The 67,393-nt window shown below is 46.6% G+C and overlaps 7 protein-coding genes across 16 annotated transcripts in view; 4 read left to right on the top strand and 3 right to left on the bottom strand.

The window, feature by feature from the left end:
* YPEL4 (yippee like 4) overlaps window positions 1–168 on the bottom strand; it is a 6,098-nt gene extending 5,930 nt beyond the window's left edge. For both annotated transcript variants that reach the window (XM_064576402.1, XM_045892593.3), the window contains exon 1: window positions 1–168. This exon is cut by the window's left edge and continues 33 nt beyond it. The gene's annotated coding sequence lies outside the window, so the exon portion shown is untranslated.
* Window positions 169–4,655: 4,487 nt separating this feature from the next.
* Window positions 4,656–7,681, top strand: CLP1 (cleavage factor polyribonucleotide kinase subunit 1). 5 transcript variants are annotated; one of them, XM_045893622.3, is made up of 3 exons: window positions 4,656–4,779; window positions 5,543–6,170; window positions 6,565–7,681. In XM_045893622.3, exons 2-3 carry the CDS (start codon window positions 5,565–5,567, stop codon window positions 7,234–7,236), a joined length of 1,278 nt encoding a protein of 425 aa, XP_045749578.1. In that variant the 5' UTR covers window positions 4,656–4,779; window positions 5,543–5,564; the 3' UTR covers window positions 7,237–7,681. The 5 variants fall into 5 exon arrangements, with proteins under 5 accessions (XP_045749578.1, XP_054367875.1, XP_045749577.1 ...); XM_054511900.2 differs by having other exon boundaries at window positions 4,680–4,934; XM_045893621.3 differs by having other exon boundaries at window positions 4,680–4,985.
* Window positions 7,682–11,910: 4,229 nt separating this feature from the next.
* ZDHHC5 (zinc finger DHHC-type palmitoyltransferase 5) lies at window positions 11,911–37,409 on the top strand. 3 transcript variants are annotated; one of them, XM_045893618.3, is made up of 12 exons: window positions 11,911–12,224; window positions 15,541–16,735; window positions 25,925–26,046; window positions 30,281–30,438; window positions 31,996–32,168; window positions 32,315–32,417; window positions 33,271–33,362; window positions 33,791–33,923; window positions 34,503–34,626; window positions 35,055–35,167; window positions 35,622–36,490; window positions 36,909–37,409. In XM_045893618.3, the coding sequence occupies exons 2-12, from the start codon at window positions 16,632–16,634 to the stop codon at window positions 37,072–37,074; spliced, it is 2,157 nt and encodes a 718-aa protein (XP_045749574.1). In that variant the 5' UTR covers window positions 11,911–12,224; window positions 15,541–16,631; the 3' UTR covers window positions 37,075–37,409. The 3 variants fall into 3 exon arrangements, with proteins under 3 accessions (XP_045749574.1, XP_064432468.1, XP_045749575.1); XM_064576398.1 differs by lacking the exon at window positions 15,541–16,735 and having other exon boundaries at window positions 11,954–12,224; XM_045893619.3 differs by lacking the exons at window positions 11,911–12,224; window positions 15,541–16,735 and adding an exon at window positions 25,773–25,837.
* Window positions 37,410–38,855: 1,446 nt separating this feature from the next.
* MED19 (mediator complex subunit 19) lies at window positions 38,856–46,817 on the bottom strand. The gene is made up of 5 exons (XM_045893620.3): window positions 46,514–46,817; window positions 40,771–41,027; window positions 40,509–40,605; window positions 40,113–40,207; window positions 38,856–39,906 (listed from the first exon to the last, which is right to left on the bottom strand). The coding sequence occupies exons 1-5, from the start codon at window positions 46,779–46,781 to the stop codon at window positions 39,838–39,840; spliced, it is 786 nt and encodes a 261-aa protein (XP_045749576.2). The 5' UTR covers window positions 46,782–46,817; the 3' UTR covers window positions 38,856–39,837.
* Window positions 46,818–47,072: 255 nt separating this feature from the next.
* On the top strand, window positions 47,073–56,528 carry TMX2 (thioredoxin related transmembrane protein 2). 3 transcript variants are annotated; one of them, XM_045893612.3, is made up of 8 exons: window positions 47,078–47,354; window positions 53,554–53,614; window positions 53,859–53,972; window positions 54,242–54,318; window positions 54,556–54,662; window positions 54,849–54,914; window positions 55,007–55,136; window positions 55,679–56,528. In XM_045893612.3, exons 1-8 carry the CDS (start codon window positions 47,166–47,168, stop codon window positions 55,823–55,825), a joined length of 891 nt encoding a protein of 296 aa, XP_045749568.1. In that variant the 5' UTR covers window positions 47,078–47,165; the 3' UTR covers window positions 55,826–56,528. The 3 variants fall into 3 exon arrangements, with proteins under 3 accessions (XP_045749570.1, XP_045749568.1, XP_045749569.1); XM_045893614.3 differs by lacking the exon at window positions 55,679–56,528 and having other exon boundaries at window positions 47,073–47,354; window positions 54,849–54,903; window positions 55,007–55,131; XM_045893613.3 differs by lacking the exon at window positions 47,078–47,354 and having other exon boundaries at window positions 53,565–53,614; window positions 53,784–53,972.
* Window positions 56,529–56,947: 419 nt separating this feature from the next.
* On the top strand, window positions 56,948–58,885 carry SELENOH (selenoprotein H). Its single transcript, XM_045893615.3, has 4 exons — window positions 56,948–57,245; window positions 57,332–57,477; window positions 57,595–57,725; window positions 58,514–58,885. The coding sequence occupies exons 1-3, from the start codon at window positions 57,124–57,126 to the stop codon at window positions 57,693–57,695; spliced, it is 369 nt and encodes a 122-aa protein (XP_045749571.1). The 5' UTR covers window positions 56,948–57,123; the 3' UTR covers window positions 57,696–57,725; window positions 58,514–58,885.
* Window positions 58,886–59,456: 571 nt separating this feature from the next.
* Window positions 59,457–65,980, bottom strand: BTBD18 (BTB domain containing 18). Its single transcript, XM_045893616.1, has 2 exons — window positions 65,857–65,980; window positions 59,457–61,513 (listed from the first exon to the last, which is right to left on the bottom strand). Exons 1-2 carry the CDS (start codon window positions 65,978–65,980, stop codon window positions 59,457–59,459), a joined length of 2,181 nt encoding a protein of 726 aa, XP_045749572.1.
* Between the last annotated feature and the right edge of the window lie 1,413 nt (window positions 65,981–67,393).

Here is a 67,393-nt window from a genome sequence, read left to right as displayed (position 1 = left end):
CTCTCTCCCTCTCTCTCTCTCAATCTCTCTGCTCACTCTTCTCTCTTCTCTCTCCGCTCCTTCAATTGGGAAGGAGATGGGGGCGGGGGAGGGTAGTTAGGGGCTCGAGACTGGGGCTGCCAAGCTGGCCAGCTGCTGGGGGGCCAGAGGTTGTCTCTCGTCTGGACCTCGGTCTGTGGGTGAATGTAGCTGTGTGTTGTGGAACTGCATCATAACACTGTGAGTCATCCATCCCCCCACCCCCTCACCTCCCACGTCAGAGCAGGGCTGGGAGACACAGGAGGCGGGCTGGGAGGAAGGGAGGGGGCAGGCAGGAGGGATGGGTCTAGGGGAGGGAGCAGGGGGGTGGGAGCAGAGGGACAGGAGGGGAGGAGGGATGCTAGAGGAGAGGCTGGTTGCTGAGGAGGAAGGCAGTGTGGCCAAGGAGACAGAAGGAACCTGGGGGAAGGACAGGGCTGGGCAAGGATGGAGTACGGGTGGCAGGCTGGAGGAAAGGAGGTGGCCAGGCGGTGACAGTGAGAGATGGATGCAGAGAATCAGGCGTGTGCACACACATTCAAGATGGTACATTTCCCGTCTCAGCTCGGATGCCAGCCCTGACGCAGTTGGTTAAGCGACTGCCTTCGGCTCAGGTCATGATCCTGGAGTCCCGGGATGGAGTCCCGCATTGGGCTCCCTGCTCGGCAGGGAGTCTGCTTCTCCCTCTGCCCCTCCCCCCTCTCATGCTCTCTCTCTCCCTAATAAATAAAAAATAAAAAAAGAAGGACATATTAATTGCTACACTGTGCCCCCCAAGCTTGAACCGGGCACTTCCAAGCCTCAAAGCGTCAGCTTAATGACCCTGCAGGAGTCATAGATGGGCTATGACATCTCACAAGCAGGAACCTCTTCTCAGCTACCTCCAAGTTACTTGTGCTTGGAGAACAGAGACACCCACATTATATAAGGTTCTCTACCGGGCTATAAACTTTCTGAGGAAGGACCTCTGGGAAACTCCTCTCTGCATCCCAGGACTGCAATGCCTAGTGCAGAACCTTGCCTATAGAAGATGATCCCCAAACAGCAGTTGAGTTGCATCTTCAGATGTGGTCCAAGTGTCTGGCTTTGGTCTCAAAGAGACCTGAGTTTGAATGCCAGCTCTGCCAGTATACTCACCAGGAACCCCTGGGGAAGTTACTGATCCTCTTTGTGCCGCCAGTTTTCCTCCCCTGCTAAGTGAAGCTCATGATATTTCCCTCATGGAGATGTGAAGTAAAGTGAAGTAACATGTAAACACCGAAAAAGTGCCTGGCACATGACCAGCACTTAGTAAACGGTAGTTATTTCAAAACAGTGTTCTCAACTTCATATGCTTAAACCCAGAGAGGATTTACTATTAAATTCTGACATCTCAAGAGACACATACCAAATTTATATCTTATGAAGAACTTCCATCTTTCGGTGCTATTTTTCTATCAGCTTCCAATTATATTTCATTTGACTCAGATTCTGTTTCTCATAGAGTGCCGTCCTGTGCATATCTCTGAAGTATGTGGACGTGGAACATGTCCTCTAAGATAAAAGCCCCAATTTCTAACAGGCTACCATCTAGAAAATGAAGTGTGACAAAGATTGGTACTCAGAAAGGACGCTTGGGGTCATTTTGTCTTTTCACATATAAGGCAGGGAAGAGTAGGGTAATGGGAGGCGTTGCTAGCTGGGTCTGAAAAAATACGAGGGGCACCTGGGTGGCTCAGTCGGTTAAGCCTCTGCTTTTGGATCAGGTCATGATCTCAGGGTCCTTAGATCAAGCCCCGAATCCTGCTCTTTGCTAAGCAGGGAGCCTGCTTCTCCCTCTCCCACTGCCTGCCGCTCCCCCTGCTTGTGCTCTCTCTCTCAAATAAATAAATAAAATCTTAAAAAAAAAAATACCCAGAATTCTGAATATTTAATCAGGAAGAGTCTGGGGTTTAAGATAAATTCTGAAAACAGTGCAAGTGCCTTGAGTGGTATCACCAGAAGTTTGGAATTGAGAGGGAGAATTGGGTAAAGATAGAAGTGTTTCTGTCTGAGAAGCGGATGAGAGAGGAAAGATAAGTGGGGGAAGGAATTTGAGGAACCATTCTTGAGGAAAACAATGAGAAGTGGGAAAAAGGTAGGTGAGTAGTTCTTAGGGCAAGGACTGAAACTTTAAAAGCAATAAGGGGATACCAATTAATTAACTCAGGAAGAAAATGATCAAGGGTTTAGCTGGAGAGGAGAATGAAAAAGACATGAGGACAGGATTCTTTGGAGGTGGGGGTGGAGATGGCAGGAACGCTTGGTTAAAGATGACAAGGGAGAAAAGTGAGTGTAGGCAAGCATGGATGCTGTAAATGTTGTGCCCTCACTCTGTTTAAGAAGTGAACTGGAGGGGTGCCTGAGTGGCTCAGTCATTAAGCGTCTGCCTTGGGATCAGGTCATGGTCCCAGGGTCCTGGGTTCGAGCCCACATCGGGCTCCCTGCTCCGTGGGAAGCCTGCTTCTCCCTCTCCCACTCCCCCTGCTTGTGTTCCCTCTCTTGCTGTCAAATAAATAAATAAAATCTTAAAAAAAAAAAAATGAATTGGAGGGGGCGCCTGGCTGGCTCAGTAGGAGGAACATGCGACTCTTGATCTCAGGGTCGTGAGTAAGAGCCCCACACTGGGGGTAGAGATTACTTTAAAAAAAAAAAAGAAGAAGAAGAAGTGAAATGGAGATAGTCTAAAGGCGGGGAGAGGTTTCTTTTCCCTAAATTCAGCTTGAGACGGCTATACAAATAAGCCAAAGAAAGATGACCTTCAGATAATTGGGAGAAATTGCCTCAAGGGAGAGAGTGTGGAGGTGAAGAAACAGATCTGGGAAATAGACTGCAGGGAAAGAGGAGAGGCTGAGCTCATTCAGGGAGAGAATTTGCAAATAGAAGCCTGGAAATGAATTTTTGAAGAATGGTGAAAGGATACGGGATACCTGAAAGTTCTCTGGAGAACTAGTGCATGCGTGGTGAATGAGTGAATTAAAGCAAACCATTAAGGAATAAACCGTGGGAAGTGAGGATGGCACTGTGGACAGAATGAGTGCTAAGGTAGGGCCGGTGTGAAAGAGGCAACCCAGAAAATAACAGTCCCAGGTTTCTTGATCCAGAGTAACCATGGGAGCTGGACTGAAGGAAGTTACTCATCTGAAAAGTGGGGGTGACAATTCTGGTATGTGCTTCACAGGATTCCTGTGAGGATTAAATGAATTTACACCTGTAAAGCTCACAGAACAGTACCTGGCATCTAACACTATGTGTTTGCTACTATAATAACTGGACTCAGACTCCCAAATCCTGGGTTTGAGTCCTAACTTGGGCAAGTCCCTTCACCTACCTTAGTCTCCTTTCTCATCTGAAATTGGAGATAATAGGGGCACCTGGGTGGCTCAGTTGGTTAAGCGACTGCCTTTGGCTCAGGTCATGATCCTGGAGTCCGGCATCGGGCTCCCTGCTCGGCGGGGAGTCTGCTTCTCCCTGTGACCCTCCTCTCATACTCTCTGTCTCTCATTGTCTCTCTCGCAAATAAATAAATAAAATCTTAAAAAAAATTTTTTTTTTAAATGAAATTGGAGATAATAAAACTGACTTTACAGGTTGGCTGTGAAAGAAGATACTGGAAAGGGCTTTGAAAAATTTAAACTGTTGTACAAATGGATGGCATTATTAGAGCTCCCCTCCTCAACCTATAATAAAGACTTAAAAGCTAACATTAGATGCTATGTTACAGACATTGTGCTTAGTACTTTACCGATCATCCCATTCAATCTTTAAAACAACTTTAAGAGGTTGGGTACTATTATTATCCCTGTTTACAGACAAGAAACTGGGTCTCAGAGAGTTTAAGCCTGATTTGCCCAAAGTCACACAGCGCGAAAGTGGCAAAGCAGAGCACAAGATTCCAAAGCTCAAGCTCCTGAGGATTATAGATGTGGCCCAAACTGTTGCCTGCAGGATAAATGATTGGCCTTGTAGAACTGTCAGGAATTCAGGGAAGGAAACCGAGTCACCAACAGAAATCCCCTCTCAGTAGGAGAGACGTTGTTGGGTAATGACTGGAAGAAATTCTTGGATATTTATTCTTTTATTAAAACAAAACAAAACAAAAATTTAATGCCCTCTAGGTGCCAAGCGCTGTGTCAGGGAGGGGATGAGAGCCCAGGTTGGCTTCTGACAGGCTGTTTTCCTCCACTTTCCTTACTCCCAGATTTCCTCGTGTTCCACATGGGGTTTTGCTAATTTCCCCACCTCCTGGCTTGCGGTCCAGGCAAGCAGACGGTCGCGGGACCCAGATGGCGAGCCTAGCCGCCCCCCTCCACCCCTTCCCGCCGCCCTTCTCTTTCCCCCGCTACAGGTGAGCGGGAACACTGGGGCGAGAGTCCGCAACAGCCGCGCCTCGGCAACCATAGGCTCCTCGACGGATCCCCGCCTCGCGCGGAGCGTAACCGCCTTGCTCTCCAGCTTCGCGAACAACGACCGCCGCCGCCCCGCCCACCTTTGGCGTCACGATCAAAACAATCCTCTAACTACAACTCCCAGAAGGCCGAGCGGCTGCGCGAGCCCAGCAGCCGGAGGCCGTTCTGGCAAGACTACAGATCCCGAGGGGCATCGCGCGACCGCAGCTTCTCCAGTGCGCAAGTGCGGAACCGCCTTTGTTTCCGGCGTGGATCTGGGCGAGTGTGGCGTGCAGTTGGGTTTAGGTGGTGCCGGGGCTCCTCGGTTTACCGGTTTGGCTGTGTGGCTGCGCAGGTGAGATAATAAGCTCAGGAATGCAACCGTCGCCCCCTTAGAGCCAGGACAGATTTTGGCGTCTGGGGGTGCCCGGACAGAAACCGGACTTAACAGCTGCGGTTCGCGGTCGGAAATCATTCTTCACTCTTTCTCGGCGTTTTCTACTCTACGAAGTAATTTCTTCCCTTCAACAGTCCCCAGAACAACACTTTGTGAGAGGAAGCGTAAGTGCCTCCAGTTGAGAGCGGAGGAAAAGGTCCAGGGAGATAAGGTGATTTGTCTAATGACAGTACTAGCAGTGGCTGAGCGGGGCGTTAATGCTCTTTTCTAAGTCCCAACCCAGTATTCTCTGCTTTGCATCCAGGTTGCAGACGCCCTTTCTTGTTGACTAAGAGAGTTGGGGAGTGGGCATTTGTTGCCTTCTCAAGTGGAGTATCCCAGTAGAGTGACGAAAGGAGCTATGGAGGTGATATAATCAAGTCTTAGGTCAATGTGTAGATATAATTTTCTTATGTCTGAATCATTTATTCACTCGGTGTATTTATGAGGTGCCTTCGGGTTGTCAAGCCCTATTCTAGATCCTAGAGATACGGCAGCAAACCACACTGCCCAACCCTTACATTCCAGTGGGGGTCGACAGACAATTAACAAATATATAGTGAGACAGCTGGTGATCACAGTTAAGGAGAAAAATAAAGCAAGGTAAGGGGAACTATCCATGGGAGGATTTTGAACAGCGTCCTAACTTCCATTTAGATCTGTTAATTAATCTGTGTTCTAGGCACAGCAGCTACACAGAAAAGATGGGAGAGGAGGCCAATGATGACAAGAAGCCAACAACTAAATTTGAACTAGAGCGAGAAACAGAACTTCGCTTTGAGGTGGAGGCATCTCAGTCAGTTCAGTTGGAGCTGCTGGCTGGCATGGCAGAAATCTTTGGCACAGAGCTGACCCGAAACAAGAAATTCACCTTTGATGCTGGTGCCAAGGTGGCTGTTTTCACTTGGCATGGCTGTTCTTTACAGCTGAGTGGCCGCACCGAGGTGGCTTATGTCTCCAAGGACACACCTATGTTGCTTTATCTCAACACTCATACAGCCTTGGAACAGATGAGGAGGCAGGCGGAGAAGGAAGAAGAGCGAGGCCCCCGGGTGATGGTAGTGGGCCCCACTGATGTGGGCAAGTCCACAGTGTGCCGTCTACTGCTCAACTATGCAGTGCGTTTGGGCCGCCGTCCCACTTACGTGGAGCTGGACGTGGGCCAGGGCTCTGTTTCCATCCCTGGTACAATGGGGGCCCTCTACATTGAGCGGCCAGCAGATGTTGAAGAGGGATTCTCTATCCAGGCCCCTCTGGTGTATCATTTTGGCTCCACCACTCCTGGCACCAACATCAAGCTTTATAATAAGGTCAGAGCCAGAGCCAAGGTGGGATGGAGGGAAGGGGTGCTATCGGGTAGGAAGCTGTGCAAAAGTGTGCTAATTAAAACCGTCTATGACCATTTCTTTGCTCCCTTAGCTGGTATTACTGCCACATGATTTCGGAAAAGACAGTTTCAAATATAAGTCAACCTCAGATTGTTAAACGTTTGTGTGGCCCTGTTCTGAAGTAACTTACTAAATTTCTACTTAGGACACGAAACCGTAGAAGCAGCAACATAAAATGGAAATCCATGTTACGAGTTAAAACCACAGCCATTAAGAATGTCATTTTTTTCTTGTACCTAATAGCCACTTACTCTATGTAGCTATGAGTTTGTTCGTTTTGTGTTTCTTTTTCTCACCTTGATGCTCTCTCCTGCAGATTACATCCCGTTTAGCGGACGTGTTCAATCAAAGGTGTGAAGTGAACCGAAGGGCCTCTGTGAGTGGCTGTGTCATTAATACCTGTGGCTGGGTCAAGGGCTCTGGGTACCAGGCCCTGGTGCACGCAGCCTCAGCCTTTGAGGTAGATGTGGTTGTGGTTCTGGATCAAGAGCGACTGTACAATGAACTAAAACGGGACCTGCCTCACTTTGTCCGAACTGTGCTGCTTCCTAAATCGGGGGGTGTGGTTGAACGCTCCAAAGACTTCCGGCGGGAATGTAGGGATGAGCGTATCCGTGAGTATTTCTATGGATTCCGGGGCTGTTTCTATCCCCATGCCTTCAATGTCAAATTTTCAGATGTGAAAATCTACAAAGTTGGGGCACCCACCATTCCAGACTCCTGTTTGCCTTTGGGCATGTCTCAGGAGGACAATCAGCTCAAGCTGGTACCGGTCACGCCTGGCCGAGATATGGTGCATCACCTCCTGAGTGTTAGCACTGCTGAGGGCACAGAGGAGAACCTTTCTGAGACCAGTGTGGCTGGCTTCATTGTGGTGACCAGTGTGGACCTGGAACATCAGGTGTTTACTGTTCTCTCTCCAGCTCCCCGCCCACTGCCTAAGAACTTCCTTCTCATCATGGATATCCGGTTCATGGATCTTAAGTAGGGATTGGCGAGAAGCTTTGCTGCCTGGGGCATTAGAGATCTTCTGGCCATCACCAAAGGCAGATAGGCTGAGGTGTGAGACTGTTGAGGCCATACAGACGAGTAAATAGTGAACTAGTAGATAGCATGTTTCTACCTCTTAAAACAGGTGGTGGAAACCCAACTCTTCTAATCTTGACCCGAAAGGACAACCATGAGAATATAATTGATTTTTTTGGATCACCGAAGGTACCACTTTGAATTCTCTGAGGTCCCGGAGAATCTCATTTCTTCCACTGTGCTACTTGGTGGACTGATTTTTAGGAGGAATTTTTTTTTATTATCACTGCTTTATATTCTATATGTAGCACTTACTATCTCATTTATCCAGGATGAAAGATTGAATCAGAAGGCCTCTTTCTAATAAAATTCAAACTTGGAAAATTTTAATAAATATTTTTGTCATATCACAGAAGTTGGTATAATTTTTTTTAATTTTGATTTTTTCTCCCTAAGCAAGATGGAAACATGATTGGAATGAGTTATTGCTAAATGCTTAGAAGAGAGGAAAGCCAAGAGCCCACCTGTGAGCCAAGCAGGTGAATTTTTATAATGGCTCTCCTTTCCTTTCCTCATAGGTAAATAGATGCTAAATCTGTTGTCAATGCCAGGTTTACTCTGAGGAGCTACAGGGGCTGGTGATAAGCTTGGATTGAGATTTCTGGTCTAGTCATTTTCCAGACATAGCCCATTTGCTCTCAGTTGCAGCTATTTTTCCTCTTGTCCATCTGATTGGAACTGGGCCCTAGGTCAGTGTAAATTGAGCTTTCAGGTGGTAAGAAGCTGGGAAAGCCCCATTCTCTGATTTCTTGCAAATGATTTGTGTTCCTAGTTTAGACTGGATTATTGAATACTGTCTAAAGCCCTTCATCCATTCATTTTTTTTTAAAGATTTTATTTATTTATTTGACAGAGAGAGACACAGCGAGAGAGGAGATACAAGCAGGGGGAGTGGGAGAGGGAGAAGCAGGCTTCCCGCGGAGCAGGGAGCCCGATGCGGGGCTCGATCCCAGGACCCTGGGACCATGACCTGAGCCAAAGGCAGACGCTTAACGACTGAGCCACCCAGGCGCCCCCATCCATTCATTCTTTTCACAAATATTTATTGAGCGTCTATTTGCCAGGAACCATTCTAGATGGGGAACAAGTTAGACAAAGTCTTACAGAGCTTTCATAGAATAAACAAACAAAAAAGGCAAGTGCTATGCAGAGTTAAAATTGGGTGGTCTGAGACAGAGTGACTAGGAAAATGCTTTAGATTGGGTGGTCAGGAAAGGCCTCCCCTGAGCACATTTCACATTAAGACCTGAATGGCTGTGTGAAATTGGGACATCTTCCTGCTGGAGGAAAGAGCGCAAAACCCTAAGAAGGGGGAAAAAAAAACCCCAAAACAATGTATTTGATGAATGGAAACCCTGGTGTGGTGCATTAAGGGGTGACTGGTAAAAATTGAGGCTGGAGGGGGCAGCAGAGACCAGATAATGTAGGGCTCTTGTAATCTATAAGAGCAGTGGCAGAGGATGGGAGGGGGTGGTGTCTTAGTTCCTTGAGGCTGCTATATAACAAAATGCCACAGACTGGGTAGCTTATAAACATCAGAGATTTCTCACAGTTCTGGAGGCAGGAAATTCCAACATCAGGGCACCAGCACGGTCGTGTTCTGATGATGGCTGTCTTTGGGGTTGCAGACTGCCTACTTCTCGCTGTGTCCTCACACAGAAGGGCCGAGGATGCACTCTGGAGCCTCTTTTATAAAGGCACTAATCTCATTCATGAAGGTTTTACATTCATGATCTAAGTACCTCTCAAAGGCCCCACCTCCTAATACCATCATCTTTGGGGCTTAGGATTTCAACATAATGAATTTTGGGGGACATACTCCAGACCAAAGCAGGTGGTTAAACAGAGGAATGGCTCTGATTTTGGAAAGATGTGTGGAAAATGGATTATAGAGGGAGGAGTAGGAGCAAGGATATGTGAGGAGACTTGTGGTAGTTTCAATGTGAGAATTGATTGGGGGGGGGAGGGTGGAATTAGACCAGCCGAGGTGGAGTAGGAGAGTAGATTGCCTTGGGATGGGTAGATTGGGCAAACTCGGGATGAGGGAATATCAAGAGTTCTACTTTAGCAATATTAAGTTTCAGTCGTCTACTCGTCATATGGAGATGCTGTGTGGACACATGGAAACAAGCTGGAAGGTTTGGGGAAGTTAGGGTTGAAGGTTCATGGGAGCTATTGGCTTACAGAGGGCTTTTTAAGGCAGTAGTATTGGATGAAGTCAGTTAGGGACTCTGTAAAGGGAAATCAGGAGACAGAGATGGACTTTCAGAGCACTCCAAACATAAGAGGTGAAGTGAAGTGTAATGGGAGCTAGCAAAGGAGACTGGACTATGGATCTGGAAGCATGGATGTCAGTATTGACCTTAGGGGTGTAGTTTTGGAATGGTAGGGATAAAAGTTCTATTGAAACACATATTGAAAAAGTAGAGATAACCTCTACAGATAAAAAGCTTTGCTAAGAAAGGGAGGGGCTGGATGTAGGGTCAAGGGAGGGTTGTTATTTTTTTAGATAGGATGCCTCAGCATATCAAGACTAGAGAGAGAATTTAATGATGGGGAGGAGAATCTTCTGGACATCATTCTATTTTTTTCTGTATTTTTCAAATACAGCGTCCACACGTTGGGTGTAGAGATTACTTAAAAATAAAATCTTAAGGGATGCCTGGGTGGCTCAGTCGGTTAAGCATCTGCCTTCAGCTCAGGTAACGATCCAGGGTCCTGGGATCGAGCCCCTGCATCAGGATCTCTGCTCAGCGGGGAGCCTGCTTCTCCCTCTGCCTGCCACTCCCTCTGCTTGTGCTCTCTCTCTGACAAATAAAATCTTTAAAAAAATAAAAAGAAACCTTGGGATAGTGATTATGCCACCCTTAGTGCTCATCCAGCTAAAAGGTTGGCATCCAGTAGTCCAGTGTCCTAGGAGGGCTTTAGTATGTGTGGTTGGTTGGTGAAAGATCGAATTTTTATTTTCATTTGGCAGTGTCTCGCCAAAAGACAAGACATTTTACAGGTTCTTAGACGGCTGAAAGTAGGAAAAGAAAGATGCCTAACTTGTAAAGTTGGGGAAATGGAAGTCTTAAAATCCAAGAAAAATATACGCTAGAAAAATGAAATTTGATTTCTTCCTAAGGAAACAAATTAACCGGATAGAAAAGCCTCTGTAAGTAAATACTGTATCTCCAGTAATAACTTCACCTTTCATATGAGCTAAAGTGTTTTAAAGATTTCATTTTTTAATACACACTGGTCATTAAAAGAGAACTCTCTAGTGTGTTGCAATAAATGGTGGCTTGAAGTCCTTAACAAGAAAGAATGAACGAGACCCTGATAAATACGCCATGTCAGAGGAGGTAGACTAGACCTTTTCCCCTTTACCTTGCTGCCTAATACTAAAGTTATCAGACCACAGTTAAACCAGCAACATTTGACACCAAACCCGAGGACAGACCGCAGGAATTAGAATCACACTTTACAGGTGAGCAACTCTGGCTTCAGAGAAGTGGCTGCTGGAACACTTTTTTGAAAGACTGTTATGTAATAGCCAGAGCTCCTTTCAAAAGAGAAATGGCCTTGAGCTAAATGAGGAGAGAACAACACCTGACCTTGCTCTTGGGTTCACAGCTGGGTAGGGCTAATTAGGGCAAAAGTGTGGCTCTCGAATCTATGCAGAGACAGCCAGCAGCTCGCTAGGGACGGCCAGATTCCAGCCTGTGTTCCCGGCCTGGGGCGAGGTTAGGGAAGCGGGCGCCCATCCCTTGTGCTGCAGTGAGAAACTAAGGGAATGAAGCCAAGAGCCCGATCGCGCTCTGGGGGGCTGCCACCACCTCAGAGGGCGCTCACTCCCTGCGCCTCCTTCCACGGATGGCACTACTTGTGTGGGCTGCAAGTCTCTCGCCGCTGCCCTTCCTCTTCCTCCCGGGCCTTTGGCAGGACCTTCGCCCCACACGACCCTCCTAATCCTGGCGCCCCCTCCATGCGAGAGCCACAGCCAGACCGTTCCATTGTCCCGCGATTCCGCTGCTAGCACGGAGCTCGCTCCACCGACGACGCCTCCATCAAGATCGCTTTAAATAAAGTTATCGCCATCGGAAAAATAAAATAAGGCGGTGGGAGGGTGGGAGCTATTTAGTCGCCAAGCCGTTGGCCAATGCATGAAGGGGCTGAACCGAGAGGACGGAGGGGCCGACTGATGATTGGCTATACTAGAAGCCTGTCTGGGCCGTACCACACTTACTCGGAGGGGGTCTGGAGAATGAGTGAGGGCGGCTCCTCGCTTTTGAGTATTTCCAGTACCCACATATAACTATTTTTACCTCCGAGGATTTATTCTTGAATACTGCTGGAATTGAAAATAGGACGCAGGAAAACGAAAGACTCGCCGAGCCACTCCCCCATTTCTGACTCCTGCGCAGTACGCCAGTCCTCCTGTCCCAATCCTCTGCGGAACCCGACGGCCGTGCGCGCGCGCGCTCGTTCTCTAGCGTGCGTACGGCGCTGTGCTCCCGCAGCCAATCAGGCCGCGAGGTCGCCGCGGTCGCCGGGTTCGCGCGCACGCCCTAGAGCGGAGTGGGGGTGGGGGCTATGGGTGAATGGGAGAGTGAGCGGGGGTGGGCGCGGCGTCGAGAGCCGCATGAATGAGAGAAACGTGCCCCGCGCGAGACGTCGCGCGCGCCCGGGACAGGGAGCCAATGGGAACGCTGGGAGGGCTCGAGACCCGGCGCTGAGGGCAACGGCCGCGCGCCGGCTCGAAGACGAGCGTCGCCGGGCGGGGGCGCGCGTAGCAGGGCGGGCGTGGAGCGTGCGGGGGCCGCGCGCGGCCTCTCAGAGGCCGGACGGCACTGCCGGGAGGCGGCGGCGACAACGACGGCGGCGGTGACGGGAACCGCGCCGGGGGTGAGTACCGGGGACACCGGCCCCTGCGGAACCGGAAGTGCCGGGCCAGTGAGGTGGGAGGGGAGAGTGACCTCTAGGGAAGGGGGACCAAGGAGGGGGGGAGGTGGTTTGAGGCCCCATTCCTTCCCCCGGGCCGGGTCATCCAACTGCGGCGGGACCCGTGGGCCCCGGAAACGGACGACGAGTAGAGGCCGGGGATCCGCGGCCGCCGGGGCACTGAACGGGTTAGTGCCCGGCCGCCCGGTCCTGGCTCGGGACCTCCGCGTCTGGCGCCCGGCCGCCGCCCCTTCCACCCCCGGCCCTGCGCCCCCGGGCTCTGCCGTGTCCCGCAGCCTCAGTGGGCCCTACCGCCGCGGATTCCGTCTTCTCGGTCTCAGCCAGCTCTGCCCCAAATGGTGATTCTCCCTACCCCAGCTCCGGGGTGGGGACGGGGTGCGGTTCCCCTTTTACCTCCCCGCATTTCAGGTCCCTTGCCCCCTTCTGCTGATACTTATTTTGGCTCAAGCCTCATCCTGTTACCTGTTCTCTCCCATCCATCCGCTTCCTCCCTACCCCCACCAGCTGGGAGCTCCGTGCTTTTAGTACTTTGTACTTTTTGCCACTGGAGCTGGAATGCGTTTGCCAATATTTTACCTATAGGGATCTCTTTGTGGGACAGGGAGGTAGAAAGTGTTTTACCCACTTGGCCAAATGAAAACACGCTAATGAGAAGTAAGAAAGTGACTTAAAAGTTATGGAAAGAGGTGTAGGATCGTTTATGTGTTATACCCTAGACCATTTTTTGCGTTGGATTTTTCCACTTCCTGGTTAATGCCATCTTGTCTAGGTCGATCTTATATCACATCGCTATCCTTTTATCCCAGTATCTCTTGTACTCTATCAAATCTCTTCAGAATGCTCAATATCACTCATTTTTAATAACCCACCTAATGGTTATAAGAATGTATTGCCATGTACTTGGCTACTTCTGTATGTAATAACACCCTTATTAAACTTTTGCTTGATTCCAACCAACATCTTGACATGTGGATTATTCATGATACCTTGATTACTGTGTATTCAGAATTACTATATTGCAGTGTTACACTATTTCAACAAATAACTTGTGTTATTGGTGGTACTGCTGATCTCCATTCACCCCGTTGAGGTACCTACTTGTATTAAATATACAGTATGATCTGTAGTTTGTTTTCTATGTACATATTTCCATTCCATAGATTACTTTGTGCCTGAGTATGTCATACACATTCTTGTACACCTTTCTCATGCTGGTACAGATCCAGACTGCTGGTTTTGATGAACCACGCTCACCCTGCAGTCTCATCCCTACTGCCCACAGCACATTCTTCTGCACAGACTTGGTGCGTCTTTATTATACCCAATAAATTGTTCCGTTTTTGTCATCTCCCTTCTAATGTATATTCCGTAAACATTTCAAAGGTTGATCACTTTTGTTTCCCTGTATCGTACTCCCCAAATTGCATTGCCTTTTATGACCCTGCATTACTATGGCAGTATTAGCCCATGTGACTTTTCTCCTGTCAGAAAATATAATCTGAAATAATATGTGGTGTCTAAATGATATTACTTACTCTAGATAAAATTGTAGTAATGTAGCTTTCCATCTTCTCTACTCTTTGAGGTTTTGAGGGGAAAGTTTGCTTTAATAGTACTGCCCACAGGGGCGCCTGGGTGGCTCAGTCGTTAAGCATCTGCCTTCATCTCGGGTCATGATCCCAGGGTCCTGGGATCGAGCCCCGCATCGGGCTCCCCGCTCTGCGGGAAGCCTGCTTCTCCCTCTCACACTCCCCCTACTTGTATTTCTCGTCGCTCGCTCTCTCTGTCAAATAAATAAATAAAATCTTAAAAAAAAAAAAATAGTACTGCCCACAAACCAAGAATTTGCTTCTTGTTCACAAAGTTACTTAGGCCTAAACTGAGAAGGTTGGGCTTTGATTCCTATAGAAACTGAGTGTTAAATAATCATAAAATCAGGGGCTAGCGGGGGTTTATGTTTTTTAGGCCTTTAACAATTTCTTGTACTCTCTGAATGTTCACTCTATTCTAATATTGCTGTTTGGCCCTCTAATACTCGGTTATTTTAAGGAGAGCGACAGTGCATCTTGAAGGAAGGTGTCTTTGCCTTCCATGCCACAGGTAAGAGAGGAAGTGGTGAATTCCAGGGCACATTTGTATTTCACTGTCCGAATCTTCTGATGTATGAATTTCTGCCACCGGTATTAAGGGAAATACTGAACTGCTTGGGTCAAATAAACTTTTATTTTTAAATTCTAACAAGTAAAATTTTTGGTCTGCAGATTCCAAGATGCAGTCACTGGGCAAGTAGTGTAGTGGATGAGAAAGTGGTAGAAAGGCTTTGTGTTGGCAAAGGGGCATGTGAACTCTGGTTCTTAACCTGCCTGCTCAGGTGATTAAGTAGAATGGCCTCAGGCATTCTCTAGCCTTCAATTTTATGGAGTGGGGTAAGGGACTGTGTCACCAGATAATGTGAGTTAAGTGCTTTGAGATCACAGATGAAAAGCATCCTATAAAATCCAAAGTGTTACTTGTCTACTACCGTCAACAGAAATAATTGTTACTCTTAATCATATGGGGAATGTGGGGCTCGGTTGACTTCTGATAGGCCAATGTAGGAATAAATTGTTGAATTTGGAAGAAAAGGCCCAGCTTCTGTGGTTGACTCAGTTTCTCAGAGCAGCTCACCTTTTAGTTCAAGGACAGTCTCACCCAGGTCCTTTCATGGGTTATTCCAGAAGACCAAAAACTCAGTTTTTGCCTCTTCAGGGTTATAACTGAAAGCGTAGAGAGATAAGAGACAGAGACATACACGGAAGGGAAATGAGACATACTGTCCTATTTTGAGGTTACTTTTTTCTTTTTTCATTGTTGCAGTAAATACTCTCTTTATCCAAAGAGAATCTCTTTTCTAGGACTGCCCTTCACTGCTGTGCCCTTGTTTGTTTTTAGATTTTGATATTCTTGACATTTGTAACTGCCCATTTGTGTCAGGTGAGATGCACCCCTCATAAGAGCTAATTCTTTGATGACCTCAGGCCAGGTGAAACCATGTTCTCTTTCCAGTATGAACAGCACTTAGAAGAGTGAAGGATTCTGAATCCATTGTCCTCCCAATTCAGAATCCTTTCCCACATGCACATAAGTGAAGTGTATGCCATAAAAAGGCACTTTTTAAACAGAGTAGCCTGTGGGATGTCAGCCTTGATGTTCTTAAGAAATTCTCTGAAAGAATTTATCTGGTGAAGATATTTGTGTTTTTTTTTTTTTTGTTTCCCAGGTGAGGCACTGTAACCCAGTTGAATTCTGCATCTAGAAAGCCCAAGACTGAAGAAGATCAAAGACATTGACTAACCTGGAAACAGGGACCTCTTTGGAACTTTGCTTTCATCCACAGAACCGTTTTAGAACTATCATTGAGTGGAATTGATTTCTTCATCTTATTTTGTTAATTGGGAAGAACATGGATTCAGGGATTTTACATTTCCCTTTAGTTTTGTATGAACTCGATAGGAAACGGAGCCCTTAAAGGGCTTGGGAATAACAAGAAGAGATTGAAGACAGACAAGCTTGCTCGTGCTCTCTCTCTCTGTTTTCCCTCCCCCTTGGAAGAAAAGGATTTACAACTCAACCTTCTAACAGCTGCAGCCCAGGTTTAGCCATCAAGAGAAAATAAATAAAATTAAACCACCATTGCCAGACTACAAGCCCTGAAGTCAAGGTGTGGGAGTGGTGGCATTGAGAAAACTGCCTAAAAGGGACAAGGACTGCAGTAAAAAAAAGCTTCTCTTTAAAACTGGAAGGGGCCTCAGATTCCCTTTTGGATTAAAATAGAAACACAGGGCACACCTCTTTTAGGTGCAGCTCACATCTGGTGGAGTGTGGTAGTCGTGGAGGTGCTAGGGTGTCTCCTCAGAAGCATTTTTCCTTGCCCGAAGTGGTCTCCCCTACCCTGATATTCTCCCCTGCTTGCCCTTTGAAGACTTGCCTCCATCCATGAGCTATTCCCTGACCTGTCTGACGGCCCATGTTCTCCACCTGCAACCATTTGCATGTGTACAGCCTACTGTTTGTCTCCAGTTTTTAAACTGTACAAGTTGTGTTTCTTAATCTCTCCCTCTTGTTCTGGGGAGTGGTTATTCATCATTTGGAATCACCTTTCCCCCTCCCATGTGTTTTCCTTCATTTGAGATCTTTTGACCTTTGGTTTTCTTTGGGAGGGGGAAGGGTGATAATTTTAAATTTCTGTTTCCCCGGTTTCCTTCTGTACTCTTTTTCTCCGTTGTTCCCCTCATCCCATTTTCTTGTCTGTTCTGCCGCTGTGTGGGCCTGGGCTATGCGGCAGGGCAGACCTCCCATCAGAGCTCCAACATGCCCGCAGAGTCTGGAAAGAGATTCAAGCCCAGCAAGTATGTTCCGGTCTCAGCAGCCGCCATCTTCTTAGTGGGAGCTACGACCCTCTTCTTTGCCTTTACGTGAGTTTTCTCCCAGTGGTGGTTTTTGGGGGGCTCCATGGGAGGTGAGGGGGTTGTTTGTCACGTGAGTTTTGCTAGTTACTTGCCATGTGCCTGCGTGTCTTAATGTCTGATAGAGGCAACAACACATCTCAGAGACATGGTAAGCACAGGGAGAAAAAGCCTATCCTGTCAGCCTTGTTAGAAATTTTACTCTGTTGAATCATCTCCCTTCCCCTGCCTCCCTTCCTTGGGCATCACAGATGTCTTTGTGTTTTCTTACCCAGCTCTCCATCATGAGATGATCGTGAACTAGGAAGGAAGTAGGAGGAAACTGCCAGAGAGGCTTGAAGCAGCTTGAGCAATTGGTTCAGTGAGAGAAAGAACTAGACTAGAGGTTTTTCAAACAGTAATGGCTTTTCCCCAGGATGTCGAGCTGAGTGTACTGGAGAATTGCAGACTTGATTTAGGAAATAGACCAAGGAGACAGCTGGGCTTTTCCTGTTGTTCACATGGTTTTCTCTGCACATTAAGAGCCAAAGCCTGGACCAGTGAAGGCCACTGGGAAGGGGCAGGTTTTACCTAGGAAGAATCCTGGCAGGCTGCCTTCACATCCCTTTCTGCTGGAGGGATGGCAGTCATTCCTGCATTCCCTGGTCCTGTTAGGAAAAGCGGTTGCCATCGAAGGTTTCCTGCTTAGGATATTCAGACTTTGTTCATCTGCCAGTCACTGGAGGAGACTGATTTATCTTTCCTCTTCCCACAATATTTTAGCTGTTGACCACCTGGCCGGCCTCTTCGCTGTTACCTGTTTATGAATTAACGTGTAGCAGGCTTCTGAGCCTTAAACTGTTGAGTCACTGAGTTAGTGTTCTAGTTGTAGCTCTTGGAACAATCAGAGCATGCTAGATTTTTCTGGGGAGTTCACTTTGCCGTGATTTCAGGCTCAAACCTAATTGTGAGATGCTGTTAGAGCAATGGGAGGTTGCTGGGAAGAGGAAGGAGATGGACTGAAGTGGTAGGGAATAAAAGCAGTTTGGACTCATTGAAGGATGAATGAAGCGGGAATCGCTGGGGAGGGGGCAGTTACTATTATGGGGAGAAACCTAAGAACTGATATTATCTGAGGAGGGGAGGAAACCCTCCCTTCCCCCCTAAATTGAGCTTCATATATCAAAAGGAATTCTAAAAGATTTGGATTGTTTGGCCTATAGAGTCAGCAAAGTAATGATGTTTTTCTGTTGAGTTGTTAAACAAGGAAAAAAAATGAATCTCTTATCTAAGGTATGAGCATCATCCTGCTTTTTACCCGTTCTTCTGGAGGGTAGAGGTCATGGATTCTTTGGCCCCCAGCTCTCCAGCCTGAGCATGCCTGTTGATTCCCTCAAGGATCTAAAGCAGCCCTACTCTTCTCTGTACTCTTCTTTATCTGACTTTTTCTCATAATTTTTTTCTCTCGCTTAAATTCAGCGTGTTTAGTGTTCTGTCGTTCATGTATTGACTGTCAATAAGGAGATGTGAGTCTTCAGTTTTAGACTTGTTTTTGTTTCAGCTATTATGGCCAGCAAATAGAATCAGCATTTTTTTAAAAGATTTTTTAATGTTTAAGTAACCTCTATACGCACTGTGGGGCTCGAACTCACGACCCTTAGATCAAGAGGCACATGATCTACCGACTGAGCCAGCCAGGCACCCCTAGAATCAATATTTTATTTTACTTTATTTTTTTAAAAGATTTTATTTATTTATTTGACAGAGACACAGCGAGAGAGGGAACACAAGCCGGGGGAGTGGCAGAGGGAGAAGCAGGCTTCCCGCTGAGCAGGGAGCCCGATGCGGGGCACGATCCCAGGACCCTGGGATCATGACCTGAACCAAAGGCAGACGCTTAATGACTGAGCCAGCCAGGCACCCCTAGAATCAGTATTTTTATTTTATTTTTTTAAAGATTTTATTAGAGAATGAGAGAGAGAGCACATGAGAGGGAGGAGGGTGGGAGGGAGAAGCAGACGCCCTGCTGAGCAGGGAGCCTGATGTGGGACTCGATCCAGGGACTCCAGGATCATGACCTGAGCCGAAGGCAGTCGCGTAACCAACTGAGCCACCCAGACACCCTAGAATCAGTATTTTAACCAAGGGATGGTTATATGAGATCTTTGTATCCTTGTAGCCGTTGTGGTGCTGTGTCAGGGGGTATGTTATAAGACCAGGTTGACACCCTTAGGCCTGCTTGATTGAGGAGGGTCTGTTTTCCTTCAAAAGGCAAGGCCTTGGGGCTCCTGGGTGGCTCAGTCGATAAGCGTCTGCCTTCGGCTCAGGTCATGATCCCAGGGTCCTGGGATCAAGCCCCGTATTGTGCTCCCTGCTCAGCGGGAGGCCTGCTTCTCCCTCTCCCACTACCCCCTGCTTGTGTTCCCTCTCTCTCTCTCTCTGTCAAATAAATAAATAAAATCTTAAAAAAAAAAAAAAAGGCAAGGCCTTTGGGAAGCTAGGAAATTCAGGGGCCTGAGTGGTCTCTCTTTCAACCCATCTGTTCTTGAGATAGAGCAAGCAGAATCCTCATTCTTATTTTGTTAATCTGAAGCCACTGAAGTGCTTGGCTGGTTATACCAGTTTCGCCACAAAGAGTTGTCCTGACATAGGCATTTTCTCGACTGATAGTTGAAGCTATTTAACCTACTTTCTCATTCCCTAGTGCCAGAGAAATAGGGGCCCTCCTTATTCCATGGTCTCTCAGCCCCAGGAGAAAGAATTTTGGAGGACGGTAATGGACTTTGGAATTACTGCCTCTAATCCAAAGTTAGAAGAGACTTAAGTCATAGCTAGAGTTTCCCCTGGCAGTTTCCTCTGGGCTCTTTTCTTCCTTGAGTCTCCCCTACCCACTTCATGGAGACAAACACCCTATTTATTTTTTATCACCTATCTCTTGGTACTTGTGAAGTTCTCATCTCTTCCTTTACATCTGACCGTAGCAGTTCCTCTCTAAGCATATATCTGGGCTGAGCTGCCTGCGTTGTCAAAAACTGTTCCCCCCAGAGATTATATCCTTTTTGAAGTTCAATTCTTTGGAGGAATCCCCCTCCCCTGGTTTAAAACTATATGCAACCTAAAAAACAATTTCTGGTATTAAATAGATAAGAGGAAGGCTTTCTTTGTTTTGTTTGTTTGGTTTGGTTTTTTAAATTTTTAAAAATTTTTTTTAGATTTTTATTTATTTAGTTTATTTGTCAGAGAGAAGGAGAGAGCAAAAGCAGGGGGAGCAGCAGGCAGAGGGGGAAAGCAGGCTCCCTGCTGAGCAAGGAGCGAGCCGCGGAACTCCATCCCAGGATGCTGGGATCGTGACCTGAGCCAAAGGCAGACGCTTAACCAACTGAGCCACCCAGGTGTCCCTTAAGATTTTATTTTTAAGTAATCTCTACTCCCAACGTGGGGCTCGAACTTAAGGCTCCGAGATCTCTTGAGTTGCTTGCTCTACCGACTGAGCCAGCCAAGTGCCCCAGAGGAAGACTGTCTTTGAACCAACTCTTGTTTGGGGCCCTGAATCTGTACCTATTCTGTCATCCTCCTGTTCTCTTCACCAGGCTATAACTGTCTGTTCTTACATCAGTCTAAGTCCCAAGTGGGAATGGCTTCAGGACCTAGAGGACTGGGAGTAGGAGGGAGAGTCCCTTTCAGTTGGCAGACATAATTAGTGGAGGCATGTAGGTTTCCACTCATAAGGAACAATTTTCCCTTGGTGTTTCTCTGGCAGGTAGAGAAAGCTGTGAGCAGAAATTATCAGCTGGGTTTGGTCGCCAAAAGGTGATCTGCCCTGGAGAAGCTTGAATAGAACAGTTGAGGCCTTCCCTCCAGAACCCTGATCCCTCCCATTCACTGAATTTGTCCCGTACCAAAAGTAAGTGGGAGAGTTATTAGGGATTCTGTTTTAATTATTTTCCTCTGTTGGGGAAGGAGAGTGTCTGCGAAAGTAACGCTCCTCCTCCCAATTAGATCCTAGACCCTGTGTTTAAGATAATGGGCCTGGATCCTCATCTGTCTTAGTTTAATCCCCTTTTGTGATTGGCAAGGGTAGGGGGCAGTGCTAAGTAAGAGGAATCAGCACTGTTGGGGGGTCAGGAAGCTAATTTTGGTAAAGTCTGTTAACCTTTGTGAATCTGTTCTTTGTAAAGTGAGGAGGTTGACTGAGAGTCGTTTATTTAAGCACAGTGCCCCTTTTTCCACTGAGATCTTATGTGCAACCCCAGTGTGTCAAACACAAGAGGAGGGCTGCTCTGGGTCAAGTGAGGCTGGTGTGTGGAGGCCCAGCCACTTGGTGTCTCCTCTTTGCCTCCCTGGGGACCCCTGAGTCTTTCTTAGAGCTCCTGGCAATGCCATTTGAAATAAATCACTGAACTGCCTCCCTAAAATCTCCTTGAGCTCTGAGTTAAGTCAGCCAACGTCTCACTGTCGAGTTCTAAAGTTGGTAGGGAGGGCGTAGTGGTAAAATCTCTGCTGCAAGCTGCCCTTTGTGGGAAGGATACATGTCAGGGTTGTCCAGAAACCCAGGATGGTCTTTTCCAGTGTCCCATCCGTGAGAGTGCTTTCTTCTTTTCAGTTTCTGCCTCTGGCCCCTCCCAACCTTTTACCCAGAGTTGGGTAACCTTAGTGCCTCTCCCTCTGGTCCTTTTTTTCTTGACTGCAGAGGTGCTAGCACCTGATTTGAGTGGGAGCAGCCTCGTGATTTAGGGCATTAATTGAGCAGTGGATGTTCCTTTTACTTCCCACGTTGTTTTTTCATCCAGGAATAAGTGCCCAAGTCCTACATCTTGCACTCAGCTGCTTGAAAGTGTGCGTAAGACACGACATATCAGGTATCTTAGGAGAAACTTCCCCACCTAAGAGAGGAAAAATTGTTTTCCCATGGCATCTTGAGGATCCCCAGGGGCAGGAAGTGGGCTATTCATTCCAGCCTTGCCTCATCAACAGGGAACACTAGCCGTAGAGTCAAACTATGTGCTAGGCATGGGCGGAATGCTTAGACCTATTCTTTAGGAGCTTAGCGCCTCTGTTTTAAGTGTTCTTGAATTTCTAGTACCTCACATAGGGGAAGTGGAATTAGGGATGAAGGTGGAGCTGGAATGATAATTGATGATGATGGTGATACTTAATAATGGGGGGCGTGTCCTCTATCCAGGGAATGCTCAGTAGTAAGCTAGCTGGTTTAAAAAGAATTCCAGGATCTTTTCAGATATTGTCTCCTTCATTCTAACATCTGTATTACGTAGCTGAAGTAATGAGATTGGGGAGTTTTCTGTAGATTACCTAAGGCTACATAGCAAAGCATCGGTTGAGACGGGATTAAGATCCAAAGCTTCTTGACTCCTACTTTTTCTTACCAGCAACTTAACCATTTTTTTATGATAGGAAGTGTTAGGGCTAGGAAACAGATTTTTTGGGAGTGTGGGTATTTTTTTTTTTAAAGATTTTATTTATTTATTTGAGAGAGAGAGAATGAGAGAGAGCACATGAGAGGGGGGAGGGTCAGAGGGAGGAGCAGACTCCCTGCCGAGCAGGGAGCCTGCTGCGGGACTCGATCCCGGGACTCCAGGATCATGACCTGAGCCGAAGGCAGTCGCTTAACCAACTGAGCCACCCAGGCGCCCGGGAGTGTGGGTATTTTTTAAGTTTATTTTTTTTTAAAGATTTTAATTATTTGACAGAGACAGCAGGAGCAGGAACACAAGCAGGAGGAGTGGGAGAGGGAGAAGCAGGCTTCCCGCTGAGCAGGGAGCCCTGTGTGGGGCTCGATCCCAGGACCCTGGGACCATGACCTGAGCTGAAGGCAGATGCTTAACGACTGAGCCACCCATGCGCCCTGGTTTATTTATTTATTTATTTTAAAAAGATTGTATTGGGGCGCCTGGTGGCTCAGTTGGTTGGGTGACTGCCTTCGGCTCAGGTCATGATCCTGGAGTCCTGCATCGGGCTCCCTGCTCAGCAGGGAGTCTGCTTCTCCCTCTGACCCTCCCCCATCTCATGCTCTCTCTCTCTCTCTCATTCTCTCTCAAATAAATAAATAAGATCTTTTAAAAAATAAATAAATAAAAAGATTGTATTTATTTGACAGAGAGTTAGCGAGAGCAGGAACACAAGCAGGGGGAGTGGGTGAGGGAGAAGCAGGCTTCCCGCCGAGCAAGGAGCCCAATGTGGGGCTCGATCCCAGCACCCTGGGATCATGACCTGAGCCGAAGGCAGACGCTTAATGACTGAGCCACCCAGGCACCGCAGTTTTTTTTTTTTTTTTAAGTCATCTCCATGCCCAACATGGGGCTTGAACTCACAGCCCTGAGATCAAGAGTCGTGGGCTTTTCCGACTGTACCAACCAGGTGCCCCAGGAGTGTGGGTATTGAAACCCACTCTCTCTGAAAACAGAAGTGCGGGATGGGTGGGCAGAAGAACCTGTTCTTCCTGGGTTGGTATAGGTCTGGGAGTCTCATCAGTGAGTCAGCCAGCCTTCTGGGCTCCAACCACTCCCTCCGCTTTGGAACTCTGGGATTATTGCCGGAGGCTGAGGACCAGCCCTGACGGCTCCTCCTCAGGCCAGGCCTCGTCTTCTTTCTTCAGAGGCCGCAGATCCTGACAGGCCACTTGGAGTGGTCGCCTAGGAATTTGGCAAAGTACTGTAGCAACAGCAAGCCCCTTCTCGAGCCAAGTAGAATATGGGATGTGGCAGGAACGGGCTCTGCTTCACGCCTCTCCTTGGTGGGGTGTTCCATCAGCTGGAGTGTGAAGGTTGGAAGCAGTAGGTCCTTGATTTCAATCAAGGGCAGATGCTGCCTGGGAAGTGGAGTTATTTGCATCATTTCTAGATGCTGCTACTGTGGGGGTAGGCTTTATTTTGGCAACAGATACTGAAACTGGATTGTAGGATTACACGATTCAGCTGGGATGAGTCGGTATCAGGAATGTTACAGGAGTGGGGCGCCTGGCTGGCTCAGTCGTGGAACGTGCAACTCTTGATCTCAGGGTCGCGCATTTGAGCCCCACGTTGGGTGTAGAGATTACTTTAAAATCTTTGGACGGGGGGGAAAGAGTGCAGGGGTAACATTCATTATCCAGGGATGGGTGGGTGGCAGCATACCCAGGAAGTTGGGCGATTTTCTTCATTTGGAAATGCAAAAACTGAAGAAAAAAATGGGGTCAGAAAGACTGCCATTTGGGCCTGCAAGGGGCTGACATTCTCATTCTCTCACCTTAGCTCCCCTCAGGGATCGAGGAACCTTTAGTCTGTCAGAAGCTCATGAGGCCACTGTAACTATAGTCGTCAGTTCTAGGAATGAGACTTTTAAATCATGGGCACCTCGGTGTTCTAAGGATTTAATTTCTTTTTCCCTTCTAATTATCTTCCCAGGCTGTAGGAGTCAAGTGAGTCACCCTTTCTCCTCTTCCCCTGGCGGAAATTGAAGAGACAGCTAAGTGCTAGGGAGGGGCTCTGACCTGGATGACTGGTTTTCAGTTTCTGTCCCTCCCTCCTAAGGAGCCTAGGAGGTCAGCCTTTGGGTGGGGCTGTGTAAGGACTCTTCTTGTATTCTACCCCAAACCCTGCCGGAGTTTGGGGACCTCCTTTCTAAACCAGAGAACCCCCCCCAGAGGAAGAGGCTTCTGTGGGAGACGTGGCTAGAGGAAAACGAGAGCTGTAACTGAGGGTCTGTTTTCCCTTGAAATCAGTGCCTGCACCTCGCTTCATTATTTTGGTTCCCAATTAGGTACTCACCTACCCAGATAAGCAAAGAGTTAATTGATATTTACTATCTAGAAAGCCTACCACACAATAAATACTTACTTGATTTTTTTTTTTAATAAATGGTGAATTTGAATAAATAGACGGAGGTAGTAAAGGCTTGTGAGATGCTTTGCGACAATCAATTTTGTCTCTTATTATTAGTTTATATCTGATTAAGGAGCTCAATTGCTGTGAATTGTCTTGAATCACTTTTCAGGGCTGTGCTTTTGTTTTGATGGAGACAGATCTCTCTCAACAGAATCCAGGACTACAGCGGATTCATTCTCCAGACTCATTTGCTGTCTTGTTCTCTTGGCCCCTTCTTCCTTTCGATGAACTCTTCCTTTACTTCTGGCTGGTCTAGATAAAGGGGACAAGGTCAGATGCTGTCCTCATTCTGGAGATTAAGTTCTCAGCCACAAAGCAGATTAGGGTATTTAGCCACTCTCTTGTAAGGGGAAGTTCTTTGGGAACTGAGATAGGAGAGAGAGGGCATTTGATAGTACTGACAAAGTAACCATCACTCAGATGTTCTTCGGAAACTTCCAGCTCCCAGGAAATCAGGAAGGAAGAGTTCTTATTACAGCATTCCTACTTAGACTCATATCCTGAGAGAAACTGAGTTTAATCCTGGACTAGGGCACCCCCCCCCCTATTTTTTTGTGGGGGGGGCAAAGAAAAGTTACCTAAAGCATATCTCTTGATTTGGACCCTGTGGAATATTGGATATGTTTGGCCACTTTCTTTTTCCTATAGGATTTAGGGCTGATTTGGTCTGCTCCCTCCTTTTTTTCTGTCCCCTACTCTTCTACTTGATTTATAGACCCAAGGGGTCTAGTTCTAGATCTTGATAGCCATACTTATCTGTGTGGTCCTGTCTCCCTTGAGAACTAGCTTTTAGTTGAATAGATCTCTCAGGACTATCTGATGCAGTGAAGAAATTTCAGGCAGTTAAGAGGGGTTGGAAGCTAGCTGGGAAGAGGCAAGGGGAGCCAGAGAGGCAGGTGGTATCCCATGCTTTGCGCCAGTGTGCAGGTCAGTGGGGCATGGCTGAGATCCAGCAGCCTCAGCCTGCGCAAGAGAAGGGAATGTAGCTGGCGTCAGTTACATACTCAGTCCCTACCTAGCTCTTGTGCCTGGTTAAAAGGAGATAAGGATAGATTCTAAAATGTGAAAAGATCCACAGGGGAAGAAGGAATCTGAAGAACACAGACCTTTAGTACAAGGGGTTATGGTAGGAGAGATTCTGAGTCTTGTACCTTGATCTAAAAGGAGCATTTCTGTGGGGAAACTAGACCCACTTGTTGTGAAGGATGAAGATAATTTGAGACAGCAGAGGTGAAGCACACACGATTTATAGGTATGGGGGCTGAACCTTTCCAATTTTTATATGGTTGGTGTCCCAAGCGCTAGGGGCAGCCCCTCATTTTCTTTATTATCTGTGCAGCTGTCCAGGACTAAGCCTCTATGTGTCACCTGCAGTGCCCATCTACAATGCGGTGGTTTTTCTCTTTGTGCTGGCCAACTTCAGCATGGCCACCTTCATGGACCCAGGGATTTTCCCTCGAGGTAAGATCTCCTTCTCCTCTCTCGGAAACTCCTCAACTACCTTTGAAAAATAATGGGTTATGGACATACGCATTTGGTCCTGGGCCTTAGGACTCTGAGGGTTTTGGGATACTTCAATAGTCTAATGATGAAAAGTAGGCCAGAGTCTTCCAGAATAGGTGTCATAACTTCTGTTCATTCACATTGGGTCAACTTTTTGATTTTCAGTTACTCATTCAGCGGAGATTCATTTTGAGCATATGGGTCAGGCGTTATCCCTAGGAACAATAATAATCTAGGATGGATTAGACAGTTATAACAGGGTGGCGTGAACTGTAGTGAAGGCATGAACAAGATTCTTTGAGGCCATAGAAAAGGGTGCACTTATATCTACCCCAGTAAATTGGGGAAATGCTGCGAGGAGGAGGCAGGAAAAACTTTCGGTGGAGGATGGCAGGGAAGCACATTCTGGGTCCAGGAAGCAGCATGTGCCATAAATGCCGAACTCCGTGGGGCAGAAGATAAAGCACATGGTGGGGCCAGAAGGGGTAGTAGGAGGTAAATGAGAGCCAAATTGTCAAAGACTATGTGCTAAAATAAATAGATTATATTTCTTCCTTTGGACAGTAGGAGGTCTTTAATTGGAGGAATCACGGGATCAGATTTCCTTTTACAAAAAATTCTTGAAAGAATGTACAGTTACCTTTTGGGAGGCTATTGCCATAATGTAAACCAGATGAGAACTTGAATTCAAGGCTGGTTTCAGGGATTTTTCCCAGTAGACTCAACAGATTTCTTCATGACCATTTGCTTATTGGGGGAGAGTGAGAGAGCGAAGGAATTGTCTGGGGTATTCCCAAGGCTCCTAACTTGGGAGATAAGTTGGATGCTGATTTTTATAAAGCAAGATAGGCGTTACAGGAATGTTGAACATGTTTGGAGGGAAGATAGCCTCTTAGACATGTTGAACTCGAGATAGTATGGTCATTCAGATATAGTTGCCCAGTGGCCAATTGAGTAGTCAGACTCAGAGACGTTGGTCTCAGAGGCTTCAGCCATGTGGTGTTTGAAGCAACAGGAGTAAGATTGTCTAGAGAAAGTAGAACGAGATTAGGAAAGAATCAAGTTCAGATCTGACCAGCATTGGCATTTTAATAATGAGCAGGGGAGAAGGAGGAGCCATTGGAGAGGGATTGGGCAAGAAAAGTTAGTAGGCGAAGAAACTGGACAAAGTGGGAACTAAGGAAGGTTCATGAAGTTCATGATGGTTGGCAGTATCAGAAATTAGATCCAATAGTGTGAAAACTCAAAATTGCCCATTGTTTTGGTAACTAAGGACTTTATGATCTTAACGGGAATAGTTCTAATAGTGTGTTTAGGTATGTATTTGGGAAAAATACAGTTAAATTAGCAAAACTGTGATGGTTTGGAAGGCAGTGAATGGGCAATGAGGAAGCAGAGCCCGTGAGTATTCAGATTACTCTTTCAAGAAGTTAAGCAGAGAAGGCAGAAGATGCAATGTCTTAGAGAGAGGGGGTTTTGTTTTTTCTTTTTTTGTGATAGAGAAGATTAAAGCACTCTGGTAGCCTGAGGAGATAGAAGTGGAGAGGAGAGAGAAGCTGGAACTGGGAAAGGGGGGACAATAGAATTACCTTCTAGAGGGAGGACGTGCTTTCCCATACATTTTGGAAAGGTTAAGCCTACAGAAGAAGCAGGCTGTTCTGGCAGAGGAGGTGAGAGTCAGGAACTGTCATTAGAGGTAGAGAGAAGTTGATAAGAGTTGTTGCTGATAACCAGTATTTCTCTCACCTGTGAAGTTAACGTGTAAGGGTGAGGTATAAATCGGGAAGACAACTTTGGAGAGAATGAGGTTTTCCTGAGATCATTGTGCTCACAAAGCCTGTATCGCTGTGCTTTATTTGTGACTTCTGTCTCAAAGATTAGTTGAACCTAAGGAACTTGGAGTCCCTAGCACTAAGGAGGGCTGTTTTGTTTTTTTTTTTTCAAGATTTTATTTATTTATTTGACAGAGAGGGAAAGAGAGCACAAGCAAGGGTGGGCAGCAGGCAGAGGCAGAGGGAAAAGCAGACTCCTCACTGAGCAAGGAGCCCGATGCGGGCTCGATCCCAGGACCCTGAGATCATGACCTGAGCCAAAGGCAGATGCTTAACCGACTGAGCCACCGAGATGCCCCAAGGAGGGCTATTTTAGAATGAGCCTTTATTGTTCATATATTAAATACTTATTGATCTGTATAAAAGGCATTATCCTGGTCATTTGGGGTCCTTGCTTTCAAATAGATCAGTCTGTAAAGAAAGATAGGGAAGATGTTTCTATGAATAAATATCCTGTACTGTGCTAAGTTATAAGAGTAACCTAAGAACCACATAATACTTTAAGAAGAGAAAGTGCTCACTTCTGGTGTGGAAAGATCAGAAATTTCAAAATAAGTAGCATTTTAGTTTTTTTCCTTTAAAAGAAAACTTTTTTTTTTAAGTAAAGATTTTTTTTTTTTTTTTAAGATTTTATTTATTTGACAGAGACACAGAGAGAGAAGGAACACAAGCAGGGGGAGTGGGAGAGGGAGAAGCAGGCTTCCCGCTGAGCAGGGAGCCCGACGCGGGGCTCGATCCCAGGACCCTGGGATCATAACCTGAGCCGAAGGCAGACGCTTAACAACTGAGCCACCCAGGCGCCCCTAAGTAAAGATTTTAATAAGTAGTAAATATTTTTTATGTAGAAAGCATAAAAAAGACAAATACCACCTGTAATTTCACAGCGAAAGGTAACAACTATGGGGGCGCCTGGGTGGCTCAGTTGGTTGAGCCAACTGATTCTTGGTTTGGCTCAGGTCATGATCTCAGGGTCCTGGGATTGAGCCCCCATCTCCCTCTCCCCCTGCCCTCCCCCCCCCCCCCCGGCTTGTGCTTGCTCGCTCTCAAATAAATAAAATTAAAGATAACCACTATTCCTATTTCCTTTCAGTGGTTTGAAGATTTAGATATATAACATTTACATATACCACTTACCTATAGCAAATGTACGTGCGTTTTTTTTTTTTTTTTTAAGATCTATTTTAGAGTGCGCACATGCAGGGGAGGAGGGGCAGAGGGAGAGAGAATCTCAAGCAGACCCCTGCTGAGCAAGGAGCCCTACACAAGGCTTGATCTCACGGTCTCACGACTTGAGATCATGACCTGAGCCGAAATCAAGAGTTGATGCTTAACTGACTTGAGCCACCCAGGCGCCCCCACGTGTGTGTATTTTTGTTTTCTATTTTCAAAATGCGAGCCTTTTGTTTGTACAGTTCTTTACCTTGCACTTTTTTTCACCTATATATATATATTTTTTTTAAGATTTTATTTATTTATTTATTTGATAGAGAGAATGAGAGAGAGAGAGCATGAGATGGGGGAGGGTAAGAGGGAGAAGCAGACCCCCCGCTGAGCAGGGAGCCCGATGCGGGACTCGATCCCGGGACTCCAGGATCATGACCTGAGCGGAAGGCAGTCGCTTAACCAACTGAGCCACCCAGGCGCCCCTCACCTATTTATATTTTAAAGCATTTCCCCAGTCAGTGAAAGTTGGAAACTTAATTTTTAATCCCTACTACTTCATTTATTTAAATTTTCCTTCCCATGTGTATTTTTTCTAGATTAATAATAAAAAATAAAAATTGTACACTGTAGATGAGAAGGCAAATAATGCCCTTTAAGTTTTGAAGTAGGATCATGAGTTTCTGATAATTGAAATTTAAAGGGCATTCAGGTAAGGAGAATGGCTTGAGCCAGCAAATAATACTGAAATGTATAGGGAATTAATAGAGTTGGGGAAGATCTTTTGGGGAAGGGGTTTGTGCATGGAAAAAAAGGGTTGCTGTTAGTTCCTCTCTTGGATTGCTGTAGTTTTCATGTACTTGTATTGTAACATTGTATTGTTATGCAAACTCATTACATATGTGGTTTGATATGTAAATTATTTTTTTACAAATATATTCATAGTATGTAAACCAAGTGTCAGTATACCCATACCAAAGCTACCGCTGAGTCATATTCTCTTGAACCTCATTTTCGGTGTGTTCCGGTAGTGTTGTATACAGGGCTGATCTCACAGTATTAGTTAGTGGTTCCTGTTCTCTCTTCCCCAGTAGACTGAATTCCTCGAAGGCAGAGGCCATATTTTAAATACCACTGCATCCCTTATGCCTAGTACAGTTCTGGCATAGTTGGTTTTTAATTGATTTTTTCCTCTTCAGCTGAGGAGGATGAAGACAAGGAAGATGACTTCCGAGCTCCCCTTTACAAAACAGTGGAGATTAAGGGCATCCAGGTGCGCATGAAGTGGTGTGCCACCTGCCGTTTCTACCGTCCTCCTCGATGTTCCCACTGCAGTGTCTGTGACAATTGTGTGGAGGTAAGAACCCTGACGGGGGTAGGCCTACATGCCTAATCTAAGTTCTCTTCTTCCTACCTATTGAATAAGAATCGAATCCTCTGCATTCTGGGTCTTGGGTGCAATGTAGCCCTGGCTCACTATCTGGGCTGTATTCTAGCTCTGTCAAAAAGTGTTATCAGTTAGATGAATGGGTAAAGAAGTGGTATATATACACAATGGAATGTTATTCAGCCATAAAAAGGAAGGAAATCTTGCCATTTGCAACTACCTGGATGGAGCTAGAGAGTATAATGCTAAGTGAAATAAGTCAGTCAAGAGAAACATAGATACCATATGATTTCATTCATATGTGGAATTTAAGAAACAAAACAAATGAGCAAAGGGAAGAAAAGAGAGACACAAACCAAGAAACAGATTCTTAACTATAGAGAACAAACTGATAGTGACCAGAGGGGAGGAGGGTAGGGGGCTGGGTGAACTAGGTGATGGGAATTAAAGGGTACACTTATCCTGATGAGCACTGCATAGTATATAGAATTGTTGAATCACTCTATTGTATACCTGAAACTAATATAACACTGTATGTTAAATATCCTGGAATTAAAATTTAAAACTTAATTTAAAAAGTTTATCTTGGTTTTAGATTATATAACAGCTATAAATAGCGCTTATTCTTATGTGTATATATGTATATATACATTTTAATGTCTATAATTTAGATGAAATTGGAAATGAAAAAAAAAAAAGTATTATCAGTGATGTACGCATGAGAGGTAGAGCATAAATATTCTTCTGTTATAGGAGGGACCCCAAGTGGGAATAGGCTTTCCCAACTCCATAGCCTTCCTGACTCTTCTTTATGGTTATTTGTCCTGGCTTTGTGTTATCTCTTGCATCCACTACATCATGCTGTCTGTTGCATTCAGATCTTACAGCTATATTTCTCTTCCTGCCTATCCTTCTGCATCACCTGTCTTTTATTTTTAACCTTTTTTGCCCAGTTTTTTTTTTTTTTTTTAAAGATTTTATTTATTTGACAGACAGAGACACAGTGAGAGAGGGAACACAAGCAGGGGGAGTGGGAGAGGGAGAAGCAGGCTTCCCGCGGAGCAGGGAGCCCGATGTAGGGCTCGATCCCAGGACCCTGGGATCATGACCTGAGCCGAAGGCAGACGCTTAATGACTGAGCCACCCAGTCACCCCTCCCCCAATCAGTTTTTACTTCACTCTAAGCAGTTGTCTGCCAGATTTTCCTTCCAGGCCTCTCTTTCTCACGAATCTTGATATTTTTGCAAAGCCTCTGATATTCATCCCTTTCAGAGTTCCTTGGTCACATTGGATAAACTCTGAGAGAGGGACTTGGCCTTTGATTAGCCCCTGGAAGGTCTTCCTTACTGATTGATAGAGCAAGATGAAGTGGCTGAGCTTATTGTTAATTTGGCAACTAAATGGTGAATACGATGGCCTGTTACTGAAAGCAGCGCTTCAGTTCTGACATTTGGTCCCTTTCTTGACAGAAGTGATCTAGGGCTGTGGTCCAAGGATGCTTCTCAGTGTTTCTCTTTTTACCCCTAGGAGTTTGACCATCACTGCCCCTGGGTGAACAACTGTATCGGTCGCCGGAACTACCGCTATTTCTTCCTTTTCCTCCTCTCACTGACAGCACACATCATGGGTGTGTTTGGCTTTGGCCTCCTCTATGTCCTCTACCACATGGAGGAACTCTCAGGGGTCCGCACGGCTGTCACGTATCCTTCTGTGGGTTGCGGGCTCGGGAGCGGGGAGGAGGAAAGTCGAGCATTGTGGTAGCGAGGGTCAAAGGGAAGGTGGTTCTTGTAGGGGCCGGGGATGGTGAGATCATGCTGCTCTGTTCTCCTTGATTCTTTGGCTTTAGAATGGCTGTGATGTGTGTGGCTGGCTTATTCTTCATCCCCGTAGCTGGCCTCACAGGATTTCATGTGGTGCTGGTGGCTAGGGGACGCACAACCAATGAACAGGTACGGGGAGAAGTGATGGGAGACCCCCTGTAGAGCTGGGCGTGAGAATCTTCGCCCTCTAATGAGTTGTGGAGTGCTTCCACAGATGGATGCCCAATGAATATTTGTTATGATGAAGTGTCCATGCTCCTCATGAAAGCACGAGAACAGAACCATTTCTTTCTTTTTTTTTTTTTTAAGATTTGACTTATTTATTTGACAGCGAGAGAGAGAGAGAGAGGGAGAGGAGAGAGGCAGGCAAAGGGAGAGTGATAAGCAGGCTCCCCACTGAGCAGGGAGCCCGACACAGGGCTCAGTCCCAGGACCCCAGGACTATGACCTGAGCCAAAGGCAGACACTTAACTGACAGAGCCACCCAGGCACCCCAGAACCATTTATTAGTTAACAGACATTTGCAGAATGCTCACGGTATACTGGACAATTTGAGCTCCGAGCTTACAGAAACAATAGTAGACTTAGGCCAGCCCTCAGGAAGCTCATAGTGCAGCTTAAAGGGAAATGCTTATTCTCATGCTTATAATAAAGCTGACCTTACCTGCTTCCTTTTATGTATATTATCTTAGTTTTCAATATGAGTGAGCTCTGTGTATCCCCATTTCACATAAGAACACTGATGTGTGGGGTCAGATAGCTACTATGAGGTAGCCTTAGGATTCATACTGAAGGCCCTGACTCTGGAGCTCCCATTCTTAACCATTATGACTATAAGTTTCTTGATGGTAGGGTTGTGTTTTACTCATTTTTCTATCTCCCAAATAGTGGGTGCACAGTAATTGGTTAACGATTTGTGTTTTGGCCTTTGGAGGTCAAGGTCCATTGTCTGACTGATATGGCCCGTTTTTCCTTCTTCTAGGTTACGGGTAAATTCCGAGGAGGTGTGAACCCCTTCACCAATGGCTGCTGTAACAATGTCAGCCGTGTGCTCTGCAGTTCCCCAGCACCCAGGTACACCTACCCCTTTGGTCTAGTGTTCACTCTTGGTCAAAACGCTTGTCTTTGGGCTTGTTCTCGGGGAGGGTTGGGTGGGAGACTGCTGTTCAGGGAGGGTTCTCTTAGACTGGGAAGTGCCTGCAAGGGGGAGCTGTGGCATCCTTTAGTGGACCCCCTGAATTCAGTTGTTATTCTTCAGGTATTATGGCTACTCTCCTTTGAGAGTTGAGGGTGAGATTCCCTCCAGAGTGGCTTGAACTAGGTATGTGCCCAGAAGCCTAGTCTTGGTGCAGTTCTTCATGGAATCTAAGAAATCAGTTCAATGCTTTTCGCTGTCTTGGTCAGACTGTTCTTGTATTTGTAAAAATGTTTTATACAAGATAGGCAACCACTAGATATTTTAGAATGAATGAATGAAAGTCCTCTCATTTTTTGACACTCAGGTATTTGGGGAGACCAAAGAAAGAGAAGACGATTGTCATCAGACCTCCCTTCCTTCGACCAGAAGTGTCAGATGGGCAGATAACTGTGAAGATCATGGACAATGGCATCCAGGGAGAGCTGAGGAGAAGCAAGGTGAGGAATTTAGGGAAGTAAAGTAGGTAACTTGGGGACTTTCATGGCAAAGAGATGGAAACTTGCTCTCAGTTGACATTGCCCTTATAGGATTTCTCAATTTTGATTAACTTGTGTTAAAAATTACTTAAGTATGGGGGTGCCTGGCTGTCTGAGTTGGTAGAGCATATGACTCTTGACCTTGGGGTCATGAGCTGGAGCCCCATGTTGAGTGTAGAGTTACTTAAAAAGAAAAAAAAATGTTTTTTAATTACTTAAGTTACATATCTTCTTTCTTCCATTAGATTGTAAGTCCACTGACATTTCCATGTTTTCATAGGACTTAATGTAGCAGCTTCAGATGTAGGAGCTCAACAGATAGTTGATGGACATGAACACATAAGTGACAGAATTAAACCCTTGTTGAAACCCTTGTTTTTCTTTATCCATTGTCATGCCCAAAATGGCTCTCATCCCTTGTCTTCTAGTCCCAGTTTAGAAATATATAATTGCGCCCCAGCACCCCTCTAATACCAGTTTAATATTTTGAGTTGTCCTTATACCCAGTTCTCCAAATCTGATTTTCCCTCATTTATCCAGTCTAAGGGAAGCTTGGAGATCACAGAGAGCCAGTCTGCAGATGCTGAACCCCCACCTCCTCCTAAGCCGGACCTGAGCCGTTACACGGGGCTACGAACACACCTCAGCCTGGCTACTAATGAGGGTAAGAGCAGTGGCAGGAGCGAGAAGGTTACTGTGTGCTGTGGAGAAGACAGGCAGGCAAGGCCTGGGAGGTGATACTCGCATCGTGGCTGAGAAAACCCAACAGGTGGGCCTTGAGCCACTTTGGACAGCTAGGAGAGGAGAAAGGGGATTCCATGTAGCTAGTGGCAGTGAATCGGACTTTTGTGGGGCGGGAACGGTTAGCATCCAGATAGACCAGAGAACATCCTAGACAGGTTTGTGCATTCTCTCACTCTGCGTTCTGGGCCAGTATGCGTCTGTCGTCTTGACTGCAGCTAAATCATGTTCCTGGGACTTTTCTGTTGCTGGTATATCCATTCCTACCTTGTTCTCCCTCTGTAATTTAAGGAACTCTGGCCAAGAGAACGGCTTGTAAAGTGGTGTCTCCCTGGGCCTTTTCTCCTGCAGATAGCAGCCTCCTGGGCAAGGACAGCCCTCCCACACCTACCATGTACAAGTACCGGCCGGGCTACAGTAGCAGCAGTACGTCAGCCGCCATGCCTCATTCCTCCAGCGCCAAGGTACTGAGTACTCTGGAAGGAGGAGGGTTGTGATGTATGTCAGCTGTTCTGGGAAAAAGAATAGTGGGGGAGGGAAGGAAGAGAGGCAAAGGGAAGGGAAGAAACGAGACATTTTACTGATTGTTGGCATTAATGGGATTGAATCTCCTTGACAGTGTGTCCTTCATCAGAGAGGGGGCAATGTAGCATACTAGGTAAAAGCACTGATTGTAGCATCGTAGCTGAGTTGAAAACCCATCATGGGCAAGTTACTGAACCTCTTTAAGCCTCATCTTTTGCATCTTCAAATGAGATATTATTTGTTCCAACTCGCTGGTTTGCTTTAGGTGTGGAACAAGAGAATGCGTGTAAAAAGTTCTAAGCATGTTGGCGGGACATGACTGCTTAGGCTCTGGGGCCTAGCATCTGTCCCAGGAGGAGGAGCACTAAGAGCATGCTGTCGTTTCTCCCTCAGTTGAGTCGTGGGGACAGCTTGAAGGAGCCGACCTCAGCTGCAGAGAGCAGCCGCCATCCCAGCTACCGCTCGGAGCCCAGCTTGGAGCCAGAGAGCTTCCGTTCTCCCACCTTTGGCAAAAGCTTTCACTTCGAGCCACTATCCAGCGGCTCACGCTCCTCCAGCCTCAAGTCAGCCCAGGGCACTGGCTTCGAGCTGGGCCAGTTGCAGTCCATTCGTTCAGAGGGCACAACCTCCACCTCCTATAAGAGCCTGGCCAACCAGACACGCAACGGAAGCCTGTCTTATGACAGCTTGCTCACTCCTTCGGACAGCCCTGATTTTGAGTCCGTGCAGGCAGGGCCTGAGCCAGACCCACCTTTAGGCTACACCTCTCCCTTCCTGTCAGCCCGGCTGGCCCAGCAGCGGGAAGCCGAGAGGCACCCACGTTTGGTGCCAACCGGCCCAACACACCGAGAGCCCTCCCCGGTCCGGTACGACAATCTGTCGCGCCATATTGTGGCCTCCCTCCAGGAACGAGAGAAGCTGCTACGCCAGTCACCCCCGCTCCCAGGCCGCGAGGAAGAACCAGGCTTGGGGGACTCAGGCATTCAGTCAACGCCGGGCTCAGGCCATGCCCCTCGTACTAGTTCCTCCTCAGATGATTCAAAGAGATCACCCTTGGTCAAGACTCCACTGGGACGCCCAGCTGCCCCCCGTTTTGGCAAGCCAGATGGGCTAAGGGGCCGGGGACTAGGGTCCCCTGAACCAGGCCCAGCCGCCCCATACCTGGGCCGATCTGTGTCTTACAGCAGCCAAAAAGCCGGTGTCACCCCAGCTGGTGTCTCTGAGGCAGAGGAAGTAGCCTTGCAGCCGTTATTGACACCCAAGTAAGTATAAGTCCATCCTGACCGTCTGTGGACTTAAAATTAGCATAGGGTCCTACAGAAGGTATCATGACTTCACTTGTGTGCGGGTGGACTCAGAGGGGCCTGCTTGTAGATCGCTCGTTTCACTCACTCTCTAGCTGCTGATTAATACTTTTTTCTTAATCCTGTCTTCCCAAAATGTATGTATTTGCCTGAGAGTAAGTAAGTAAGATAGCTGCTGTTGGAGAGAAGGAATAGAGAGAGGAGATAGGGCACCAGGTTTGTTTTAAGCAGGGCAGTAAAACAGGTGGGAATGTTTGGGTAAGAAAGTATGTACATAGAAAAGTATGTCAGTTTGTTCTCGTAACTTCTAAAACGGTCTCCCTTTTCTGTGTTTTGTGTCCCACTTCCTGACACCTACCTCTTTTTCTCTTCCTAGAGATGAAGTACAGCTCAAGACCGCCTACAGCAAATCCAATGGGCAGCCCAAGAGTATAGGCTCTGCCTCCCCTGGCCCAGGCCAGCCGCCTCTCAGCAGCCCCACAAGGGGCGGAGTCAAGAAGGTGTCAGGGGTGGGTGGTACCACCTATGAGATTTCCGTGTGAGCCTTCGGCACCTCCCTTCCCCCCACGCCTCTGCGCCTACACCAAAGGGCCCCAGGTGGCCACCTTCCTTTCCTCGAGGGGTTCCCCTCCCCTGCATGGACATTTTTTTAAACCACCGATTCCAAGAGGATGAGGAGCGTTTTATAAAATGCAGTGGGGATGGGGAGTCGGAGAGTTGGGGCCCTGAGACTGGGGTAGCAACCCCCTTCACCTTTTAAGACCTTCCCTTCTTTAACCCCTGGACCAGACTCAGTGGACATTTGTGCAATTGCTCGCCCTGGAGGGAACCAGATCATTTTTAAACCAGAAATAATTTTTTTTATTATTGTTACGGATTCTATTTTTTTCCTCTCTGCGTTACCAGGTGTGTGTGTACATATATATATATCTATATATATATATATTATAAATATCAAAGAAATTATATATCTATCCTGGGATGGGAAAATGAGGGAGGGATATGTAGGAGGAGGGGTATCTTACTCTTCCGTTCCTCAGACCAGCAGGAAAGACGCGGGGACATCCATCGAAGTCTTCCTTTTCCCAGTGGTTCCCTCTCTTTTGTCTCAGTTACCAACTAAGGAAACTGCACCCCCCTGCTGTTGGTGCGTAGTGATCAGGAAAGAAACCTTGGGAGAGGCGAGTCTGGGGTCTTGGTCAGAGGAAGGAAGGATTTGGAGAGGAGAGTTAGTTTTCTAGGTTCATTGGCACTTAGTTTCCCCAGGAAAGGGGTCACAGCCCCATGACTTTGGTGGTGGTGGGGAGATCAGGAAAAGAGCTTGACTGAGCTCCAGAAACAATATTGGATAATGCCCCCCCTTCTTGGGGGAGAGGGATTAGTGTGGGCTTCTTTAGTCCCCTCAGAGCCTTCCCCCAACTCACACGGTTAACATTATTTTTAAATCCAAGGCCGGGAGAGATGAATCCAAAAAGCAATATTTTTCATCACATGCCAAAAATGGGATAGAGAGAAGGAGTGGCAGGCCTAGGCCCCTCCGATTGTCCCTTGGGGGTTACCCCTCAGCCCACCTCAGTATGGTGCTGGGTAGTGGGGGTACCTGGGTTCTAACCTCTAAAAAGGGGAGACCCCAGCCTCTAGACAGAGGCCCTCTTATTTTTTATTCTGATTAGCCATTTTAAACCAACAGGAATAAAAAGAAATCCTGATCTAACCAGCTCCCCCTGACTTGTGTTATTTTGTCTGGTTAAGGCAGGGTGAATGATCTCTGGTGGGAAGTCACAAAGAAAACCTCATAAGCTTCTCTGGTCCTGGCCCACCCTTAGGCAGCACTGTAGTGGGAATAACCACTTAAAACAACAGGTCCTGTTTTTATTTTGGTGATTTAATTCAAAAATTCCTAGGAGGAACCCTCTGACCACCTAAGCTCCTTGTTGTTTTAAGGCTTAGAGAACTGCCACAGTTCTTTAATACAGAATTTTGTCTCTGGAAAGTAAAAATCTTTGGATGTAGCCAGAGGTGAGACAGTGGATGATTGAGGGATGAAAGCCTGTTAGAGGCTGTTTGCCTGGATATGGCTGGCACTTCAGTATGATCGCTCACGGTTGTCTCTTCTGTTTGTCCAAAGCAAAAAGGCTATGCCCTAATTTTAAATAGGCCGCCTCAGACACTAAATCTCCGGAAACTGGCCAGAACCCATTATTTTCGCTGTCCGTGACTTAGGTGTATACACTCTTGCTCTGAAATCCTAGATTAAAACTGTAGCTCAATGAATGGTTTTCCACCTACTGATCTAGTAACAATCTTGGCTCATAGCAACAGATTTTAACTGTTCTGTGTCAAATTTATTTAAAGTCAGATTACAATAGCTTGGGTTTTCTCATGGACATTTCCAGTTACCTGGCCTGCTATAAAGACTGAAGGAATTTCTTTCACATTCTGCTAGTTCAGGGTGCCTTTCTGTGGCTATCTTAGAAGCTTAGAAATGTTTTCACATTAGCCTAATAGTTTCATTGTCTTTAAGGAATAAGGCAGGGCAAAGATTCCTATAAAGACAAGAGAAGCATTTACCTTTGCCAGAGATTTAAAAAAAAAAAAAAAAAAATCACAGGCTTCACCAGGAATCAACCTTGTTGACATACACTGGTGATTGTGGGTGCTTTTTCAGTTGGCTGTTCTGTTTTAACACAAAACTGACCTAGAAGACAGATGAGCCTTAACTGGATCAGCTCCTCCTGTGGAGCCTCATCCAGGTGCTTGGTTCTCAGCGTGACGGGCAGAGTGTTAAGTGTCTGCTGTGAACATGTATTAGCGGGCTCTGCCTCACTTGCGCACCCTGTTCCCCGTCTCACTTGGTCGTCTCCCTGCCTACTAATAATGTAACGGTAAGACCCAAAGTCCCCTCAGATCTTTGAACGCCCTGGCTTAAACCCTGACTCTCACATGGAAAGGCACTTACCTCTTTAACAGGCAGCCACAGTTCAACCAGTTTGATAAATGCAAACTTTTTTTTTTTTTTTAAAGAAAAACCCTCACAGATCAGACAATGTCCTAAATCAGAGCAACTGCACAAAAGAGATGAAAAGAAACCTTCCTGGGAGAGGAAGAGATGTCCATGAGAAAGCCAACTGGGCTGAGCCTTACAAAGCATGGCCCTTCTCTAATGCACTGATCTTAGCCCAGCACAGTGCGGGCTGGCTGCTGACCCGGTTGCAGGGGACGCTCCCGCGGCAGTGTCCAAGCTGGAGGGCGGCTGTTGTCAGCAGGCTCCGTGCAGCAGGGAAAGCCATCCCGGCAGAGCCCGGCTAGCGGAGGCTGCTGCTGCTGCTGGCCTGAGAGCTGCCCACGCCTGGGTGGTCTGGACTGTGTCGGTTCTGGGGAAGACAAGGAAGGAGGGGTAAGAGAACGCCGTGGCCGTGGCCGTGGCGGCCGTGGCTGTGGCCCTGGTCCGGGCTGTACTGGAAAAAACTGCAACATGCCCTGGGTTTTCAGTCGTGGGTCCCACCTGAGGCAGAGGACCATCGAGGACAGGGGGAGACGGGGAGACTTGGTGGGCTGCAGCAGCAGGTCCCTACCCTACCTTCTTTTTCTTCTTCTCTTTCTTCTTCCTTTTCCGTTCAGGATCCTCCTCTTTTTTCTTTTTCTTCTTCTTGTGATCAGAATCAGATGGTGTTTCTGTAGGAAACAGTATGGGCTACCAAAAGTCCCTACTGCTAGGGTCTGAAGACCACAGGAAAACCTAGTCAAGGGCAGCTGCTCTTCTAAAGGCCAGAAAGGATAGGGAGGCACTGCTAAAGCACCATTCCAGCTTTCTCCTTGCCCAGGAGACCTACTTGCAGGAAACACTAATTACCTTTATACCAGTTTCAAGAGAATTTGGGAGTCTGGGGCTCTGTAAGGAACCTAACTGAGTTTTTAACTGGGGACGGTCCAACCAGATCCAGGTTTTCTGGCTTTGAACCGAACTGTTTCTTACCTGGGGGGACAGGATCCTGGGTACGGCTCTGTTTGTGCTTGTGCTTATTCTTCTTCTTGGGAGGCTGAATATGCATCAGACGACACTGCTCCGGTAACTGAAGGAACCAAAGGAAGGTCCAGGTGAGTGGAGGGAGGAAATGCCCTGCTCCCATCATCTGTTCTGCTCAGTAGTTATGAAGGAACAGACTTGGACAGAAAAACCACCTCCACGCCTTTCAGGCCTCCCCGTTTGCCTTCTTCCTCCCCAAGAGGGGACTCACCGGGCCAGTGTGGAGGCGGAAGCCAGCCAGCATGGTCCCTGTAATAGGATTAAAAGAGCCACCAAGAATAGGGGGTTTCTCAATGAGAGAGCGGAGGCTGCTGTTATCATGGGAACCAGGCAGATCAATCATCCCTGGCAGGTCAGGCAGGAAGTTACTTAGCTTCTCCTTCACCTTCTTCCCACAGAATTTATTATAGGAATGTTCTAGGTTGTAGTGTGTGATCAGATTGGTGCTGCCTGTCAGCTCGGTGCTACCTAGAGGACACAGAAGAACAAAAAAATATTAGTCCCAAGAGTATTTTTTTTTAGTCACCCAGAGGGAAAGTGAAGGACTGTATTTTAACCTAAATAAGGAATCTTTTAAGTGACAATTAGAAAGATTTGAATTTATTTTCTTAAGTAAGAACAGCACAACTAAATAACATATAATAAACACTAAAAATATATACCATAGAATGGTAAGTTGGAACGAGGAGAAAAATCCACAACATCCAATGAGGACACAGATGGAAACTACCCCAAAGCAAGAGACACTCTCCCCAACTTGGACTCACCACGCTTACATGATGTTTACTCTGTGCTAAACACTGTTCTGAGTGCTTCTCATATAATACACTAGTGAGAAATTACACTCTCTGACACAGCAGGATATTACCTCAGAGCTCGGCCACCAGCAAGGTAAGAGCCAAATATGACCCAATGGCTTGAGTGTCTGGTCAAGGACTTTTTTTTCCTTTTTTTTTTTTTTTACTAGCAAGAAACATTAATTACCTTTACATAAAAAACAGGATTTTTTAGCTACTGCTGACTAACTTGTTATCACCATCTCCATTACTCATAATGCCAAGTATAATACTCTGCCTCAAAGAAAGAAATGTTCCCTTAGCATCTGGACAACTAGAAGTCTAATCCTAGCCATGCTCTATGCCTCAGTTTCCTCTTATCTCTGCAGTGGAGTAACAGCGATCTTAAGCACACTTAATTCTTTTTCAAGGTGCAAATGAAAACATGGAGAAGTATATTCTATAGATGCAAGGCACTATCAGTATAAATATCGCATGGCTGACTTTCTTCAAAAAATGGAAGCTTGTTAGTAATCTAATACGGATCTAGTGGCAAAGGGTGGAGCTAGCCAGCCTACAATTTCATCCACAGTTACGAGGAACACGAAGAATGCAAATGATGACGAAAGTGGCTTGTTCATAACCATTCACTTGGAAAAACCCAGGTTCTGATCTGAGGCCCCTGGGGGCCGAGACAGTGTCTTTCTTGTTCGTACATGTATCACGGGTGCCAAATGCAGTACACACCTTCGGTGCTCAGTAACTTTAAGTTAAGCGAGCAAGGTATTCTCCCTCCATACCCCAAGGCCTTACCCTATCCTTCCCGTTTCCCCTTCTCGTGCCAAACGTTTCAGAAACATGGTCTACTGTAAGGGCGGAACACTCAGCGCCAGAGTACTGCTCCTCAGAACTAGGCGCTGCCTCCGGCCAGGCTAGCATCCTGCTGTTTCCCACCTGTCAGCTCTCCTCTTCCAGAGGCTTCATCCTCAAGGCCCGCGTGAGAAGGCACTCCTGCTTTTCCTAAACACTTTATGAGTCCATCCAACTTCCTGTTTTGACTATCAGTTCCATGAAGATGATTTCTTTCTTTTTTTTTTTAAAGATTTTATTTATTTGAGAGAGAGAGAGAGAGAGAGAGAAACAGCATGAGAGGGGAGAGGTTCAGAGGGAGAAGCAGGCTCCCCGCTGAGCCGGGAGCCCGATGTGGGACTCGATCCCAGGACTCCGGGATCATGACCTGAGCCGAAGGCAGTTGCTTAACCAACTGAGCCACCCAGGCACCCCCCCATGAAGATGATTTCTAAACCTCTCTCCCCAGCCTCCTAAAAACTCCCCTCCTAAAAACTAGTCTTACACTTCCAACTTCCTCTTAGTCAATTCCATGAAGATTCATTTTCTTTAAACTCCCAAATCTTCCCCACCTCACTCAGGGCTTCTCTATTTCAATACATGGCACCCATATTCTCCGGATATTTTTAGAAGCAATACTCCTCGGTCCGTGAATCTCAATGGTTTCCTATTATCCTCAGGAAAAAGCTCAAATTCCTTTGGCACTCACGGTAAAACACATGTTACTGTAACTTAGTTTTGGGGCCTGATCAACTACTACTGGCCTATGCCACGTTTCTAATCCATCCAAATGAGTCTCCATTATCTCCTAAGAAACACACTTCTCATCTCATTTCCTTTTAGGAAGTTTGTTTTAGGAAAACTGATGTAATTATAAGATAATTCTTCCAAATTTTCTTCACCAATATGAAATTTTCAACGTCTGACTCAAGTGACAACTCTTTCTGTCATTTTTTTTTTTTTTTAAGATTTTATTTATTTATTTGACAGAGAGAGAGAGAGGGAACACAAGCAGGGTAAGTGGGAGAGAGAGAAGCAGGCTTCCCGGCGAGCAGGGAGCCCGATGTGGGGCTCGATCCCAGGACCCTGGGATCATGACCTGAGCTGAAGGCAGACACTTAACGACTGAGCCACCCAGGTGCCCCCTTTCTGTCATTTTGGATAACAAGGAACACATTTTGAAAACCAGCATGTAGTTTTTTGTTGTTTTTTTTTTTTTTTTAAAGTAAACATCTACCCCCAGTGCAGGGCTGGAACTCACAACCCCAAGATCAAGAGTCGCATGCTCTACCTACTGAGCCAGCCAGGGGCCCCCATCATGTAGTTCTTAATAGCTGTATATGAGGCATGACCACGAAGTAATGAGATTAGCCTTTACAAGAAATACAGTCACTATCCTTAAACCACATACTTTATATCCCTAAGTAAAATAAACTCCTTAAAAGCAAGGACTAGGCCACAATAGCCAAACTGTGGAAAGAGCCAAGATGTCCATCGACAGATGAATGGATAAAGAAGATGTGGTATATATATACAATGGAATATTATGCAGCCATCAAAAGGAATGAAATCTTGCCATTTGCAACGATGTGGATGGAACTGGAGGGTATTATGTTGAGTGAAATAAGTCAAAAAGAGAAAGACATGTATCATATGATCTCACTGATATGAGGAATTCTTAATCGCAGGAATCAAACTGAGGGTTGTTGGAGTGGGGGGTGGGGTGGGAGGGATGGGGTGACTGGGTGATAGACACTGGGGAGGGTATGTGCTCTGGTAAGCACTGTGAATTGTGCAAGACTGTTGAATCTCAGATCTGTACCTCTGAAACAAATAATGCAATATATGTTGAGAAAAAAAAAAAAAAGAAGAAGAAGAAGAAGAAGGTAGCGGGAGGGGAAGAATGAAGCGGGGGAAATCGGAGGGGGAGACGAACCATGAGAGACGATGGACTCTGAAAAACAAACAGGGTTCTAGAGGGGAGGGGGGTGGGAGGATGGGTTAGCCTGGTGGTGGGTATTGAGGAGGGCACGTTCTGCATGGAGCACTGGGTGTTATGCACAAACAATGAATCATGGAACACTTCATCTAAAACTAATGATGTAATGTATGGGGATTAACATAAGAATAAAAAATTAAAAAAAAAAAAAAAAGCAAGGACTAGGGGCACCTGGATGGCTCAGTTGTTAAGAGTCTGCCTTCGGCTCAGGTCATGATTCCAGGGTCCTGGGATCGAGCCCCGCATCGGGCTCCCTGCTCTGCGGGAAGCCTGCTTCTCCCTCTCCCACTCCCCCTGCTTGTGTTCCCTCTCTCGCTGTGTCTCTGTCAAATAAATAAATAAAATCTTAAAAAAAAAAAAAAAAAAGCAAGGACTAGACATATTCTCTCCCCTTCTCACCACATGCTGCCCTTCCTACATAAACCAGCATTTGCCCAAAACATATCTCAGTATCTGTCAACTGCTTGATAAAAATAGGCACAATCAGAATAGGTAAAGTTAGAGAAACTGCTGGGAGACATCAACCACTTACTGACCAAAGGAAAGTCAACCTTTCTATGCTTCAGTTTTATTCAACTATAACATGCCTACCTCAAGGGGCTATTCTCAGTATCAAATTCTATTACATATATAACTGCACTGTGAACTTCAAAGCACTGTACCAATATGCATTATTATCTCCCTCAATTCCTGATGTAGCAGTAGGACCTGGGAGGAACTGAAAGGCCATCTGGAGAATTAACATGTCCAAAATGACTCTTTTGACTTCCACCTCCTCAAACTTGTTACTTTTTTTTTTTAAAGATTTTATTTATTTATTTGAGACAGAGAGAATGAGAGAGAGAGAGCACATGAGAGGGGGGAGGGTCAGAGGGAGGAGCAGGCTCCCTGCCAAGCAGGGAGCCCGATGCGGGACTCGATCCCAGGACTCCAGGATCATGACCTGAGCCGAAGGCAGTCGCTTAACCAACTGAGCCACCCAGGCGCCCCAAACTTGTTCCTTCTTGGTCTCAGCACTACCATCCACCCAACTATTCAATCCAAGAATTTACAAGTATTTTCAGTTCCTCTCTACTTCTAGATTCAATCCTTCGTTCCCATAAGCTCTATCCCTAACGTTTATCCTGCATCAGTTCACTTCTCTCCTCCACTGCTACTGCCTAGTCCAAACCATCATCTCTTTCCTGGACCACTAAGCAGTAACTTCTGACTGAATTCCTCGCTTTCCATTCTTAATGTAGCTGTTTGGATAATTACAAATAAGTAAATCAGATGATGTCACTTTCCTGTGTTAAAACGGCTCCCCCTGAGGGGTGCCTGGCTGGCTCAGTCAGTAGAGAATGCGACTCTTGATCTCGGGTGGTGCGTTTGAGCCTCACTTTCGGTACAGAGATTACTAAAAACAAATAAATAAAATGGTTCCCCCTGAACTTAAAATCTAAATACTTTACAAAGGCCTCTACTTACTCCTCCCCCCTTCATCTCCTATCACTCTTTCCCTTGAAACTTCACTGGAGTCCAACTGGTCTTCTGACCCTCAGATATTCCAAGCTTTTCCCTCACACCACGGCTTCTGACCTCATTTCTTGCATCTTATCTCTCCCATTCACACATGACTGGCTCTTTACATTTACGCTCAAATATTATCTACTCAGAGATGGATTCTTTGATCACTCTAGCTAAAGCAGTTCTGCCTCAATTCTTTATCACATTTTCTCCTTGTAGCACTAACCGCTACCTGATGTTATCTAGTGTACTACTCTGTGCCGCCTCTTCTGAAATGTAATCTCCAAAACAGGCAAAGATCTTGTCAGTCCTACTCACAGCTGTATCTTAAGCATTTAGAACAGTGCTTGGTACACAGTAGGTGCTCAACAAAACAAATGTTTGGTTCGATTCTAATCCCTCCTTCCGACTGTTGAAGACACGCAGAGGCCCTTAGAAGGAGGGCAACATGCCTCTAACCAACAGCATGTTTGTGACAGATCTGGAAAACCTTAGGTCTGCAGGGATGTTAAATCAGGCCTCTCGAGCTCCAAACTCAAACTCTGGATAATTTCTAGGGAACCATAAACCAGGATCAGGGACAGAGCCAAATATGGTGTGAAACATGGTCACGGAAACGCATGCTTTCCCCCTTCCCAGTCCAGGCCAAAAATTCATGTCATCCCTTTGGTCGTGAATCCTCAGACCCCTTCCGACTTTGAGCTCCAAGGTCCCGACACGCGTTGCCGAGGCTACCTCATACCTACCCCGGCAGGCTGAGAGCCACGCCCATCATCTCCTCGCTATGATCTGATTGGCTACCTTCGGCCAGGCCTAGTACTCACCTGGAAGTTCCCGCATAAGATAGAAGGGACCACAACCAGCCGCCGACTTGTCGGCGCCGGGAGGGGCCGTGGCCGCAGTGGGCGGCGGGGCCGTGCCGGGGCCCCCGCCCGGAGGAGGGGGAGGCGGAGGTGGAGGCTTTCCTGGTCCGAAGCCGAGTGCGGTTGGAGGTGGTGGTGGGTCAGCCTGAGCTCCGAACAGTGCCGAGAAATTCTCCATCGTCTTCTCCGCCCCGGCGCGGTCCCGGTGTCTGGCGTCGGTCGTTTTCATTGGACAATCCCTTCACGATGTCCCGCCCTCTTCCTCTAGGAGCCGCTTATCATTGGGTGCCCCGCCTACCTTTTCCGGGTAACTACTTCCGTCGCTTTAGGAGAACGTTCAGGAAGTGCTATCTAAATTTATTAAATTCTTTTCTGTAGTCTCCCATCGCCACGGTTGCATATCCAATAAAATGACTTAACTAGAGAAAGCGACAGCTAGATTGACCAATAAAATGTCAAATCCCCTACCTGCCGCAGCGTCCAATCAGAGATATACTTCCGGGCGCAGAGGCGGTGCATCCGAGACTAGACCCAAAGGAAGTCTCAATGGTGGGAGAGGCGGGACCAGACCTACAGACGCCGAAGCTGGGCGGGCGCCGCAAAGGCCGGAAAGATGGCGGTCCTGGCACCTTTAATTGCTCTGGTGTATTCGGTGCCACGGCTTTCACGATGGCTGGCCCGACCTTACTATCTTTTGTCAGCCCTGCTTTCTGTTGCATTCCTACTCGTGAGGAAGCTACCCCCTCTCTGCAACAGTCTCCCCACGCAACGCGAAGACGGCAACCCGTGTGACTTTGACTGGGTGAGCGGACCCCGCGACCTTCACTGTCCCTGCTCCCCGAGGTTGCATGCGGGAGCCCCGAGGTTCCCCTTTTTGACGATACCTGAGGTTCCGAGCCTGTAGCGGACTTACAGACTGTTAGAATGTAGGGCCTGGACTATCATCGAGCCTAAACCTCTTCATGCTTAATTAAGATGGGAAAACAGCCGGTGAACTTGCTTAGCAGCCTGGCTCTTCGGATCCTTGAGTCCAGGGTTCTTTCCATCTCACCATTCATGCTGGTCAACAGTTGGACCCAAACTCTACACATGTTCAGTATTTTACAAGGCTACCCATTATAGAAAGCCTCTTGAGGAGCCAGTGAGGTAAACAAGGAGGGTAGTAGTACTCCCGTTTTATTCATGGAGAAATTGATCTCGGCGTGGTTAGGCGAGTTGCCAAACTAGTCACTAGTGAGTCAACTAGTGAGTGAATGCGACCTGAAACCACTCTTTTGGCCATACTACCTGCACACTCCATCAGCCGTCTCTTAATTCAGTTAACACTTCCAGGGCATGCACTATCTGCTAGGCACTCTGCCGCATCCTGAGGATGCAGAAGTGAACACAAGTGTTAGACCCGTTGAAAAGAAATTGTAAAAAAAAAAACTGTAAAGAAATCTCTCTCGAGAGTCTTGCTGTACTTGAGTGAGAGCGGAGAAAAAGGAGTTGAAGCTCGGTGCTCTCAGCTGTACAGCTGCAGCAGTGTTCTGAGGGAGGAGGGTCAGCCTGAGGTTTTGTCTTTTTTCCCAGTCCCCAAAGTGAGTCTTGACCTTTACCAGCACCCACTCCGTTATTTTTATTCTCCGTCCCTTGCTAACGCTTTCATACTTCCTCTGTCCTTTCCCAGACAGTATTACTGATAAGCTCAAGTGTAGTGTACCCATGCTACTTCAGATGATCCTATTTTTATAGTGGTCCCTCCTTATGTGGGGCAGCTGGGGCGGGGGGGGCGGTGGATATTCATTGCAAGACCCCCTGTGGTTGCCTGAAACCCTGGATAGTACCAAACCTTATATATATGATATTTTGTCTTATACATACATACCTGTGATAAATTAATTTGCAATTTAGGTACAGTAAGAGATTAACAACAATAACTAATAATAAAATAGAACGATTATAACAAAGTAATGTAATGAAAATTATGTCAGTGTGATCTCTTTGTCTCCCTCCCTTAAAATATCCTATCGCACTGTACTCATCCTTCTGATGATGATGATATCAGATGATAAAGTGAGGTGACATGAAGTGAGGTGAATGGCATAGGCATTGTAACATAGCATTAGGCTACTGTTGACCTTCTGTTGGTAAGTCAGGAGGAGGATGATCTGTGTCCAGACTGTGGTTGACTGAAGGTAACTAAAACCACAGATAAGGGAGGACTACTGGATTCCATACTGATTTAACCAAAATGGGACTCAAAGATGTAAGTGGGTAGTAGTAAAGATTTTAATAAGTATAGGGACGTTTTATATAACTAATTTCTCTGAATACTCTCATTTAATAATATGCAAAATACTGGAATTTTTTGTATTTTACTATTTCTCTGATGGAATTTTTTTAAATTAATTACATAGAGTTCATAACCAGTGTTTGTTTTCCTGGAAAATCCATGTTTTACTGATTTACCTAGATGACTGGAAAGTTAGGATATTAAGGTAAATAATGTTAGCAATAACAGGTAAATAAATAAAAATAAAATAACAAGCCTCAACTTTTCAGGGATGTGACACAAGTTTATTTATTTACTTATTTTTAAAGATTTTATTTATTTGTCAGAGACAGAGAGCACAAGCAGGGGGAGCGGCAGGCAGAGGGAGAAGCAGGCTCCCTGCTGAGCAGGGAGCCCGATGTGGGGCTCCATCCCAGGACCCTGGGATCATGACCTGAGCCGAAGGCAGACACTTAACTGACCGAACCACCCAGGCGTCCCAAGGATTGATAAAATTTAAAAATAATTTAAGAGAGGTACCTGGCTAGCTCAGTCAGTGGAGCATACAACCCAAGGGTCATGTGTTCAAGCCCCATGTTGGGCATAGAGCTTACTAAAAAAACAAAACAAAAAAACGAAAAATCCAACCAACCAAACAACAACAAAAGCATTTATCAACCCCTAATGAAATAATAAACCTAGGCAATGATCATCTGTGGATGCTAAATCCATCAGATGAAAGGTTGATGTATCCTCTGAAGGGATGCAATAGGGAATCTCTAGCACCACCTATGATGTATTTCTTTTTTTTTTTTTTTAATATATATTTTATTTATTTGACAGAGAGAGACACAGCGAGAGAGGGAACACAAGCAAGGGGAGTGGGAGAGGGAGAAGCAGGCTTCCCGCCGAGCAGGGAGCCCGATGTGGGGTTCGATCCCAGGATTTTGGGATCATGACCTGAGCCGAAGGCAGACGCTTAACGACTGAGCCACCCAGGCGCCCCTATGATGTATTTCTGGCAAAAGATTTGGATTTCATTGTATTCAAGCCTCTAGATTTCATTGCCACTTTACAAGAAATATGGGAGATAGAAAATCATCATCAGAAGAACACATACCGTAAGTTCGCAAGCAGCCAAATCCAGAAAGTGGGAAAGTTGAGAGTACAGATGACTCAATGTCTTTAAAAGATGAGTAGCCTGGGGTAAAAAGGAAGAATAGATATTCTTTAGAGATAAAAGAAAACCCAAAGAAACGCATAAGCCAAATGCATTGTGTGGATCTGGCTTGCTTGTTCCTGATTTGAACAAACAACTGCACAAAGACAATTTGAAATTATTGGGATCATTTGAAGAAGGACCAAATATTAAATGACAGTAAGGAATTATTAATTGTGTTAAGTGTGATAATGGTATTTTGGTTTGTTTAAAAAAAAAAAAAAAGGTCCCAGGGTGCCTGGCTGGCTCAGTTGGAAGAGCATGTAGTTCTTTATCTTGGGGTTGTTTGAGCCCCTCATTGGAAGTAGAGATTACTAAAACAAATAAATAAACTTTAAAAAGGGGGGGCTTCCTTAAAAAAAAAAAGTCCTTGGGGTGCCTGGGTGGCTTAGTTGGTTAAGCATCCAACTCTTGATTTTGCTCGGGTCAGCCTGGGTGTGGAGCTTGCTTAAGATTCTCTCTCTCCTGGGCGCCTGGGTGGCTCAGTCGTTAAGCGTCTGCCTTCGGCTCAGGTCATGATTCCAGGGTCCTGGGATCGAGCCCTGCATCGGGCTCCCTGCTCGGCCGGGAGCCTACTTCTCCCTCTCCCACTCCCCCTGCTTGTGTTCCCCTCTCTCGCTGTGTCTCTCTCTGTCAAATAAATAAAATCTTTAAAAAAAAAAAAAAGATTCTCTCTCTCCTGGGGCACCTGGGTGGCTCAGTTGGTTTAGCGACTTCCTTCGGCTCAGGTCATGATCCTGGACTCCCTGGATCGAGTCCCGCATCGGGCTCCCTGCTCGGCAGGGAGTCTGCTTCTCCCTCTGACCCTCCCCCCTCTCATGTGCTCTCTCTCATTCTCTCTCTCTCAAATAAATAAATAAAATCTTTAAAAAAAAAAAAGATTCTCTCTCTCCCTCTCCCTCTCCCTCTGCCCCTCCCCCCCTTAAAAAGAAAGTCCTTATCTGTAAGAGAGACACACTGAAGTATTTGCAGGTGAAATGATATAGTTAGAATTTGCTTTAAATTTTTCCAAAAAAAGTGGGTAGCATAGATGAAATGGAACTGTTTTGGCAAAATGTTACTGTTAAATCTGAGTAGTGGGGATTAAAGTATTGTAGGGGAGGAAAATTTTCCTCTACCTTTTTTTTTTAAGATTTTATTTATTTATTTGACAGAGAGAGACACAGTGAGAGAAGGAACACAAGCGGGAGATGTGGGAGAGGGAGAAGCAGGCTTCCTGCAGAGCAGGGAGCCCTATGCAGGGCTGGATCTGAGGACTCTGGGATCATGACCTGAGCCGAAGGCAGACACTTAACGACTGAGCCACCCAGGCGCCCCCTTTCCTCTACCTTTCTGAGGTCTTGGCTGAGACCTCTGTAATAAAAGATTAAAAACAAAAATAAACAAGTTTATTAACATGTATACCTCATGTATATATGGGAGATATCCAGGGAAAATGAATTCACTCAGAGGTGGATTAGAACTCTGGCTTATATCACATCCTCAACAAAAAGCAATACATTTTTGGAGAAATGACTGAACAAAGGCTTCCAAGGACAGCAAACTGTGGGAAGGTAAACTAATGGTAGATAAAGGCTCTTGTTTGTTTTGTTAGTTTCCTCTGGTGCTGTTTCCAGGCTGATAGGGTCTAAAATCGTCTCCCTTGATTAACTTTTGTCCTGGTAGAGAGGGCTGGAGGAATACTTTCAAAATATTTATGTCCTGCTTTGGGGCAACTGGGTAGCTCAGTGAGTTAATCTTGTGACTCTTGGTTTTGGCTCAGGTTGTGATCTCAGGGTTGTGAGATTGAGCCGGGTGTGGGGCTTCGAGCCCAGTGCACAGTCTGCTTGAGATTCTTTTCCCCTCCCTCCCCATCTGCCCCTCCCCACACTTGTGCGCATGCTCTCTCTCTCTCTCTCTAATAAATAAATAAAATCTAAAAATAAAGTATGTCTTGCTTTTAGACAAATAGAGGGAGAGCAAGGAACTTTTCTTGTATCTACTTCTTCATTGCTTTTAGGCTCAAAATTATAATGCAGAATAATCCAAAGTAGCATATTTTGGGGGGCACATTCTGCTACCTTTTAGTATCCTATTTTTATGTATGTTTGAAATTTTCCATAATAAACAGTTTAAAAACAAGGAACAAACAGAACAACCAAAGGGGCTCTGCTTCATGCCGTTTGTCTGGAACCCAGGCTCATTCTGCCTCCCCCTGTGGCATTAGGGTCATCAGCCAGCCCGCAGATGAGCACAGGAAGCTGGAACATGAGGACACGCACTTGCTTCCTGCCCCGCACAGACGTGGCACATCGCTTCCACTCACATTCCATGCAGGAATGCTAGCCACACAGTGCTACTTGGATGCGAGTAGACTGAGAGTCCAGCTGCAGTACGTGCAGGAGGAAACAGAAACTGGGTTTGGAGCATACGTAGCCAGTCTCTGCCATTGACCCACTGTCTTTAGACACTCTTCCTTTCATTCCTACATTTGGTCTCCTGCTTGACCACAGGTCCTTTTTTTTTTTTTTCCTTTTAAGTTCATCTTTCCACGTTTGTTATATGCCAATTGTAACCCAATTTCATTTGTGAAAATGTGCTGCTTTCTGCTCGGGTATATTTAGTAAGGTCTTTCATATTCCCTAACCCCCACTTTATGTGTCTATTGCTAAAGCCAGTCGGTTACTTTTTGTTAGAGACTGATGCTAAAAACCCAGGACCTAAGGTCCCTGACTTCTAGTTGTAAATTGTAGTTGATTGGTTCTGTGTGAAATAGTGATTTGGGTTCCTATATTGTAAACAAAAAGGTCTGGAAGGCCTCAGACCATCTAGACTCTAGTTGCTCCCCCTTACCATGCTTTCTTTCACAGGGTCCTTGTTATGCATTACAGTCTTTACTCTTCAATGAAATTACCTTGTTCGTTTCTTTTTCATGATTATTGTTTGTCTCACAGACCTTAGAGCCTAGAAAGTGAGAAAGAACTGGAAGCCCAAGGTACTGAAAACGGCCTTCTAAAGCTCTGAGAGGCCCCCTTCAGCTCTCAAATCCTATTAAAAGTGCATGGATTATCACTATGAATATTGGATGGCGAGGAATGAGTTAATGTAAACAAAGCCCAAAAAATGGAATAGCCAGATATTGTATTAATGGAATATTACAGAAGTTTCCCTGGAAAACTTTTATTTATTTTGTTTTATTTTGAGTTGGTAATATTGTCTTACAGTATTATAACGGTACTAGGCTTTATGCAGTTCTTTCATACCCATTATCTCATTTACTCCTCACAGTAACATTTTGAGACAGATACTGTTCCACTGAGGAAAGCAAAGCCCGGAGGTGAAGTGATCTGCCAAAGGGCACCAGCCGGTTTGTAGCAGGGTAGAACCTGACTGGTATTTTTCCCACCACATCTTCGCCAACTCCAGTTATTTCTTTACTGGTACCATTCCCAATTTGGATCTCTGTTGGTTTTTATTCCATATTGGGCTCCCTCACCCACCCAAAGCATCGGTGTTTATGGCATTCCTGTCACTTTGATTCTGTTCCAGAGAGAAGTGGAGATCCTGATGTTCCTCAGTGCCATTGTGATGATGAAGAACCGCAGATCCAGTAAGTTTAGCCTGCTCCTCAGTTTCTTGAGCTTAGGCCACATGCCCTCCAGAGCTGCTTTCATTCTTGTTATGAGAGGGGCATTATTTGGTGAATGAGTCCCTTATTCCATGCCAGGGCTGAATTTGATCTTGGACTTTTATCCTCTTCCCCCTCTCCCATTTCAAAGTACCACAGGAAGAGTGACAAAACAGGATATAGGAGTATGCTGCCCAGCCTGACCTGTGACATCTTTGTGTTTCAGTCACTGTGGAGCAACATATAGGCAACATCTTCATGTTTAGTAAAGTGGCCAATGCAATTCTTTTCTTCCGTCTGGATATTCGCATGGGCCTGCTTTACATCACACTCTGCATAGGTAAGGAGACTGGTTGTGGGAACCAAATTCCAACCCTAGACAAGTCTCTCCATACCCTTCTTCCATATCTTGTAGTTCATTAATTATGTATGTGGCTCAGGTGATAAGAATCTACAGAAACTTTAAGAAGAAGAGAATGTGTCAGTGGTCTGCATATGTCCGTCCACAAAGTGTATTCTTTGGTGCCTAAAATCTTTGACTCAGTTTGAAAGTAAATCCCCTGCTGCAGGCCTTATATGTTTCCTCTGACCTCTTTTTTCCGTGTTTAGTGTTCCTGATGACGTGCAAACCTCCCCTGTATATGGGCCCTGAGTACATTAAGTACTTCAATGATAAAACCATTGATGTGAGTTCTCTTCCTCTCTCCTGTTTCTTGGGTCCCTTGTGGGTGATTTTGTAGTTGTGCTTTTTACTCACTAGGAGGAGTAACTGCTTCAGAATGGAAGTCAAGAGCACTGTGGATCCTTACTGGAGCTAGGGAGACGGGGGAGGGAAAGCCAGGGTGAGGAATTAGATGCTCAAGTCTGAACCTTTCTGGGAGCCTGTGTGATCCAGCTCACTGTTTCTTCCCTGTGTGTGGCAGGAAGAGCTAGAGCGGGACAAGAGGGTCACTTGGATTGTGGAGTTCTTTGCCAATTGGTCTAATGACTGCCAGTCGTTTGCTCCTATCTATGCTGACCTCTCCCTCAAGTGAGTACTGTATAGGGAGGGATGATGGGTGCAGAGGTGCTGTACTTTCCCTCTCAGTGTTTTTGGCTTTGATTTCTGCACATTGTAACCAAAGGCATTTCTCCCCCCCCTCCGCAAATATCTGTATTTCCACTTCCCTTGACCCATTTTCTTCTTTCATTATGTTAAATAATATATTTTTCTTAGGTACAACTGTACAGGGCTAAATTTTGGGAAGGTGGATGTTGGACGCTACACTGATGTTAGTACACGGTATGTAAGGGCCTGGACAGAGGGTCTGAGCAGTAAACCACTTGGAGTGATGTAGACAGATGCATTTATAGAGTACTTTCTGGGCCCTGTAGGTACAAAGTGAGCACGTCGCCCCTCACCAAGCAGCTCCCTACCCTGATCCTATTCCAAGGTGGCAAGGAGGTCATGCGGCGGCCACAGATTGACAAGAAAGGACGAGCTGTCTCTTGGACCTTCTCTGAGGTATCTGAAAGAGTGAGCGAGTGGTTTGGAGAAGGGTGTAGAACAGTAATGGGCTTTGGAGCCCAGCCTGGGTTTGATTCCTGGCTCTGCCACTTGGCCCACTAGTTTTGAGAGTGTGGACTAGTTACCAGATTTCATTCACGAATTCACTTAGCGAATTTGTTGTGCTTCTACCGTGTGCCAGAACTCCTAGTACAGGGGAGCAGTTATTAATTAAGATTCAGTCAAAGGCCCTGTCAGTATAGTCTGTAGGCCTGAGGTTCCTTAGCAGTAAATTGAAGAGAGTAACACTTGGATCGCAGGGTTGTTTTGTAGAGGACATTAAATAATGTAGTTGTAATTCCTGGCACAGTGGTTGTCACTAGCGGGTACTTAACTGTACAGGGTTGACACTTCCAGGTACCCAAAAAAGGAGAGTTAGTTTAGAGTAGATTTCTGTCCTCTCCTTCCTTCTTTCCTAGACTGTGTCTAAATACTTCTTACTTCCCAGTAAGGACTCTCCAACCAGAACCCTGATGTGCGTATGTACCTCTTCTGTGCAGGAGAATGTGATCCGAGAATTCAATTTGAATGAACTGTATCAACGGGCCAAGAAGCTATCAAAGGCTGGAGATAATAGCCCTGAGGAGCAGCCCGCGGCCTCAACCCCCACAGAAGTGCCAGATGGGGAAAGCAAGAAGGACAAATAGAATCCCTGCCTTGTCAGTACTTCCTCACCTTTGAGGCGCTGCCCCTCCTGTAACCACAAGCCTTGCGTGAGGCCTGCGCCTTTTATTTATGTTTTCTCCTTTGGCTACCCCGAGCGGGGCAGGGGGCTGCTTCGGATTTTAAAGAGGCTTCCAGGGAATTGACAGGCATCCTCCAGGACGGCCTCCACTGCTGTGGCCAACTTTCACTGGAAGAAAGGAGAAATCCACCATGGATGAGGAAATGCTTTCCCTCCAAGCTTGGGTCAGTTATCAGTTACTGTCCACCACTCACCTGTCTCCACCATGCTGTGTTTTCATCCCTCCTCTTAGTGGACCTACACAGTCTGCTTAGATTATATTCAACCTAACAGAAGATGCCTGTGTATGGAGTCTGCGCTAGGATTTTTCCCTCAAGGACCCTTGCTTATTTAGGCACTTCTGGCTTGGCCTGTGGCCTTCTTTAAAAAGTATAAGGCTAATTTTGCCACTGGTCCCAAGGAGACACCTTTAACCACTGAAGATAATATTGAATAATCCCCCTATTTTTTGGAGTTTGGGAGGAAGGGGAATAGGTTTGAGACATTCCTTTGTGTGGTGGGGCCTCCCGGAGAAAGCCCTGGGGCAGGAATGGGGTTTCACTTACTCTCCTACCTACTCCCAACACCCAGTTGATGGTTTTCCATAATAAAGAAACTGGGATTTCCTTTTGTTTGCGCCTCTGTGTGTTCCTCGCCCATTAGAAAAGCCTGGCCATTGCAGAGGAAGTGCATAGCTCCTCCTCAACTTCAAAGGCCATCCTGATGAGTTTCTCCAACTGCCCGGCACTGGTCCCCCGGATGAGGGCGAGTTAGGGAATGCTAGTTACAGTAATCCCGGAGTACTGACCTCGCCGAGTTAGGTTGTGGGTCTGCTTTGGGATTGGCCCGCGGTTTCCAGGGAGCAGGTGTGTGGGCGGGGGTGGGGTCTGTGTGCTGTGGCCCACGCGATTCAGCCCGACGGAGGCTTACGGAAACGCCTGTGTGAAGCCAGGGTTGTTTCGGAGCTGCCTAGTCCGCGCCCCTCCGCAAGCGCGGGTGGTTCGGCCGGGGCTCTCTAGCGGCCCCCGCCGCGGGCAGAATGGTTGTGCCCAGGGAGCCCGCCTCCAGACCACGTGGGCTCTCGGCAGCGCTTCGCGCAGCTAGGGAGACGCTTTGTCCCGGCGGCGGGCTTGCTGGCCTGCGGTCTGGAGCTCGGAGCGGCGCTGGCCGGACCCCTCTTCGCGCCCGGCTCGGCTCGGCTCCCTGCCGGGCTCCAGGCCCATGGCTTCTCGGGGCAGAAAGCGGAAGGCCGAGGGGGCGGTGGTCGCGGCGGCGGCGAAACAGGAGAAGCCGGCGGGCGGCCGGAAGGCAGTGGAGGCCGCGACCGTCGTGATCGAGCATTGGTGAGGGGGCTGCAGAAACCCGGGGAGGCGGGCCAGGGCGCCGCAGGCCAGGGCCCCAGCCTCTGACCTTCCCCCCCTCTCTCTAGCACGAGCTGACGCGTCTACGGGCGCAACGCCGCGGCCCTGAGCCAGGCGCTGCGCCTGGAGACCCCGGAGCTTCCGGTGGAGGTGAATCCTGCCAAGCCCCGGAGGGGCAGCTTCGAGGTGACGCTGCTGCGCCCAGACGGCCCCAGTGAGTGGCGGCGCGGGAGCAGGCGGGAGGCGCTGGGCTCCGCCCGCGGGCACCTCGGCATTTGGGGGACATGCTGGTGCGTTCCAAAGTGACTTCGCCTCCTCGGTCTTTTCCCAGGTGTGGAGCTCTGGACTGGGATTAAGAAGGGGCCCCCACGCAAACTCAAGTTCCCTGAGCCTCAAGAGGTGGTGAAGGAGCTGAAGAAGCACCTTTCGTAGGGTGTGTTGGGCAGAAGTCCTCGCGCTGAGGTATGAAGGGGGGGTAGGGGTGGATTTGGGGTATTTGCGAAGCAGCCCTCACAGTCCTCTCATTTCACACATGATCTACAACTTGTAACTCTTTTCTTGCTCAGGATTTCCCCTTTCTGCTGGTAGGAAAAGTAGAAATCGGCAGTAAAATTGTTTTCTCTTAGTGTGCCCTTTGCTAACTGCGTGTTTCACTGTCTTTGAGCTAAGTTGTAGGCTGCTGATGGTAATGTGAATGGCTCTTCATAGAAATGCAAGTTGTGCCCTTTGAAGATGGCGGTTATTGCCCTGGCGGGGGGTGGGGGTGGGGGGTGGGTACGGACCGTTTTTGTATTTGTTAGAAACTTATTTTGCACACCTGATGGCATTCGTTTCATAAAGTTGGTGGTGTAAACCCCACCGGTTTCCTCTTTTGTGAGTTAAGGTCGTTGACACTTGTTTTTATGTTATTCTCCCCCCCCCCCCATTACTGGCACAATTTTTGTGTAACCTCACGTGTGCTTACCCCTACCCTACCTTTTTGTGTTTTTTGTTCCTAGTATGTTTTCTGTTAATCCCCTGTGAAAACTACAGTAGTGTCACTCGTGGCCCCAAGGATTTGACTGGTCTTTATCCCTAGTACTGGGACATTGTCGTCAGGCACTTGATATGCTGAGTAAAATGTGGGGGAGGATGCAATCCTTGAACTCCCCCTGGGTTTGTGGGTTCTAGGGTGGGGGGCACAGCTTCCTCAGGCTTTAGGATTGCCTGGACCCCTGCTCTAACCTTTTTTTCGCCTGTCATGTTTACAGCCTCCTGTCCCTGGTGGTGGTGGAGCATTTATGATGGAACATGGCCAAAACTTCAGTCATGTACCTGAAGCCATGGTTTCTTCCCCTCCAGAAAGGATGGTTCAGTTGTGAGGCAACCCTCTAGTAAGGCATTGAAAAGTTCTTGGATTTGGTTTAATAAAAGTTGAAATAAAGTATCTGAATAATAAAGTAAAACTTAATCTTATGGTAAGAAATGGACAAAACCAGCCTTTTGTGGGATTGGCTCCCCTTGTATTTTTCATATTCTGAGGTCACAAATTAACCTGGAGCTCCTAGGTTCTCTGGTAGATCATGTGAAATACTTGCAAAAACTGTGGGGGGAAAAAAAGTAAATTATTTTTTTTAAAAAAGCATCTATCTTTTTCAACTCACTTCTTGGAAGTGATGATGGAAGTTATGTCTTTTTGGCCTCTGCAGAGGTTTGGCTAGACCTCCCATACTGGATTGAATAAGCCACATACATTAGGTTTGGGAAAATGTCCTGTTACTCGTACCCACTTGTTCCACCCCAGCACTGTTTCACACCTTCTGGGACATTTTCTGTTTCACAGAGGGTATTCTTTCTCATTTATTACTGAATTAGCAGTGACTAGATGCCTCATAACTTAGGAGACCTGGTGTTGATTGTTATTTATGACCCAGTAGAGTTGGGGACCACACAGTTTGTAGTTTCACTTGTTTATCACTAACTGGAAAATAGACTACAAAGAAATAAGATGGTTCAAGTTCATAATTTCGTACCCACGGTACACTTTTGCCTGGCTCCCAAAGCCTGGGGAGGAGAGGAAGGGACCTAAAGAGAACTAGGAGTACACCTGCCTCTTGTGCTAAGAGGACAGGGCACGTGCTAGCCTCTGCCAATAAACCTTTTGCTAGCCAACATTTCCCACCCTCCCACTGCCCCTAACCTGCACTTCCTGTTCTACGTGAGTATGTCCACCTCTGTATCTGACTCTGAGGAAGGGTCGGGCCACACAGAGGGAATACCAGTGGGCACCAGCCTCCCCTCTGATGTCCAGTCCACCACATCAATCTCTTCCTCTTCGGAGCTGGCAGGAAGTGGGTCCAACAACTCAGAGTTGCCAAGTACCTCCTTGCCTACCTCTGGAGCAGGATACAATACCTCATCCATACTTAGGGACACTTCTGGCCTAGTATCCATCCAGTTTGAACAGGGAGGTGAGAGGTCCTCATAGGACCTTTGGGGAAGGTCAAGAGAGTCAATCTGAAGCTTATCTCTCTGACCATCCAGTGGTTGGGAACTGGTAATTTCTAGATCTGGAGTCCAAGAGCCTCCTACTGAAAGTACCTCCCCTTCACTCACCTCAGAGGGTATGACAAGGGGGCTAAGGGACTCAATTGGCTCTTTGTTCTCAGAGGACATAACAAGGGGGCTAAAGGGCTCAATTGGCTCATTGTTCTCACCAACAGGTTCCTTTTCCAGTCCCGTGAGCTCCCTGGGCCAGAGTTCCATGTCGGGCAAACACCATTCCTCCCCTTCGATCCAGTTCTTTCCTGTTTCTGTCAGGTGATAGCTAGGGGTCCTGCAGCCCTCGGCCCCAGGACTTCCCAGAGACCCTATGGGGGGCTCAATGTCTGAGCCACACAGCATGAAGTCCAGGATCTCCTCCAGCTCACTGGTGGCAGCAGCACTTGTGATGCGGTACTCCTCGGCTTCGCAGGGCTGCCCCAGCAGGTCTGTGTCAAAAGCATAGGGCTCTCTGCAGTCAATATCCAACCCGGGTTCCTTCCCTACCAGTTCTGGACTGGACCCGAACTCGGACTTCACCGCTGGGTGGTCTGGGGAGTGGCTAGCAGAGAGCAGAATGTCTTGGAGCCTAGAGCATACTGGGGAGTCCTGACACAGGTCTACCCGAAAAGATGACTGTTCCTGCTCATTAAGTGAGGATGGCTGAGTACTCGCAGGCGCTTCTGAGTATTGAGGTTCTGGGATCTGAGGGCTATCTTGAGAGTTTCTGAGGGGAGGCTCTTGTACCACCTCCCAGCATGTCCCATTGACAATCTTCCGAAGTTTCACTCTTCCAACCTGCCCCTCTTCTGCGGAGTCGGAGTTCGGTGCCCTGACTTCAGGGCTCCGCTTCTTGATCCCACCTGTCTTTCCAAGGCCAGATGGGCTTGGGATGCTCTGTAGAGGACTAGCTGCCCCTGGTTTCTCCTTGTCCTCTGGTACTTTATTTATACTCTTCTGCCGCCAAAGGCGCCGGCCAGGGGCTGTGGGTACTGAGCTAGGTCCGCTTACCATGCTGGAAGGCTTGGATGTACAGAGATCAGGAGACGGCTTTGAGCGACTCAGTCTGATCTTTCTGGGCAATAGCCGCTCATCCACAGAGGGATACATACTGGGTGGGGAAAGTGCTGTAGGAGCAAGGGCAGGGTCACTCTTGTTCTCTCTTGGTCCCTGACTGTGGCTTGATGGTGAAGAGCTTTTTTCTTGTGGAGTTGGGCAAGCTCTGGCCTTCTTGAGCAGATTGCCAGACAAATTCTCTGCATTCTGTCGGTTGCTTTTCTCCAGGGGCCCCTCCTCCTTCCCGGAGGACTTCAATCTCACTGGCCCAAGAGGACAAGGAGTCTGGGTTGTAGGCAGTGGAGTCCGAGGGCGGCGGCTGGATGCCACCACCCTGGCAGAGATTGGTGCTGCACTTGGAGGCTGTAAGCACTCCCGGTTCAGTCTTCGGCCCTGGGGGGCCTTCACCAACTTCCCACCCTCTAGCTGAAGGGATTCTAGCTCAGATACACGGAGCTGACGGGCAGCAGAAAGCACATCCTGGGCTTCTTCTCGAGATACTTCCATCTCTGAGGTATACAAGAAGTCCACCAGCTTCCTGAGTGTCCTGATCTTCAAGCCCCCCAACTCCAGCACCACCTTCCGACCCTGAGCTGGCCTCTCCCGTTCCAGGCGCTCTGTGAAGAAGGGGCTGCAGGCTGACAGGATGCAGCAATGAGCTGGGACTGCCTCACCTGGAAGGAAATCCACTTTGTTATCTCATGCAAACTGGCATGTTCATGGGCTAAGCAGAGTCTTTACTACCCAAGTGTGCTGCCCTTTCTCTCAGTTTTCCTCCATGGGAGTTCAAATAGAAATTTGTTCCTTCTGTCTGCCTGGAACCTTCTGTCATTACCCAGCTAACTCCATTTTATCCTTCAAAATCCAGTTTAGGGGCCCTGGATGGCTCAGTTGGTTGACTGTCTGCCTTCGGCTCAGGTCATGATCTCAGAGTTCTGGGATCAAGAAACGCGTCAGGTTCCCTACTCAGAGGGGAGTCTGCTTCCTCTCTGTTTGCCCCCCCCCCTCCCCCACCGCTCCTGCTCTTTCTCTCTCTCAAATAAATAAATAAAATCTGAAAAACAAACCCTGAAAATCTAGTTTGGACGTTACTTCTTTCAGAAAGCTTATCCCCATCCCACCTCAAGTCTAGGTTAGGTGCTCCTGGGCACAGAGAGGTACTCTAGCTATCAGAGCACTTATAGCTATCCATATTGTAAGTGTCACCTCCTTCACTGAAGTGAAGCTCTATGAGGACAGAGACTATACCTGTCTTGCTCTCTGAGGTAAACCCACTGCTTGACACAAAGGAGGGGATCAAATTTTTTTTAGACTCACATGAGAGTTTAAAAAAATTTATAGAAGCTGTAATAGAATGTGAGCTTTGGATATAGACAATCAGGATTCAATTCTCTCCTGACCCTCTTAGGCACTGCCTACCAGCAGTCGTCTGTCCTCAGCCACCTTCTTTATGAGCACTTCCTTGGCAATCTCAGTCTGGCTTCCATTTCCAAAGGCTTGCTGCTGACTCCCAGGTCCTACTTCTGCCCAGATACCTTTTTCCTGAGACGCTAAACATGCCATAGCCTGCATCAACCTTTCTAGAAAGTGAACTCCATTCCCTAACCCCAAAACCTCTCATTTCTTACTTCAAAATAAGTATCCACTTTATCCAGCTGCCCAAGCCTGGAAACAAGTCATCTTTGATTGTTCTCCTTTACCTACTGTGTCTAATCAAACATTTTTATTTATTTTTAAAGATTCTTACTTTAATCTCTACACCCAACATAGGGATCGAACTCAAAACCCCGAGATCAACAGTCACAAGCTCCACTGAATGAGCCAGTCAGGCGCCCCTCAAACATTAATCTTTAAAAAAAACAACAACAAACTATTTCTTGAGTCCTTATTGCATGCCATGTAATGTACTAAGTAAGGGTTTTACCAGTATTCATTCATTTACTCTTCACTGCAATTCTGTGAAGTAGCTGTTATTACAGATGAGTAAACCGTGGCATAGCTAAGTAACATACCCATCACAGTTACACAGTTAGCAAGTCACACGGAGGGGATGTGAACCCAGGGAGTTTGGTTACAGAGCCCATGCCCTTAACTGCCCCAAGTTTTGTAAATGCTTTTTGTTTATAAAGCATACATTTTTCTCTATTCTCAATGCCTTAGTTTTAGGCCACCATTCCCACTCTGGATTCCAAAATGGCCTCCTATCTGGACTCAACAACAATCCAATAATTCTTCTCATGCAGCCCAAGTAGACATCTGATCATGACCTTCTTCTTAATACCTTTAAATACATTTCCCTGGGTGCCTGGGTGGCTCAGTCAGTTGAGTGTCTGACTCCTGGTTTCATTTTGGGTCATGATCTCAGGGTAATGGGATTGAGCCCTGCATCAGGCTCCACACTCAGCAGGGAGTCTGCTTGAGATGCTCTCTCTCCCTCTCCCTCAGCCCCTCCCTGCTTGCATGCACACTCTCTAAAATAAATAAATAAATCTTAAAAAAAAAAATTTCCCAATGTTCTGAGGATAAGACCTACTTCCTTTCCATAACACTTCAGAACTTACACATTGCCGCTAATTTCTCTAGCCGTATCTCTCATCAATACACTTCTTGGAGTCTGCCCTCTAGCCATAGTGAACCACTCACAAATCCTTGGCCGTATCTAAATCTCTGTACATGCTGTTCTCTCTGCCCGGGAAAATCTTTTCCCACTTCCTCCTACTCCTGTTTGTCCTCCAGATCTCCACTAAGAGGTTATTTTCTCCAAGAAAATCACCCTAACCCCTGTCCCCCAACCTCCTCACGTCTGGGAAGGTGCCCCTCTCTTGTGCTCCTGTATCAGCCTTTACTTACTCCAATGTTGTTATATTGCACAGTTACTTGGATCCACTGGTTATTTCAGGGTTTCTCTCCCCTTTTCATGATTTCTGTACAAGGAGGGATTTTATCTTCATATATACTGTATGCCCATGCTAGTACACTGTTCTAACAAACAACAGGCAATTGATTTTTTTTTATTTTGAATTAAGGAATGAATCCCAACTCTACTTACTAAGAGCACCAACAGACAAGTCACTTAACTCCCAAAGCCTCAATTAACTCATCTATAGAACTGGAATCATGTAACATTACCTCACAAGGCTGTTGTAAGAATTAAATGAGACACTAGATGATACTGTATGGACTCTTCAAAGTATAGAGTACTACACGATGATGGCTGTCATAATCCTTTTTTATAAATGAAGAAACTGAGCTCCAGAGAGATGAAGTGGGACTTGCCCATTTGTCACTCAGCTTCTAAGTAACAAAGCTAAGACTCTGACTCCTAGTTTTGGGCTTTTTTTAGAATACCAGACTCAGGTGGTTAGGGGTTTGACTCTTGATCTCAGCTCAGGTCTTGATCTCAGGGTCATGAGTTCAAGTCCTTCACTGGGCTCCACGCTGGGCATGGAGCCTACTTAAAAAAACCAACAGAAATACATGATACCAGGCTCTACTTCATACCGACTGAACATTTCAAGTGTAAAGAAAAGGGGTGGAAATAAACTATATTTTTAGGTCTAACAACAAACAACAAAAACCATCAATTTGAAGATGAGAAAAATTAATCAGAAGCTTGTCAAGAAAATGGGAAAATATGTAATAGTATTGTCTAACACTTATATTGTGCTTAGTATATTAAAAGTGTTGTTCTAAGTGCTATGTGTATGTTAACTCCATCTTCACAATCATCTCATTACATTATTATCCACCTTTTACAGAATTTCTATGCTTACTAAACTTTACATTACTTTCATTTTTTAAAAAGATTTTATTTATTCACTTGAGAGAAAGAACCAACCAGCGGGGGGGGGGGGGGAGTGTGTGTGGGGGGATAGAGTGAGAAACAGACTCCCCACTAAGCAGGGAGCCAGACACAGGGATCCTTCCCAGGACCCGAGATCATGACCTGAGCCAAAGGCAGATGCTTAACGATATGAACTACCAAGGTGCCCCTACTTTCATTTTTTTTTTTTTTAAGATTTTATTTATTTGAGGGGCGCCTGGGTGGCTCAGTCGTTAAGAGTCTGCCTTCAACTCAGGTCATGATCCCAGCGTCCTGGGATCAATCCCCGCATCAGGCTCCCTGCTCAGCAGGAAGCCTGCTTCTCCTTCTCCCACTCCCCACTGCTTGTGTTCCTGCTCTTGCTATCTCTCTGTCAAATAAATAGATAAAATCTTAAATTAAAAAAAATTTATTTGGGGTGCCTGGGTGGCTCAGTCATTAAGCGTCTGCCTTCGGCTCAGGTCATGATCCCAGGGTTCTGGGATCGAGCCCCGCATCGGGCTCCCTGCTCGGCGGGAAGCCTGCTTCTCCCTCTCTCACTCCCCCGCTTGTATTCCCTCTCTCACTGTGCCTCTCTCTGTCAAATAAATAAATAAAATCTTAAAAAAAAAAAAAAATTACTTATTTGAGAGTAGGAGCAGGGGGAGGGGCAGAGGGAAAGGGAGAAGCAGACTCCCCACTGAGGAGGGAGCCAGACTCAGGACTCTGAGATCATGACCTGAGCCGAAGGCAGATGCCTAGCCAACTGAGCCACCCAGGCACCCCCCCTACTTATATATATTTTTAAAGATTTTATTTATTTATTTGACAGAGACACAGCAAGAGAGGGAACACAAGCAGGGGGAGTGGGTGAGGGAGAAGCAGGCTGCCTGTGGAGCAGGGAGCCAGATGTGAGGCTCGATCCTAGGACCCTGAGATCATGACCTGAGCTGAAGGCAGAAACTTAATGACTGAGCCACCCAGGTGCCCCCCCACTTACATTTTTTAAGAGAAAAAGCAGTCTCATTTTCACTCTTGGAAACAATAACTGTCCTAGAAACAAACAGCTCTTTACCAAATAACTTATAGTGCTCAAGGGCAATAATACATTTTCTTGGTTTTATGCTCTACTCCCCGGCCCTGAACTCATTTTATCTTATTCTACAGTGAGTATTCTATAGTGACTTTTCAATTGAGTCCGCACTAGTGTCTTACCTTCTGCCTGCAGAAGGACATCACAGAACACACCAGTCTGTTGCTGGTGATGAAGCTGCAGAAAAGCTAACCGGAGAAACCGGGGATTCCTGTATAGGATTTTGGAACTGGCGGGAGAGCACATGTTGGTCTCAACAAACCTCCTAGGTTTTCACAGATCAGATTCCTGTGGACAAGAAAGTATATTTCAGAAGAATGGCTGTACCTAATTTGTTTTTTGTCTTTGAAATGGTAGGAAAAATCTTGAAAGTGGGAGATAATAGCCACGAGCTGAGTTATCATAAGCCCAGAAATTGTGCCAAGTCTCTCAAGAAATATCACAGTGGTTACATGTGGGAGCTTAGAAGCAACTGTAGATTTGAATCTCAGTTCTATTATTTATTAGCTTAGCTGTATAATCTCAGGCAAATGACCTAACTTTTCTGAGTCTCACTTTTCTCATCTACGAAATGGTAATGAGAACAGTACTTACCTGGTAGGGCTGTTTTAAAGATTAAATGAGTCAATGCAGGTAAAATTGCTTAGCACTGTGAGTGCCTGACACATAACTATCACTTCTAAAATGGTAGCTCTGGTTGTTATCCTTAAACCTTCTTCATTCACATTGCCAGACTCAGTGCCTACAAGTGCTGACAACTCATATTCTTCCTGAGCAACACACTTCTGAGTTCCATAGGTATAATCCTCAATTTAACACTTTCAAAGAAACAACACTGAATGGAAAATTCTCTAGGAAGTTGTACACATCTTTTCTCTGAGCTCACTCTATCACACTAACCAGCAGAGGGTGCACAGTAAAGAAAAGCAGGTGCTGGACTTGGTGGGAAAATCTCTCACAGAAATAAGGACGCTGCCACCCTTGCTTCGGATGTTCTCGAGCCTAATGCGGCCTGGAAATTGGCAAAGAATCTGGCCACTTTAGGTTTGTCAGTCTGCTTAATCGCCTGGCTAACAACGGAGCAGGGATAATTAAGCATTCTACCCTTCCTGATACAAGCTGGATATTCTGAATTCAGGCTTACTCCATTTCCAGCTTTTTGCACTGAAACCCCCACACTCACTGCACAGCTGGTGTTCCTTTCCTGGCATGCAGTTTTTTGTCAGGCGGCACTGAGGATCTGAACAGTTCCCGTCAAACTATCAGGAAAGAAAAAAGTGGAAAGGTTAACTAAGAAGGGGTAGGCTCAATTCCACTTTCAGCCAGAGAGATGGGGGCGGAGGATGGCTGCTCTTGCAAGGTCCCAAACAGAGGCTCTAGGGAAGCTTCCCAACCCACCAGCACCCGGCCCTGCCCCCAGACCCAACCTGGGATAGCTCTGCAGTCGGAGTTGCGCTTGCCGACCTCTTTGTGCTTGGGTCCTCTGTCCAGCCTGCCTTGCTTCCTCCCAAAGTCCAGCCTCGTGCGGGAAGGTTTAGCAAAGCAGCTCAGGTGGGCCAATGGCCTGAGGGTTCCTCTCCCCGTCCAGAACCGAGGAATCGGGGTTGGCGGAGAAAGCTGGGCGTCAGGGAAGGCCCTGCAATGCTGGGCGTCCCGCAC

The sequence above is a fragment of the Mirounga angustirostris genome, unplaced genomic scaffold (assembly GCF_029215605.1).
Source record: "Mirounga angustirostris isolate CCGP_5_RB_7025 unplaced genomic scaffold, mMirAng1.0.hap1 SCAF_13, whole genome shotgun sequence".
Classification (NCBI taxonomy): Eukaryota; Metazoa; Chordata; class Mammalia; order Carnivora; family Phocidae; genus Mirounga; species Mirounga angustirostris.
Note: the sequence above shows the minus strand (reverse complement) of the source record. Positions and strands in the feature narration are given on the sequence as shown.

What these genes read in the sequence shown, in the direction of transcription:
- MED19 (XM_045893620.3), bottom strand. Translation starts at nt 46,781, where the DNA reads ATGAAAACGACCGACGCCAGACACCGGGACCGCGCCGGGGCGGAGAAG. An exon ending in TCCGCCTCCACACTGGCCCG is followed by an intron (nt 40,606 to 40,770) that starts GTGAGTCCCCTC and finishes TGGTTCCTTCAG; the next exon opens with TTACCGGAGCAGTGTCGTCT. An exon ending in CCAGGATCCTGTCCCCCCAG is followed by an intron (nt 40,208 to 40,508) that starts GTAAGAAACAGT and finishes TGTTTCCTACAG; the next exon opens with AAACACCATCTGATTCTGAT.
- TMX2 (XM_045893612.3), top strand. Translation starts at nt 47,166, where the DNA reads ATGGCGGTCCTGGCACCTTTAATTGCTCTGGTGTATTCGGTGCCACGG. An exon ending in TTACATCACACTCTGCATAG is followed by an intron (nt 53,973 to 54,241) that starts GTAAGGAGACTG and finishes TTCCGTGTTTAG; the next exon opens with TGTTCCTGATGACGTGCAAA. An exon ending in TACACTGATGTTAGTACACG is followed by an intron (nt 54,915 to 55,006) that starts GTATGTAAGGGC and finishes TGGGCCCTGTAG; the next exon opens with GTACAAAGTGAGCACGTCGC.
- CLP1 (XM_045893622.3), top strand. Translation starts at nt 5,565, where the DNA reads ATGGGAGAGGAGGCCAATGATGACAAGAAGCCAACAACTAAATTTGAA. An exon ending in ACATCAAGCTTTATAATAAG is followed by an intron (nt 6,171 to 6,564) that starts GTCAGAGCCAGA and finishes TCTCTCCTGCAG; the next exon opens with ATTACATCCCGTTTAGCGGA.
- BTBD18 (XM_045893616.1), bottom strand. Translation starts at nt 65,980, where the DNA reads ATGTGCTCTCCCGCCAGTTCCAAAATCCTATACAGGAATCCCCGGTTT. An exon ending in TGTCCTTCTGCAGGCAGAAG is followed by an intron (nt 61,514 to 65,856) that starts GTAAGACACTAG and finishes ATTTCCTTCCAG; the next exon opens with GTGAGGCAGTCCCAGCTCAT.
- ZDHHC5 (XM_045893618.3), top strand. Translation starts at nt 16,632, where the DNA reads ATGCCCGCAGAGTCTGGAAAGAGATTCAAGCCCAGCAAGTATGTTCCG. An exon ending in GGGGTCCGCACGGCTGTCAC is followed by an intron (nt 32,169 to 32,314) that starts GTATCCTTCTGT and finishes CTTTGGCTTTAG; the next exon opens with AATGGCTGTGATGTGTGTGG. An exon ending in TGCAGTTCCCCAGCACCCAG is followed by an intron (nt 33,363 to 33,790) that starts GTACACCTACCC and finishes TTTGACACTCAG; the next exon opens with GTATTTGGGGAGACCAAAGA.